This window comes from Arachis stenosperma, chromosome 1 (genome assembly GCF_014773155.1).
Source record: "Arachis stenosperma cultivar V10309 chromosome 1, arast.V10309.gnm1.PFL2, whole genome shotgun sequence".
Lineage (NCBI taxonomy): Eukaryota > Viridiplantae > Streptophyta > Magnoliopsida > Fabales > Fabaceae > Arachis > Arachis stenosperma.
Genome location: NC_080377.1, coordinates 129,968,507 through 130,040,595, shown reverse-complemented (window position 1 = coordinate 130,040,595; position 72,089 = coordinate 129,968,507). Strand labels below are relative to the sequence as shown.

Here is a 72,089-nt window from a genome sequence, read left to right as displayed (position 1 = left end):
GCTCTTGACCATAGTAATTTAGTGGAGGTTGGTTGTCACAAAAAGGTCCCCCATAACTATTGTCTTGGTATGCATCATAGAATGGTTGTTGGTTATAGCACATTAGAAGGGGTTGTTGCCAAGAGGGTTGTGATGCAGGTGGAAACTGTCTCTCAACAAATTTCCTTCGGCAAGTGTACCGAATTTGTCGTCAAGTAAAAACTCACAATAGAGTGAGGTCGAATCCCATAGGGATTGATTGATCAAGCAACTTTAATTAGAAGAATGTTCTAGTTGAGCGAATTCAGAATTTGGGTTGATATTTGTAGAAAATGAAATGGCGGGAATGTAAATGACAGAAAAAGTAAATGCTAGAATTAAAGGGCTGAAAGTACATGACTGAAAGTAAATTGCAGAATTATAAATGGGAATGGGGTGTTTGCTCATAAAAGTAAATGCAGAAATTAAAGAGAATGGGTGAGATCAGAATTGGGGAGTTCATTGGGCGCAGGAGATGTTGCAATTCTCCAGATCAAGTTCATTTTCATCTCTTCCTCAATCAATGCACTCATTGATCTCCTTAGCAATCTTAATTGATTGAATTACAATTTCTTGCAATTCAATCTCTCAAATCTTGATCAATAGCCAATTCCTTGGTCAATTGCTCATGAGAAGAGATGAAGTGTGGTCACTGATTATACCACATGCATTTTCCAAATCAAGTATTGAGAGTATTATAGTCACATATCCATCTGATGAGCGGATATTTTATACGCTTTTTGGGGGTAATTTCATGTAGATTTTAGTATGTTTTAATTAGTTTTTAGTTAAATATTATTAGTTTTTAGGCAAAAATCATATTTCTGGACTTTACTATGAGTTTGTGTGTTTTTCTGTGATTTCAGGTATTTTCTGGCTGAAATTGAGGGAGCTGAGCAAAAATCTGAGTTAGGCTTAAAAAGGACTACTGATGCTGTTGGATTCTGACCTCCCTGCACTCGAAATGGATTTTCTGGAGCTACAGGAGTCCAATTGGCGCGCTCTTAACGGCGTTGGAAATTAGACATCCAGGACTTTCCAGCAATATATAATAGTCCATACTTTGCGCGAAGATAGACGACGTAAACTGGCGTTTAACGCCAGTATCATGCTGCTGTCTGGCGTCCAGCGCCAGAAACAGGTTACAAGCTGGAGTTCAACGCCAGAAACAGGTTACAACCTGACGTTGAACGCCCAAAACAGCCCCAGGCACGTGAGAAGCTTAAGTCTCAGCCCCAGCACACACCAAGTGGGCCCCAGAAGTGGATTTCTGCACTATCTATCATAGTTTACTCATTTTCTGTAAACCTAGGTTACTAGTTTACTATTTAAACAACTTTTAGAGATTTACTTTGCACCTCATGACATTTTCAGATTGGAATTTTATACACTTTGACGGCATGAGTCTCTAAACTCCATTGTTGGGGGTGAGGAGCTCTGCAACGTCTCGATGAATTAATGCAATTGTTTCTATTCCTCCATTCAAACATGTGTGTTCCTATCTAAGATGTTCATTCGTGCTTAATTATGAAGAAGGTGATGATCCGTGACACTCATCACCTTCCTCAACCCATGAACGTGTGCCTGACAAACACCTCTGTTCTACATCAGATTGAATGAGCTTCTCTTAGATTCCTTAATCAGAATCTTCGTGGTATAAGCTAGAATTGATGGCGGTCACTCTTGAGGATCCAGAAAGTCTAAACCTTGTCTGTGGTATTCCGAGTAGGATTCAAGGATTGAATGGCTGTGACGAGCTTCAAACTCGCGATTGCTGGGCGTGATGACAAACGCAAAAGGATCAATGGATCCTATTCCAACATGATCGAGAACCAACAGCTGTTTATTTTCTTGTTTTTCTCGTGCTTTTTCAAAACATTAACTTTCAAAAAAATTATACTTTTATCCATAAAAATAATACATCTTTAAAATACGTTACATTTTTAGCTCAGTTGGTTATAGCGTTGGCTTATGTTCTTGGCAATTTGGTATCTTCTTTTTAAAAGCTTTTCTTCAAAAATAATTTTTCTTGATTTAATCTTGTGCCAAACTTTAAGTTTGGTGTTTTCTTGTTGATCTTTCTTTAATTTTCGAAAATTTATTTTGGTTTTCTAAAAATTTTAAGTTTGGTGTTCTTTCTTTTGTTCTTGAGTCTTTCTTGTGTTTTGATCTTAAAATTTTTAAGTTTGGTGTTCCTTGGTGTTTTCCCTCCAAAATTTTCGAAAATAAGGAGCATTAGATCTAAAAATTTTAAGTCTTGTGTCTTTTGTGTGTTTTTCTCTTTCATCATAAAATTCAAAATTCAAAAAAATATATATATTTTCTAACTAATTTTAAACTACATTTTCGAAAATTTTATAAAAAAATTTAGATTTCAATTTCAAAATTTTTCAATTCTTATCTTTTTAATATATATTTTATTATCTTTTTCAAAAATTTTATCCTAACCACTTTCTCCTTTTCCTCAAATTTTTCGAAATTCTTCAAAAAAAATATTTTCATTTTTTTTATTTTATTTCGTTTTTATTTTCTTTATTTTTATTTTATTTTATAAAATAAATTTTTATAAAATAAATAATATCAACATACATACCATCTCCCGTGCTCCATCATGGAACTAAGTGGAAATGCACAGTCCAAGAGGACTCTGGGGTCATATGCTAGCCCCACTACTGCTTCATATGGGAGTAGTATTTGTATACCCTCCATTGGAGTTAGTAGCTTTGAGTTGAATCATCAGCTCATTATCATGGTGCAGCAAAGCTGCCAGTATTCCAGTCTTCCACATGAAGAACCTACAGAGTTTCTGGCACAATTTTTACAAATTGCTGACACAGTACATGATAAGGAAGTAGATCAGGATGTCTACAGATTATTACTGTTTCCATTTGCTGTAAAAGATTAAGCTACGAGGTGGTTAAATAACCAACCTAAGAACAACATAAAAACATGGAAATAGCTGTCAGAAAAATTCCTGAATCACTATTTCCCTCCAAACCGGATGACACAGCTAAGGCTAAGCATCCAAGGCTTCAAACAAGGAGATAGTGAATCCCTTTATGATGCCTGGGAGAGATACAGAGAAATGCTAAGAAAATGCCCCTCTGAGATGTTTTCAGAGTGGGTGCAATTAGACATCTTCTACTATGGGCTTACAGAAAAAGCTCAGTTTTCTTTAGATCACTCAGCTGGTGGATCTATACATATGAGAAAAACAATTGAAGAAGCTCAAGAGCTTATTGATACAGTTGCCAGAAATCAGCATCTGTACCTAAGCAGTGAATCTTCCATGAAAGAAGAAGCTAAAACAGTAACTGCTGAACTCAGTCCCGTGGACCAGGCTAATGAATTCAATAAGCAATTAGACTTTCTAACCCAGCAGCTAGCCGAATTCAAGGAAATACTACAGGAAACAAGAATGGCTAACAGGAATATGGAAGTACAGTTAAAGCAAACAGAAAAGCAACTGTCAAAACAAATAGCAGAAGAATGCCAAGCAGTTCAATTAAGAAGTGGGAAAACATTAAATACCTCACTTCAAAGCAGCAGGAAGCCAAGAAATGAACAAATGGCTACTCAAAATCCCTCTGAGGACAATCAGAGCCCAGAGAGGACTAATGCTGGCGCTGAATGCCCAGACCATGCTCATTCCTGGCGTTCAACGCCAGAAACAAGCATGAATCCGGCGTTGAACGCCCAAAGGAAGCACAGTTCTGGCGTTCAGATGCCAGTAACAGATAAGGAGTTGGCGTCTAATGCCACTCCAGCTTCCACCCCTGGCATTCAAATGTCAGTGGGGGATCAGTCACATACAAGTGCAGATAACAACCCTTCTAAAAAGGCTTCCCAACCCACTTCTGTAAGTAATAAACCTGCAGCAACTAAGGTTGAGAAATATAAAGCCAAAATGCCTTATCCTCAAAAACTCCGCCAAGCGGAACAGGATAAGCAATTTGCCCGCTTTGCAGACTATCTCAGGACTCTTGAAATAAAGATTCCGTTTACAGAAGCACTTGAGCAAATACCCTCTTATGCTAAGTTCATGAAAGAGATCTTAAGTCATAAGAAGGATTGGAGAGAAACTGAAAAAGTTTACCTCATTGAAGAATGCAGTGCAGTCATTCTGAAAAGCATACCTGAGAAGCTTAAAGACCCCGGGAGCTTTATGATACCATGCACATTGGAGGGTAATTGTACCAAGCAAGCTCTATGTGATCTTGGGGCAAGTATCAACCTAATACCTGCATTTATTATCACAAAGCTCAGTTTGACTGAAGAAGTCAAACCAACCCGGATATGTCTTTAACTTGTTGATGGCTCCATTAAATACCCATCAGGCGTGATTGAAGACATGATTGTCAAGGTTGGGCCATTTGCCTTTCCTACTGACTTTGTGGTGCTGGAAATGGAGGAGCACAAGAGTGCAACTCTCATTCTAGGAAGACCTTTCCTAGCAACTGGCCGAACCCTCATTGACGTCCAAAAAGGGGAAGTAACCCTGAGAGTCAATGAAGAGGAGTTCAAGTTGAATGTTGTCAAAGCCATGCAACATCCAGACACCCGAAATGACTGCATGAGTGTTGATATCATTGACTCTCTGGTAAGAGAGGTCAATATGGCTGAGAGTCTCGAATCAGAGTTAGAGGACATCTTTAACGATGTTCAGCCTGACTTGGAGGAATCAGAGAGAATAATAAAACCTCTGAAAATCCCTCAGGAAGAGGAGAAACCTCCCAAACCCGAGCTCAAACCATTACCACCATCCCTGAAATATGCATTTCTAGGAGAAGATGATACCTTTCCTGTAATCATAAGCTCTACATTAGAGCCACAGGAAGAGGAAGCACTAATTCAAGTGCTAAGGACACACAAGACAGCTCTTGGGTGGTCCATCAGTGATCTTAAGGGCATTAGCCCAGCCAGATGCATGCACAAGATCCTATTGGAGGGTGATGCCAAGCCAGTGGTTCAACCACAAAGGCGGTTGAATCCAGCCATGAAGGAAGTGGTGCAGAAGGAGGTCACTAAATTACTAGAGGCTGGGATTATTTATCCTATTTCTGACAGCCCCTAGGTAAGCCCTGTCCAAGTCGTCCCTAAGAAGGGAGGCATGACAGTGGTTCATAATGAAAAAAAATGAACTGGTTCCAACAAGAACAGTTACAGGGTGGCGTATGTGTATTGATTATAGAAGGCTCAATACAGCCACCAGAAAGGATCATTTTCCTTTACCATTCATAGACCAGATGCTAGAAAGACTAGCAGGTCATGAATACTACTGCTTCCTGGATGGATATTCAGGTTATAACCAAATTGCAGTAGATCCCTAGGATCAAGAGAAAACGGCATTCACATGTCCATCTGGAGTATTTGCATACAGAAGGATGCCATTTGGCCTGTGCAATGCACCTGCAACCTTTCAGAGGTGCATGCTTTCAATTTTCTCTGATATGGTGGAAAAATTTCTGGAAGTCTTCATGGATGACTTTTCAGTGTTTGGAGACTCATTCAGCTCCTGCCTTAACCATGTAGCACTTGTTCTAAAGAGATGCCAAGAGACTAACCTGGTTTTAAACTGGGAAAAATGTCACTTTATGGTGACTGAAGGAATTGTCCTTGGGCACAAAATTTCAAACAAGGGAATAGAGGTGGATCAAGCTAAGGTAGAGGTAATTGAAAAATTACCACCACCTGCCAATGTTAAGGCAATCAGAAGCTTTCTGGGGCATGCAGGATTCTATAGGAGGTTTATAAAGGATTTTTCAAAAATTGCCAAACCTCTGAGCAACCTGCTAGCTGCTGACACGCCATTCGTCTTTGATAAGGAGTGTCTACAGGCATTTGAGACTCTGAAAGCTAAATTGGTCACAGCACCAATCATTTCTGTACCAAACTGGACATTGCCATTTGAACTAATGTGTGATGCCAGTGACCATGCCGTTGGTGCAGTGTTGGGACAAAGGCATGACAAGCTTCTGCACGTCATTTACTATGCTAGCCGTGTTCTAAATGACGCACAGAAGAACTATACAACCACAGAAAAAGAGCTACTTGCAGTGGTTTACGCCATTGACAAATTCAGATCCTATTTAGTAGGATCAAAAGTGATTGTGTACACTGATCATGCTGCTCTTAAATATCTACTCACAAAGCAGGATTCAAAACCCAGACTTATAAGATGGGTGTTGCTTCTGCAAGAGTTTGATATAGAAATAAGAGACAGAAAAGGGACAGAGAATCAGGTAGCAGATCACCTGTCCCGAATAGAACCAGTAAAAGGGGCGTCCCTCCCTCTTACTGAGATCTCTGAGACCTTTCCGGATGAGCAACTCTTTGCCATCCAGGAAGTGCCGTGGTTTGCAGACATTGCAAACTACAAGGCAGTGAGATTCATACCCAAAGAGTACAGTAGGCAGTAATCAAAGAAGTTGATCACGGATGCAAAGTACTATCTTTGGGATGAACCATATCTCTTCAAGAGATCTACAGACGGAGTAATCCGTAGATGTGTGCCTAAAGAAAAAGCACAGAAGATCCTCTGGCATTGCCATGGATCACAGTATGGAGGACATTTTGGAAGTGAGCAAACAACCACAAGAGTCCTCCAATGTGGCTTCTACTGGCCTACTCTCTATAAAGATTCCCGAGTGTTTGTACTTAATTGTGACAGTTGCCAAAGATCTGGTAATCTACCTCACAGTTATGCTATGCCTCAACAAGGAATCTTAGAGATTGAGTTGTTTGATGTATGGGGTATTGACTTCATGGGACCTTTCCCACCATCATACTTAAACACTTATATTCTGGTGGCAGTGGATTATGTATCCAAATGGGTGAAAGCTATTGCAACACCCACTAATGACACTAAGACAGTGTTAAAATTCCTCCAGAAACACATCTTCAGCAGATTTGGCACCCCTAGAGTACTAATCAGTGATGGGGGCACTCATTTCTGCAATAAACAGCTCTATTCTATTTTGGTTCGTTATGGAGTTAGCCACAGGGTGGCCACTCCATATCACCCATAGACTAATGGGCAAGCTGAAGTCTCAAATAGAGAACTCAAAAGAATCTTGGAACGGACTGTAATTAACCGTAGAAGGGATTGGGCAAGAAACTTGGATGATGCTCTATGGGCATACAGAACAGCATTCAAGACCCCTATAGGGACCTCTCCATACCAGCTTGTGTATGGAAAGGCATGTCACTTGCCAGTGGAACTGGAACATAAGGCCTACTGGGCAACCAGATTCCTGAACCTTGATGCCAAGTTAGCTGGAGAAAAACGATTGCTTCAGTTAAATGAGCTAGAGGAATTTAGACTCAATGCTTTCGAGAATGCAAAAATATACAAAGAGAAAGCAAAAAGATGGCATGATAAGAAATTGTCACCCAGAGTCTTTGAGCCAGGGCAGAAAGTTCTGCTATTCAATTCTAGGCTCAAACTATTTCCCGGGAAATTGAAGTCCCGGTGGAGAGGTCCATATGTGATTACAAGTGTATCACCATATGGATACGTTGAGCTTCAGGATAATGACTCTAACAAAAAGTTCATTGTTAATGGACAGAGAGTTAAACATTATCTTGAAGGCAATTTTGAGCAAGAATGCTCAAAACTGAGACTTGATTAAAGCTCAGTAATAATCCAACTAACGACATTAAAGAAGCGCTTGCTGGGAGGCAACCTAGCCATTCACAAAATTTAATTTTATTTGTTTTTTGTTAATTAATTGATTTTCACAGGTATATGTCAAAGTATCTTCAAGGTAAAATAGCAATTGCTTGAATTCACAGAGTTACAGGAGAATTTTGGAGCTCACTGGCGTGAAAAAGGCCAGTAAAAAACGTTTTGGGCGTTGAACGCCCAAAAGAAGCATCCACTGGGCGTTCAACGCCAGTAAGGATAGCCATTTGGGCGTTAAACGCCAGAAAGGAGCATCTTTTGGGCGTTGAACGCTAGAAAGAAGCTCCTTCTGGGTGTTTAACGCCAAAATTTCAGCATCCTGGGCGTTTAGAAAAACGCCCAGTAACAAAGGACTTCCTGGCATTCAACGCCAGAAAGAAGCAACAGCTGGGCGTTGAATGCCCAAGAGAAGCAACAATTGGGCGTTAAACGCCCAAAACATGCAGCAGTTGGGCGTTTAACGCCAGAATGGTGGGGAGGAGGTAAAATTCATTTTTCTTCACAAATTTTCTAATTTTTATGTTTCAATTCATGATTTCTTGCATAAACATGTTCCAAAATATCATCCTTCAATTCCAAAATTTTTAATCCTAATTTCTGAAAACCCTAATTTATAAAATCCCTTTTTCAAAAATATCAAATGGAGCTTCATACATAAACATAAACCTTTTTCCAATCCAATCCAACTCTTTTTCCAATTTTTTTTCAAACTTAATTATCTTTTAAAATCTTTTTCAAATTATAAATTTCAAATTTATTTTTAAATATCATTCATATCTTTTTAAATTATATCCTTTTCTTGTCATATTTATCTTTTATAAATCATATCTTTTATCTTATATCTCTTTCTTATTTTCGAAAACCCACACCCCTCCCTTTATATCCACTTTCGGCGCCCCTCTCATCATCCACCATTCCACACTTGCTCTCCTCCTATCCCTCTTCTCTCTTTTCTTTTGCTTGAGGATAAGCAAACCTCTAAGTTTGGTGTGCTTATCCGTGATCACAAAAACATACTCACTTTGATCATGGCCCCTAAAGAAAAACAACCCAACCCAAGAGGCAAGAAAGAGAATATTCCAAAGCCACTTTGGAATCAAGGAAAGTTCTTAACTAAAGAACATTCAGACCATTACTACAAAATAATGAGTCTAAGATCAGTGATCCCGGAAGTCAAGTTCGATCTGAAAGAAGATGAATATCCGGAGATCCAAGAACAAATTCGAAACAGGAACTGGGAAATCCTAGCTAATCCTGAAACGAAAGTGGGAAGGAACATGGTTCAGGAGTTCTATGCTAATCTATGGCAGACAGACAGGCAAAGAATAATTAGAGCTGCCCTCTATGACCATCGGACCTTAGTCAGAGGAAAGATTGTTCATACTCATCCTGACAAAATCAGGGAGATCTTTAAGCTTCCTCAACTGAAAGATGACCCAGACTCCTTTAACAGGAGAATGATGAGGGTAAATAAAGGCTTGGACATGATTCTAGAGGATATATGCATCCCTGAAGCCAGGTGGACCACCAGCACAACTGGCATCCCAAATCAACTCAAAAGAGAAGATCTCAAACCAGCAGCCAGAGGCTGGCTGGATTTCATTGGGCATTCTATATTGCCCACCAGCAACCGTTCTGAAGTTACTATTAAAAGAGCAGTGATGATTCACTGCATCATGTTGGGAAAAGAAGTAGAAGTCCATCAACTGATCTCGTGTGAACTATACAAAATAGCAAACAGGAATTCCAAGGATGCCAGATTGGCCTATCCAAGCTTAATTTCTATGCTCTGCAGAGATGCCGGAGTGAATATGGGAATAACAGAGTATATCTCAGTTGAGAGGCCAATCACTAAAATATCAATGGACAGACAACAGCTGCAGGTTGATCCAATCAAGAGGATAGCACAGGAAGTCCTCCCAGAACTTCCTCAATTCGAATATTGGGAACATCTTGAGGCATCTATTTCCAAATTGCAAGAAGCTATGAACCAAATAAAGGAAGAACAGAACAATCAAAGTAGCATGCTTTGCAAACTGCTTAACGAACAAGAAGAGCAAGGGCGTGATTTAAGGGAGCTGAAGTGCCAGAAATTAATCCTTGAAGGACCAAGCACCCTACAGATCAGAGGAACATCTACTTCTCAAAACACGGGTTGTTGAGTTCTAATTTTAGCTTTAACTCTGTGATAGTGTTATTATAGAAATTTACCTTAGAAGATATATAGAGTAGTAGTAGTAGTAGTTAGAATAGCTATTCTAGTTTCATTCCCAATTAAAGTTATAATTTAATTTTCTCCTCATCATCAGACATGAATAAAATAGTAGATTTTTAGAATAAAGAAGTAATTTATATTTTTCGAGTTCTTAATAATAAAATTATAATTAATTATATGTGGTGGCAATACTTTTTGTTCTCTGAATGAATACTTGAACAGTGCATATTTTATCCTGAATTTTACGAATATTGGCTCCTGAAAGAATGAGGAACACGAAAAATATTATTGATGATCTGAAAAATCATGAATTTGATTCTTGATGCAAGAAAAAGCAGTGAAAAAAAAATTACAAGGAATCATTGGATTAAGAAAAGGATTCAAGGCTTTGAGCATCAGTGGATAAGAGGGCCCAAGGAAATAGTTCCAGGCCTAAGCGGCTAAACCAAGCTGTCCCTAACCATGTGCTTGTGGCATGCAGGTCCAAGTGAAAAACTTGAGACTGAGTGGTTAAAGTCGTGATCCAAAGCAAAAAGAGTGTGCTTAAGAGCTCTGGACACCTCTAACTGGGGACTCTAGCAAAGCTGAGTCACAATATGAAAAGGGTTCACCCAGTCATGTGTCTGTGGCATTTGTGTATCCGGTGGTAATACTGGAAAACAAAATGCTTAGGGCCACGGCCAAGACTCATAAAAGTAGCTGTGTTCAAGAATCAACATACTTAACTAGGAAAATCAATAATACTATCTGAATTCTGAGTTCCTATGGATGCCAATCATTCTGAATTTCAAAGGATAAAGTGAGATGCCAAAACTGTTTGGAAGCAAAAAGCTACTAGCCCCGCTCATCTAATTAGAATCTGAGCTTCACTTAAAACTCTGAGATATTATTGCTTCTTGATTTCTTTTTATCCTCTTTTATTCATCTAGTTGCTTGGGGACAAGCAACAGTTTAAGTTTGGTGTTGTGATGCGGATATTTTATACACTTTTTGGGGGTAATTTCATGTAGATTTTAGTATGTTTTAATTAGTTTTTAGTTAAATATTATTAGTTTTTAGGCAAAAATCATATTTCTGGACTTTACTATGAGTTTGTGTGTTTTTCTGTGATTTCAGGTATTTTCTGGCTGAAATTGAGGGAGCTGAGCAAAAATCTGAGTTAGGCTGAAAAAGGACTACTGATGTTGTTGGATTCTGACCTCCCTGCACTCGAAATGGATTTTCTGGAGCTACAGGTGTCCAATTGGCGCGCTCTCAATGGCGTTGGAAAGTAGACATCCAGGGCTTTCCAGCAATATATAATACTCCATACTTTGCGCGAAGATAGACGACGTAAACTGGCGTTCAACGCCAGTATCATGCTGCTGTCTGGCGTCCAGCGCCAGAAACAGGTTACAAGCTGGAGTTCAACGCCAGAAACAGGTTACAACCTGACGTTGAACGCCCAAAACAGCCCCAGGCACGTGAGAAGCTTAAGTCTCAGCCCTAGCACACACCAAGTGGGCCCTAGAAGTGGATTTCTGCACTATCTATCATAGTTTACTCTTTTTCTGTAAACCTAGGTTACTAGTTTACTATTTAAACAACTTTTAGAGATTTACTTTGCACCTCATGACATTTTCAGATCGGAATTTTATACACTTTGACGGCATGAGTCTCTAAACTCCATTGTTGGGGGTGAGGAGCTCTGCAGCGTCTCGATGAATTAATGCAATTGTTTCTATTCCTCCATTCAAACATGTGTGTTCCTATCTAAGATGTTCATTCGCGCTTAATTTTGAAGAAGGTGATGATCCGTGACACTCATCACCTTCCTCAACCCATGAACGTGTGCCTGACAAACACCTCCGTTCTACATCAGATTGAATGAGCTTCTCTTAGATTCCTTAATCAGAATCTTCGTTGTATAAGCTAGAATTGATGGCGGCCACTCTTGAGGATCCGGAAAGTCTAAACCATGTCTGTGGTATTCCGATTTGGATTCAAGGATTGAATGGATGTGACGAGCTTCAAACTCGCGATTGCTGGGCGTGATGACAAACGCAAAAGGATTAATGGATCCTATTCCAACATGATCGAGAACCAACAGTTGATTAGCCGTGCTGTGACAGAGCATCTGGACCGTTTTCACTGAGAGGATGGGAGGTAGCCACTGACAATGGTGACACCCTACATACAGCTTGCCATGGAAGGAACTTTGCACTTTTCCATGCATGAAATATTACATTACAGAAATTCAGAGGACAAAGCATCTCCAAAACTCCAACATATTCTCCATTAATAAAGTAACAATTACTTATTCCAAACACTTTTACTTCTTACAATTAAATCCAAATAACCTTATTGGCATCCTGACTAAGATTAATAAAATAAACATAGCTTGCTTCAAACCAATAATCTCCGTGGGATCGACCCTTACTCACGTAAGGTATTACTTGGACGACCCAGTGCACTTGCTAGCTAGTTGTGCGGAATTGTCAAGAATTGTGATTTTCAATTTCGTGCACCACCATCCAAACCCAATTTGCTCCAGCATGAGAAAGCATTTCTAGCTTGATCTCTTCATTCCTCTTTCAAGGCTTAGAAGAGATCCAAGTTTGAATAGTTTCTTTTTCAAGATAACTACCCAATGGGATGAAGATCGAAAGCTTTCAAGTAAAATCAAGAGAAAAGATAGAAGAAGAATAAGGAAAACTAGTATTGATCCATCAAATTACAACAGAGCTCCCTAACCCAATGAAAAGGGTTTAGTTGTTCATAGCTCTAGAAAATGAAAACAAAGATGGAGAATACATCATGGAACTAGAAGAGCAGAGAAGGTAAAAATACAGAGAGTAGTGCTATTTTCCAACTCCCAAAACTCCCAAATAATTCAAAGCTACTCCTATATATACTACTCTTCTCAGCTTCTAGTTGGCTCTTCAAGTCTTGGGCCTTTGGATCTTGAGTTTGAAGCCGTTCACTTCTTCATTTGGGCTTGGCTCTACTTGCAGAGAGAAAGTGTGAAGTGGGCAGAGACTTTAGCTCAGGACGTTAGGGGTGTTAACGTTTAGTGAAAGTATGAGTTCGAGAACGTTAGTGACACTCAACATTGTCACTAACGTTCCAATGTACCCCTTTGCCTCACGTTAGAGCCCACGTTAACTAAGTTAACGTGGCTTCTAACGTGGCCTTGCCAACCTTCGAGAACGTTAGTGACACTTAACATTGTCACTAACGTTCTAGTGTGCTCCTATGTCTCACGTTAGAGTCCCACGTTAACTAGGTTAACGTGGCTTCTAACGTGGCCATTCTTAGCCATCCTCAACGTTAGTGACAATGTTGAGTGTCACCAACGTTGGCTCATCTTTCACTTATCAACGTTAGCTTCCACGTTAACTAAGTTAACGTGAAAGTTAACGTGGCTCCTTGGGGTTTTGTGGATGCTTCCAATGTTAGTGACAATGTTGGGTGTCACTAACGTTGTCGACCTCCCTTGCCTCTTACGTTAGCCGCCACGTTAACCAAGTTAACGTGGGAGTTAATGTGGTACATTGCACCTTAGGCCAACGTTAGTGACAATGTTGAGTGTCACTAACGTTGGCTTCCTTCCCCCTTTTAACGTTAGAGGCCACGTTAACTAAGTTAACGTGGACTTTAACGTGGCCACTTATGATCGTTGGCCAATGTAAGTGATAATGTTAAGTGTCACTAACGTTGGCTCAAAGTCCCTTCTTCATGTTAGAGTTCACGTTAACTTAGTTAACGTGACTCTTAACGTGGGCAATGATGGCTTCGAGAGCGTTATTGGCAATCACTTTTCTCATTAACTTTGCAAGTTACCTCCCATTCCACGTTAGTGTTACGTTAATTAGATTAACGTGACTGCTAAGTGGTTCTTCCTTGCTTCCTTTGGTCCTGAAATCAAGCAATAGAGTGCATCAAAGTTCTAGTCCAAGTCATGCGTAATGCAACATACAATTTGTCACTAAACTCGTGCAAAATCCTCATGAAATCATGTAAAATGCACAATGTATGCTTGAATCAAGGTATAAGTGAATATCCACCCAAAACTAGCTTATTTCCTAAGGAAATGCATGAAACTACCTTAAAAATAGTAAAGAAAAGGTCAGTGAAACTGTCCAAGATGCCCTGGCATCACAACACCAAACTTAAAGCTTGCTTGTCCCTAAGCAAGTACTGGAACAAGAGAATGATGAATGGAATGCCAAGAGAAATGAGTCATTCTTGTGGAAATCATGTCACTGATTTTATGGTGGTTTCATGCATAGCAACTTAGGTTCATTCCATTACTGGCTTTCAGACCTTTATCATGTCCTAAAACACTGACTTTGCTTACATCCCATGAGACTTTTATTGATCCTTTTATTGTCATTCCAGGGCTTATTTGTGTTCTTCAAGCTAAGTGCTCTGTAAGGGGGCAACTCTTTAAGATAAGCTTTCAGCCAACACTCCCGAACCAGTTGGTTCAAGGTGCTAGGTGTTGAGACACCCCTAAGGACTTACTCCCTCAAGTCTTTCCCCCATACATACACACCACAGGTATCTGGTTCATTTATTTTCCTTCTTGAGACCTTGGTGTCCAGCACCTCTTTGGGTTACTAAATGCTCTGTAGTGAGGGTTACTCTTGATAGTGGACTTTCAGCTGATAATCCCGAGTTAGTTAACCCAAGTTACCAAGTGATAAGGCACCCCTAAGAGCTTATTCATCCAAGTAAATCCCTCACACAGGAACACCACAGACACATGCCTCAAGATTAAAACCATTGGTGCCTAGCCTTATTGCTTACTCTTTTTCTTTTGTTTTTCACTTTAGGTATTCTTTCCCTTTCTCTTTTTAGGATCTTGTTATTTACTTAGTCTCATGGGTATATTCAAAGCAAAATACTCAAGACAGATAGTTGTATTCCCACCTTATGGTTGAACCAACTTAGCTAACTTATGATCACACCAAAGACTCATGAATGCACCTCCATATCATGAACTCCACTCTGGTCTTTTATAACATAAACATTATCTTTTCATTTGATTTAAAAGACAAGCATACAATAAGTAAAGATATGATGCAGTAACATAAAGACTAGCAAGCAAAGACTTTTTCAACAGAAAACTTAAATTGCATAATTGAAAGTTGTTCAAACTAGTATGGAAGAATGTTCTATTTCATACAAGATCTTCCTTATTTCAAAATGGAAAAAGAGAGACCAAAGAAGGAGCTCCACCACCTTTTACTCATGTGATTGCCCATGCTCTCCTTCTTGCTTGTCCTCTTGGTGTTTTTCTTGAGTGCTTGTGCTCCCACTTCCTTTGCCTTTCCCAAGCAGTTTCTTCCAGAAGCCAGCATCTTCCATCTTCTTCTTTAGTGTGTCCTTCTGCTGTTTCACCTTCCTTTCTTCTTGTTCAACAAACTCTTTTTGGACCTCATCATATGTGGGAATGGCATAATGTAGATGATGCATATTGCTGGACATGTAGTTCAACCTGGCCTGAGTGTTTACGTTGAACTCCTCCCTATGTAACTGCCTTCCTTCATTTAGCACATTGAACTCATTGAATGATTTCATTTGAGCTAGTTGCCGCTGGTTGAGTTCTTGAAGACGTTTATCTTGACGCTCTTGCCTCTCAGTAACTTGGTGGATGGCTTGAGTGAGTTGGGAGTATTGCTCCTGTTGCTGCTCCGTGTGTTGTTTCTGCCACTCTTCTTGTTGTCTCATCCAGTTGGACTGAATGTGAAGTATTTACTCTTGTCCCTCCATTTGTCTCATTCCCAAATCCTCAATGGCTCTTAGAAGGTGAGTCATATTTAAGTTGGCTGGGTCATAATGCTCTTCTTGTTGATATTCTTCCTGATGATATTCCTCTTGATGAGTTCCTTTCTTAGCTTTTTGCTTTCCTATATGTGGCCTTCTTTGTTGCTGAGCAGGTATGGTATAGACCAATTGCTCGAGTGTAACTGGCCTCCCTGGGTTCACCCAGTCTGGATTGCTGTCCTCAAATACTACCTTGGCCTTGTTGCACAACCTGAGAATGGTGCTAGGGTACCAGAGCCTGGCACCTGAATCAGCCTTCTCAGCTGAATCTTGAATCCCCTCAGGGATGAGTTCATGCACATTGATCTCCCCACCCTGTACTAAGCAATGCACCATAGTAGCTCGATTGATGTTTACCTCTGAATTATTTGCAGCTGGTAGAATGGACCTCCTTACGAGTTCAAACCACCCCTTGGCTTCAGGGCTAAGGTCTCCCCTCTTGATGAACTTGGGTCTCCCATCTGCGTACCTCTCCCAATCAGCTGCTATAACACAGATGTCCGTCATTATCTCTGTGAGCTCATCATTGTCAGGACTTTTACTTATCCTTTCCTGATAGCTGGCCTCATCAAAATGAGGTGATTTCAGGTGAAGAGCTCTTGTTATGGCATTTGGGCTGAAGTCCACCTCCTTTCCTCTCATGTAGCTTTTGAAGGTTGGGGTCTTGGTCTTGTTTTCTCTCACTACATTTGCATAGAATTCTTTGATGAGGTTTCTATTAATCTTCCCCTCTGGACTTGTGAGCAATTGCCACCCTCTCTCTTCGATTTTCTCCCAAATCTGTGGTGACTCATTTGCATTGATTTGGAAGATTAATTCTGGCAATATCTTTCTGACCCTTATCCGCTCAAATTCACGTTTATGAAAGGCAGTTTTGAATCTCTTCTCATCGAATGGAACAATCTCCATGGGTTCCTTTCTCTTTTGCCTCTTTGAGCTTGATGATGCCATGAATTTGAGTTGCTGTTTTGAGGTGATTTGAGGATACGGATAGGTGAAGAATGGGTTAGCTAGGACAAATTGTGATGAAGGGGTTTAGCACGCCAAAAGTATGAAGTGTGGAGAGTGGGGATTTGAATGTGAGGAGTGAGGCTGCACTAAGGTTCCCTTATATTGGGAGATCATGAGAGAACGGAAGGTGTGGATTGCAAGAATGGTTGCTTGATGGACGGTTGGGGTTGTGCATGAAGGAAGGACAAGGATCATCACTTAATGAGAGTGAATGGTTCGGTCTTCAAGGGTCTCCTTTCTTCAATGTTGCATGGCAACGTTTCCCCATGCGTTCCTTCTTGAGACAAGTGTGTAGTTCTCTTCATGAAGTGGCCGAACCTCCCCCATTTAATTGTCCAATCAATCCCCATCAATGCTCCTTTTCTTTTCCCTATAAAGACAAAATAAGAAAGGTGAGAAAAGATATCAAAACAACAACATAAACTTTACGGCTAGAATTAAAAAAAAGTGAGAAAAGATTAAATTGTTTATTCATGAATTCCAACTAACTAACTAACTATTTGTGGGTCCTTATATGCATATTGATGGCACCATGGGGTGACACCAAACTTAGTTTGGAGCACTGTGATGAAAAGTTTTGTTCAAAGCTCCCAAGTCTAGCATGCATCTTGGTTTGCTTTGAACACCAAACTTGTTCTTCACTATATACTGCACAATAAGGTTTTCACCAAGTGTTTGTCAAGTTTGGGTTGGAATTCATAAATATTGACTTATTCACTATCTTCTGAAAGCATATAAAAAAATGGGTTGCCTCCCATGAAGCGCTTCTTTAGCGTCACTAGCTTGACGTTTCTCCCTCATTAGGGTGGTTGGTAATGCTTGAAGTCCTCCCCTCTTGCTGTGGACTTGTATCCATTGGTTGTATCAATGATCTCTACATGTTCCAGGGAAAGAACTCTGTTGACTGTGAAGACTTTAGGTAACTGAGATGGTACAGTAGGGAGATTAGGGGGAATGTCTGGGAAGTAAGCTGAGATCACTCTATCCCCTGGAGAAAAGTCTTCTGTAGGGATCTTTTTGTTCCTCCACCTCCTTGGTACCTTCTTCCTTGTGTCTTTTGATATTGCCTTGTTCTTGATAACTTCTTCCTCTAAGGGGGTTTTGATGTTGTCTTCACATCCCTCTAGAGGTTTAGGTTCCTCTAACTTTTCCTTGAGCTGTGGTGGTTGCTGATTCCCTTGTTTATCAACCAAAGGGGTCTCCAGATAGGTTGGGTGTGCTTCAGTGCTTGCTTCCTCCTTCAACATCTCATTATGATCTTTGCTTGGTTCCTTGTGCTCTTGGTCTGCTTCTTGTGAGAATTTGAAGATATTAAAGCTGAGTCGTTCATCATGGATCCTCAATATTAGCTCCCCTTTCTCCACATCTATGAGTGCTCTTGCCGTAGCTAGGAAGGGTCTTCCCAATATGATTGGGTGAGTGTGACTCTCTTCCATGTCCAGGATGACAAAGTCTGTAAGGAGAAAGTATTTCCCAACCTTTAGCAACACATTTTCCACCACTCCTATTGCTTGCTTTTGAGTCTTGTCAGCCAGTCTGATGACCACATCTGTGGGCATTATCTCATTGATCTACAGCCTCTTTACCAAGGATAATGGCAGTAAGTTGATGCTTGCCCCCAAATCACAGAGTGCTCTATCGAAGATTGTTTCTCCTATGGCACAGGGGATGTGAAAACTCCCTGGATCTTTTCTTTTTGCAGGCAACTCAGGTTGAATAAGGGCACTACATTCCTTGTTCAACACTATAGTTTGACCTCCTTTGAGTGAGCTTTTCCTGGGAAGAAATTCCTTCATATACTTGATGAATGCAGGCATTTGTTGGATGGCCTTGATGAATGGTATGTTCACATACAGAGATGCAAACAAGTCTAGGAACCTTGAGTATATTCTCTTCCCCACAGCACCATTGAGCAGTTGGGGAAATGGTGCATAGAGCTTAAGCAACTCTTGTTGTGAGATTTCTGGTTCTTGGTGATCTCTATCCTCCTCCTCTGTTGAGTTGTCTTCAGGCTGTTGGGAGAGTTTGCTTTGCTTGTCTTCATCCTCTTGATCACTTGTAGTGACCATTTTGCAATCTTCCCATCTTACTTTCTTTGCTTCGCCTCTTGGGTTTTTCTCCGTGTCACTTGGGAAGCTATCAGTGGGTTTGGGAAACTTCTCAGCTAAGCATCCCACTTGGAATTCCAGCTTCTTGATGGTCTCTCCCTGGTTCTTAATATTGGCTTGCACCTCCTCTTTGAACACCTTGTTTTCTTGAATCTCTTGGCATATTCCTTCAAGTAAGGCTTCAATCTTAGAGAGCTTGTCATCAAATGATGGTGGATTGGGAGTAGAGGTGTTGTTTTGGTTTTGATATGGGTGTGGAGAAGTGTTGTTGTGGGGGTGTTGATATGTCCCCTGTGTGAATTGTTGATGAGCTGCATTATTGTTGGAGTTGTAACGTCTCTGGTCTTGGCTTTGATCTTGCTGATTCTCCCACCCAAAGTTTGGGTGGTTCCTCTATCCAGAGTTGTAGGTTTTGGAGTATGGATCATGGTTCTGTCTAGGTGAATTCCCAATGTAGTTGGCTTGCTCAAGGTTACCCTCTGCCTCTTCATCCATTCCTTCTTGGGTTATTGGTGAAGTGGTAATGGCTGCCACTTGGTTCCTCTCTATCTTCTTGGTGAGGTCAGCTAGCTGCTTGGTGATCATCTTGTTTTGGGCTAACAGTGCATCCATGTGGTTAAGCTCCATTACTCCTCTAGTGTTACTTCTTTCAGAGGCATAGAAGTAGTCATTCTCAGCAACTGTTTCGATGACATCTATGGCTTCTTCAATGGTTTTCTTCTTGTTCAAAGAGCCTCCTGATGAATGATCCACAGCCTTCTTTGACTCATAGGAAAGACCTTCATAGAAGATGTGAAGTTGGACCTACTCATTAAACATCTCTGGTGGGCATCTCCTTGTTAGGTCTTTGAACCTTTCCCAAGCTTCATAAAGTGTCTCCCCATCTTGCTCTCTGAACGTCTGCACTTCAGTTCTTAGCCTATTGATCCTTTGAGGGGGGTAAAACCTTGCCAAAAACTTATTCACTACCTCCTTCCAATTTGTCAGGCTTTCTTTTGGGAAGGATTCAAGCCATTTGAATGCCTTGTCCCTGAGTGAAAAAGGGAACAAGAGCAGCCTATAGACATCCTGGTGGACTCCATTGGACTTCACTGTGTCACAAATCCTCAAGAAGGTGGTCAAGTGTTGATTCGGATCTTCTTGAGCACCTACTCCAAATGAGCAATTATTCTGCACAAGAGTGATGAGCTGAGGTTTTAACTCGAAATTGTTGGCATGTATGGTGGGCTTCTGAATGCTGCTCCCACAGTTGCCTGGGTTTGGATTGATGTAAGAGCCTAACACTCTTCTATCCTCCCCAGCATGATTTGCTCTACCTCCTCCCCCATGGTTATTAGCCTCTTCTTCATGTTGGTTTTCCATGTTGCCTTCCATGTTTAGTTCAAAGTGTTCCTCCTCCTCTTCAGCACCGATTGCACGTTTTTCTCTTGCTTCCCTCCTTAATCTAAGGAGGGTCCTCTCTGGTTCAGAATCGAAGGAAGTTGAAGCCCCGCTTCTTCTCCCTGTCATACAACCAACAAGTACAAGCAAGTAACAATATATGCATATAGTATTGATGTCAGAATTACTGTTAGTTGTGAGTGATGCAATATATCAAACAGTTAGTGGGTTAGCAAACTGAATGGTAAATAACAAAGAACATGAAAGAGTAGAGGGGGAAGGGAAGAAGTTAACTAAGACAGAAAGTAAATTACTCAAACAGAAAGTTAATTCAACAAAAAAAAATGCTCAATCTAGTGATCTTCCAATCTAATCATTCTTGATGCACAATCAATCCGCGGCAACAGCGCCATAAACTTGATGCAGGTGGAAACTGTCTCTCAACAAATTTCCTTCAGCAAGTGTACCGAATTTGTCGTCAAGTAAAAACTCACAATAGAGTGAGGTCGAATCCCACAGGGATTGATTGATCAAGCAACTTTAATTTGAAGAATGTTCTAGTTGAGCGAATTCAGAATTTGGGTTGAGATTTGCAGAAAATGAAATAGCGGGAATGTAAATGACAGAAAAAGTAAATGCTAGAATTAAAGGGCTGAAAGTAAATGACTGAAAGTAAATTGCAGAATTGTAAATGGGAATGGGGTGTTTGCTCATAAAAGTAAACGCAGAAATTAAAGAGAATGGGTGAGATCAGAATTGGGGAGTTCATTGGGCGCAGGAGATGTTGTAATTCTCCGAATCAAGTTCATTTTCATCTCTTCCTCAATCAATGCACTCATTGATCTCCTTGTCAATCTTAATTGATTGAATTACAATTTCTTGCAATTCAATCTCTCAAATCTTGATCAATAGCCAATTCCTTGGTCAATTGCTCATGAGAAGAGATGAAGTGTGGTCACTGATTATACCACATGCATTTATCAAATCAAGTATTGAGAGGATTATAGTCACATATCCATCCAAACCCAATTTGGTCCAGCATGAGAAAGCATTTCTAGCTTGATCTCTTTATTCCTCTTTCAAGGCTCAGAAGAGATCCAATTTTGAATAGTTTCTTTTCCAAGATAACTACCCAATGGGATGAAGATCGAAAGCTTTCAAGTAAAATCAAGAGAAAAGATAGAAGAAGAATAAGGAAAACTAGTATTGATCCATCAAATTACAACAGAGCTCCCTAACCCAATGAAAAGGGTTTAGTTGTTCATAGCTCTAGAAAATGAAAACAAAGATGGAGAATACATCATGGAACTAGAAGAGCAGAGAAGGTAAAAATACAGAGAGTAGTGCTATTTTCCAACTCCCAGAACTCCCAAATAATTCAAAGCTACTCCTATATATACTACTCTTCTCAGCTTCTAGTTGGCTCTTCAAGTCTTGGGCCTTTATATCTTGAGTTTGAAGCCGTTCTCTTCTTCATTTGGGCTTGGTTCTACTTGCAGAGAGAAAGTGTGAAGTGGGCAGAGACTTTAGCTCAGGACGTTAGGGGTGTTAACGTTTAGTAAAAGTATGAGTTCAAGAACGTTAGTGACACTCAACATTGTCACTAACGTTCCAATGTACCCCTTTGCCTCACGTTAGAGCCCACGTTAACTAGGTTAACGTGGCTTCTAACGTGGCCTTGCCAACTTTCGAGAACGTTAGTGACACTTAACATTGTCACTAACGTTCTAGTGTGCCCTATGTCTCACGTTAAAGTCCCACGTTAACTAGGTTAACGTGGCTTCTAACGTGGCCATTCTTAGCCATCCCCAACGTTAGTGAATGTTGAGTGTCACCAACGTTGGCTCATCTTTCACTTATCAACGTTAGCTTCCACGTTAACTAAGTTAACGTGAAAGTTAACGTGGCTCCTTGGGGTTTTGTGGGTGCTTCCAACGTTAGTGACAATGTTGGGTGTCACTAACGTTGTCGACCTCCCTTGCCTCTTACGTTGTGTGTGCACCTTAGGCCAACGTTAGTGACAATGTTGAGTGTCACTAACGTTGGCTTCCTTCCCCCTTTTAACGTTAGAGGCCACGTTAACTAAGTTAACGTGGACTTTAACGTGGCCACTTATGATCATTGGCCAACGTTAGTGATAATGTTAAGTGTCACTAACGTTGGCTCAAAGTCCCTTCTTCACGTTAGAGTTCACGTTAACTTAGTTAACGTGACTCTTAACGTGGGCAATGATGGCTTCGAGAGCGTTATTGGCAATCACTTTTCTCATTAACTTTGCAAGTTACCTCCCATTCCACATTAGTGGTACGTTAATTAGATTAACGTGACTGCTAAGTGGTTCTTCCTTGCTTCCTTTGGTCCTGAAATCAAGCAATAGAGTGCATCAAAGTTCTAGTCCAAGTCATGGGTAATGCAACATACAATTTGTCACTAAACTCATGCAAAATCCTCATAAAATCATGTAAAATGCACAATGTATGCTTGAATCAAGGTATAAGTGAATATCCACCCAAAACTAGCTTATTTCCTAAGAAAATGCATGAAACTACCTTAAAAACAGTAAAGAAAAGGTCAGTGAAACTGGCCAAGATGCCCTGGCATCAGGTTGATCAAATCCTTATAGCTCATCCCATCTTTGATTCTTCAAACCTTGATGCTTGTTCTCATTATAGCTTCCATTCCTTATAACAACATTGGAACCAAACTTGAAACCAGAGGGGTGAGAATTCATAGTAGAAATTAAAGAAATAAAAACTAATAGAAATTAATGAAAATAAACTCCTAAAACTAGAAACACTAACAAAGAAACAAAAAATCAATTATTTACAATAACCAATAATAAGGCACACGTTTGCAATTCCCCGGCAACGGCGCCATTTTGATGAACGGATTCTTACGTGGTCTAGAATTTTACAAATAAGCTCTCGTTGAAAGTATAGCTTCTAAACCAACAAAAATCCTTTCTACAAAAAAAAAACTTGTTTGTCACTAAAGCAAACCCAGTAAAATTTATAACCGAAGTATTTAAACCTCGGGTCGTCTCTCAAGGAAATTGCATGAAGGTATGATTTATTATTGGTTAGGGAAAAATATCTTTTGGGTTTTTTGAAAGGTTTGAACAAGGAATTAGATGGCAAGAAAATAAATTAATAACTAGAAAAACTCTTGGCAAGGTATGAGAACTGGAAATCCCATCCTAGTTATCCTTATCAGTTGTGATGAGAATTGTTTATTGCTCCCACTTAGTTAACCCTTACTAAATAAAGGAAAGTCAAGTTGACTAATCAGTTTGATTCCTCAAATCCTGGTCAACTCTTATGGAAAGACTAGCGTTAGAGGAATCTAAATCAATAAGCAATTTCCAATTTTTAATCAGCACCGAGTTTGATAACTCAAGTGTCACCAATTACTTAACCAAGGCCAAAGGGGAAAAATCCAAATTATTTATATCATAAATAAAAGAAAGCAATCATAAATCTGAAATACCTCAAATTATATTAAATATAAAATCAAATCTAACATGAGAATTCATAAATCAAAGTAATAGAATGAATAAAAATAGAAGAGAAACCAATGTAAAGGAACATTGAACCTGGAATGAAGAAGAAGTAAACCTAACCTAAGAAATCCTAAATCCTAAAAACTAAGAGAGAGGAGAGAGCCTCTCTCTCTAGAAAAACTACATCTAAAACTAAAATTGTGAATAATGAATGTTGTCTCGAGTCTCTGCATGTTCCCTTGCTTTAGTCTGTGTTTCTGGGCCGAAAATTGGGTCAAAACACGGCCCGAAATCACCCCCAACATTTTCTGTTAATTCTGTAGATCGCGCATGTCACGTGTACATGTCAGTCACGCGTTCGCATCGCTGGTTGTTTTGGCGTGTCACGCATTTGCGTCAAGCACGCGCTCGCATCATATTGCATAACTCCAATCCACGCGTACGCATCAGGCACGCGCACGCGTCAGTGCAATTTTCTCCATGTCACGTGCACGCGTGAGCCATGCGTGCGCGTCGCTGCTCGCTGGTTATCTCCTTAGTTTCTTGTGTTCCTTCTATTTTTTTGCAAGCTTCCTCTCTATCCTTTAAGCTATTCATGCCCTATAAAGTGTAAAACACTTAACACACGGATCACGGCATCGAATGGTATAAAGGAGAATTAAAATACACAAATTAAAGACTTCTAGGAAGCAAGTTTTCAACCATAGATCAAGAATAGGAAGGAGTTGTAAAGCCATGCAAATCATATGAATAAGTGGGTAAAGACTTGATAAAAATCACTCAATTAAATACAAGATAAACCAGAAAATACTGGTTTATCAAATATACATATGATGCTCCATTCTGGAAACATGTCAGAAGGACACCTTTTGGTTAATTGCTTGTATCTTTTCCAAGCTTCATAGAGGGATTCAACTTCCTTCTGTCTGAAGGTTTGGATGTCCACTCTGAGCTTGCTCATCTTTTGAGGTGGAAAGAATTTGGTCAAGAAAGCATTGACCAGCTTGTCCCAAGAGTTCAAGCTTTCTCTAGGTTGTGAGTCCAACCATGTTCTAGCTCTGTCTCTCACAGCAAAGGGAAAAAACACAAGTCTGTAAACCTCAGGATCAACCCCATTGGTCTTAACAATATCACAGATTTTCACGAATTCAGCTAAGAACTGATGAGGATCTTCCGATGGAAGTCCATGAAACTTGCAATTCTGCTACATTAGAGAAACTAATTGAGGTTTAAGCTCAAAGTTGTTTGCTCCAATGACAGGAATTGAGATGCTTCTTCCATAGAAATTAGAAGTTGGTGCAGCATAGTCACCAAGCATCTTTCTTGCATCTCTGGCATTGTTGTTGGGTTCGGCTGCCATGTCTACTTCTTTTTTGAATTTTTCTGTAAGGTCCTTTTTGGAATGTTGTGCTTTAGCTTCTCTTAGCTTCTTCTTCAGAGTCCTTTCAGGTTCAGGATCAGCTTCAACAAGAATGTTTTTATCCCTGTTTCTGCTCATATGAAAAAGAAGAGAGCAAAGGGAGTAGTGAAATCCTCTATGTCACAGTATAGAGATTGCTTAAGGTGTAAGAAGAAAAGAAGAATAGAAGAATGAGGTCAAGAGAGAATGAGAAAAATTCGAACACAGAGAGAGAGAGAATGTTTGAATTATAAGTAGAAGAGATGTGTTGGCAAATAAATAGAAAGAGATGAGAGAGAGAGAGTTTTCGAAAATTAAAATTAAAATAATTAGTTAATTAAAAAGATTTTTGAAAAAGTGGTTAGTGATTTTCGAAAATTGGAAGTGGAAAAGTGGTTAGGTGGTTTTGAAAAAGATAAGAAATAGTAATTAGTTGAAAAAAATTTGAAAATAATTTTAAAAAGATAAGAAGTTAGAAAAAGAGTTTGAAATCAAAATTTAAAAAGATATGATTGAAAAATATTTGATTGAAAAAGATATGGTTTTAAAAAGATATGATTGAAAAGATATGATTGAAAAAGATTTGATTTTTAAAATTGATGACTTGACTAACGAGAAATTAAAAGATATGATTCTAAAATTCAAAGATTGAACATTTCTTAACAAGAAAGTAACAAACTTGCAATTTTTTTAATCAAAACATTGATTGTTAGCAAGGATTTTTTTGAAAATGTGGAAAGATAAGATTTTAAAATTATGAATTAAAACATGAAAATTTGAAAAAAAAATTGAATTGGGAATGAAATTACCTCCTTTGTATCATCATGGCGTTAAACGCCTAGGATGCTATCCATTTTGGCGTTTAACGCCCAGAATGCTACCTCTTTGGGAGTTTAACGCCCAGCCAGATACCCTGGCTGGCGTTAAACGCCAGAAATCCTTCTTTACTGGGCATTTTTCTAAACGCCCAGAATGCTGCCATTTAACGCCCAGAATGTTGCCCATTCTGGCGTTTAACGCCCAGAATGATAGCTTTATTGGCATTAAACGCCCAGAATGATAGCTTTTCTGGCGTTTAACGCCCAAAGTGCCTCTTTACTAGCATTTTATTGCCAGTGAGCTCTTTTTCTCTATGATTCTTCTGCTTTATGTTCTGAATCTTCATTTCTCTGTATTATTTACTTGAAAATATATCTTTTTTATTTTTGAATTTTTAACGAAGAGAGAGAAAAATAACAAAATAAAATAAACCATAAAAAATGCAAGATCAAAACAAGTAATGCATGCAAGGACACCTTGAATGTCAAGATAAACACCAAGAACACTTTGAAGATTATGATGAACATCAAGGACATATTTTTGAAAATCTTTTAAGAAAGGAAAGACATGCAAGACACCAAACTTAGAAATTTTGAATGTTCAAACACTATGATTTTGAAAATGCATATGAAAAACAACATAAAACACAAAACAGGAAAATCATTAGATCAGACAAAGGAAATCATAAAGAACCACTCGAAGATCACAGAAGAACACAATGCACGAATTTTTTCGAAAACTTAGGAAAATTGAAAACATGCAATAGACACCAAACTTAGGATTTGACACTAGACTCAAACAAGAAACACAAAATATTTTTTTGGTTTTTATGATTTTTTTAAATTTTTTTGTATTTTTCGAAAATAAAAACAAAAAGCTTAAGCATAAAATAAAATTACCCAATCTAAGCAACAAGATGAACCATCAGTTGTCCAAACTCGAACAATCCCCAGGAACGGTGCCAAAAGAATTGGTGCACGAAATTGTGATCACACTTTTCACAACTCCGCACAACTAACCAGCTAGTGCACTGGGTCGTCCAAGTAATACCTTACATGAGTCAGGTGGATTCAAATGGTTATGAGGTCTTGATAATTAATAGATAAATAAAATATAAAATAAAATAGAGATACTTATGCAATTCATTCGGAATTTCAGATAAGCATTTGGAGATGCTTTGTTGCTTCTGAACCTCTGCTTCCCTATTGCTTCCATCCAATCATGTGCACTCCCTTCGATGGCAAGTTGTAAGTTGGTGGATAACCGTTGTCAATGGATACCATCCGTCCTCTCTGTGAAAATGGTCCCACTACAGTTCTCACCGCAGGGCTAATCATCTGTCGGTTCTCACTTGTGTCGGAATAAGATCCATTGATCTTTTTGCGCACTGTCACTGCGCCCAACAGTTGTGAGTTTGAAGCTCGTCACAGTCATCCCCTCCCAGATCCTACTCAAAATACCACAGACAAGGTTTAGACTTTCTGAATCTCAGAAATGCTACCAATTGTTTCTAGCCTATACCACAAAGGTTTTGATCTCACTGATTTGAATGCTCTGTTGTTAGGAGATGCTATTCAAACGCATGGATTAGAGACCCAAGAGAATATACTCCAGCTGGCATCCAATGACTACGTTGAACATCATGTAGACGACTTGTGGTTGTCAGGCACACGGATCTTGGCTAAGCGAGTACTGAAGATAGTGGGTGATTGTCACAGATCACCCCTTCAGTCTGACTTAACTAAATTAAGTACGAGAGTATATGTTGGAGAAGAAGTAGGCGTAAATTGAAAGAAAAACAATAGTACTTGCATTATTTCATGAGGAACAGCAGAGCTCCTCACCTTAATATATGAGGTGTAGAAACTCCACAGTTGAAAATACATAAGAACAAAAGGTCTAGGCATGGCCGAATGGCCAGCCTCCCAAATGGCATAAGAATTCGAAAATAGGGGAAGAAGACCTAATCAAAGGATCAAGAAGTCATCCAAAGATATGAATACAATAGTAAAAAGTGCTATTTATACTAAACTAGTAAACTAGGTTTACAGAAAATGAGTAACTAAGTGCAGATAGTGCAGAAATCCAGTTTCGGGCCCACTTGGTGTGTGCTTGGGCTGAGCATTGAAGCTTTCACGTGCATAGATTCTTCTTGGAGTTAAACACTAGCTTGGGTGCCAGTTTGGGCGTTTAACTCCAGCTTTGGTGCCAGTTCTGGCATTTTACGCCAGAAAAGGGTCTTTGGTGGTCGTTTGGACGCCAGTTTGGGCCATCAAATCTCGGGCAAAGTATGAACTATTATACATTTCTGGAACGCCCAAGATGTCTACTTTCCAATGCAATTAAAAGTGCATCAATTGGGCTTTGGTAGCTCCAAAAAATTCACTTTGTGTGTAGGAGGGTCAGAATCCAACAGCATCTGTAGTCCTTTCTCAGCCTTTGAATAAGATTTTTGCTCAGGTCCCTCAATTTCAGCCAGAAAATACCTAAAATCACAGAAAAACTCAAAAACTCATAGTAAAGTCCAGAAATGTGATTTTTGCATAGAAACTAATAAAAATATACTAAAAAGTAACTAAAACTTACTAAAAACTTCCTAAAAATAATGCCAAAAAGCGTATAAATTATCCGCTCATCAGACGTCGAGACCCTCAAGGAATTCCCTGAATCGTTTGTTCATGAAATAGTTTTTGTTGTCCGAGATTACAATCTCAGAGATTCTAAATCAGGTTTTGACTTGTCTCCAGAAGAACTTCCGACACTGGGGCCCGTGATGGAGGCTAAGGCCTCGGTCTTGAAGAGAAGAACTTTGCGTGGTCTAAGAATCTTTACAATTTGGTACTCGTTGCAAGTATAGCTCCTAAACCAACAGAAGTCCTTTCTTACAAACATTTTGGTTGTCACAAGTAACAAACCCTTTTTAAAATTGATAACCGAGTATTCAAACCTCGGGTCGTCTTCTCAAGGAATTGCAGGGAGGTATGTTCTTATTATTGGTTATGAGTTTGGTAAATTGGGTTTTGAAAGTGAGGAACAAGTAAATTAAATGACAAATAAAATAAATAATTAACTATAAAATAAAGTCTTGGCAAGATATGAAAATTCGAAAGTCCTATCCTAGTTACTCCTATGAGAATGGAAGTTAATCACACTTAGTTAACCTTTGCGTAAGCAAGGGAAAGTCAAGTGAACCAATTGGTTAGATTTCCCAAGTCCTAGCCAACTCCTAAGGAAAGACTAGAGTTAGTGCAATTCCAATTAATCAGCCGACATAACAATCAATCCTGAATAGCTGATAACTCAAGAGCTTCCAGTTAATCAATTAAAGCCAATAATATAAAAAGCTAAATAAGAATCTTAGATCTGAAATACCTCAATTGCATTAATAAGAGAAAATCAATCTAAACATAAAGAATTCATAAGTCAATCTGGCAACATAAGTAATTAAATGAGAGCATTAAAGTATCTGAAAGTAAAAGAGAAATATAAAGTAAAAGAAATATTGAACCTGATGAAGAGTTGAAATTCTAAATCCTTTAAGAGGAATCCTAATCCTAAAACCTAAGAGAGAGGAGAGAACCTCTCTCACTAAAAACTACATCTAAAACCTAAAATTGTGAGTTATGAAAGCATGTTGAGTCTCTGCATGTTCCCTGACTTTAATCTGTGTTTCTGGGCCGAAAACTGGGTTGAAATGCGGCCCAGAATCTCTGCCAGCAACTTTTGCAATTCTGCAGATTGCGCACGTCACGCGTCCACGTCGTCCACGCGATCGCGTCACTCAGCGTTTTTTGTACCACGCATGCGCGTCGTCCACGCATTCGCGTCATTCGTGCAGCTTCCAATCTGCGCGGTCGCGTCAGGCATGCGAACGAGTCACTCCGATTTCTTCCATTTCGCGCGGTCGCGTGAGCCATGCGACCGCGTGACTTCTCGCTGGTCATCTCCTCAATTCCTTGTGTTCCTTCCATTTTTGCACGCTTCCTCTTCATTCTCTAAGCCATTCCTGCCCTATGAAGCCTGAAACACTTAACACACAGAACAAGGCATCGAATGGTAATAAGAGAGGATTAAGATTAGCTAAATTAAGACCAAAGAAGCATGTTTTCAATCATAAAACTAAACTAGGAAGGAATTGTAAAATCATGCAAATCCTATGAATAAGTGGGTGAAAAGCTTGATAAAACCACTCAATTAAATACAATATAAACCATGAAATAGTGGTTTATCAGTACCCATGCTACATGTGTACACACAAGACATGGGAAATTGAGGATTCATGCGTACACATGGTGCATGCGTACTGAAAGAGCAAAACCGACGGTTAGGAATTTCTTCTCGGTTAGAAGAAAATAACTTCGTTGCAAGTATAGTTCCAAACCGACAAGTAATGCTCAATTAAAGTTTAATTTTAGTTGTCACAGGTCCATCCCAATAAAAATAACCGAGAGTATTAGTCCAGGGTTGTTTTCTCAAGGAATTGCAGTGAGGTGTGCACATTATTGGTTATGGTATCCAAGGTGAGGGTTGATAAAAGTGCAAGAAAATAAAATCAAGCAACTAAAGATAACAACTACTAAAAAGAGGCATTCATGGCAAGGATTGAGAATCTAGGGTTTTTATCTAGTCATTAATCATAACATAACAATTATCAAGAATTTATCCTATTTAGTTATCTCCAATGGGAGAAGGTACAATGTCATCTCCAACATTCAAAGAAAGTCAAATAAGACTAGTTAATCTCAATCCAAAAGTCCTAGTCAACTTACTAATTGAATTAGCAAAAGACTAGCATCAAAGGAAACAATATTAACTAACAACTCTAGATCATCAACCCAAATTGGTTATTCATGACTCAAGATTACCTAATTTCTCTTCCAAGCCAAGAAAGCTCAAAAAGCTACTCTAACATCCAACCAAGCATTTTATCAAACACTTGGAAGGCATAAAAGGAAAGCGTCATAAAAGTGCAAGAATAATAAATCTACCAACTACCAATTGCAAGAAAATAACAATGACAACTCAAATCAACAATAAAAGAACATCAAACATCAAATTGCATTAAAGGAAATCCAAATCCAACAAAGGTTCATCAACTTAAAAAGAGGCATAAAAAGGAAAATTAACACTACAAACTAAGAGAATGAAGGTGTAGGAATAAGAAATTATAAAGAAAACCAGATGAAAACAAGAAATTAATCCTAGATCCAAAAAAAAATTAACCTACATGATCCTAAGCTACACTAATTGCTCCCCCTTGTCGAATCTTGAATTCTACATCAAATAGCCTCAGAGATGAGTTAGATTTGGGCCTGGGAAGCTCAGAAATCACCCCCAGCATTTTCACTTTAATGAGGTCACGTGATCAGTGTCACGCGTGCGCATCGCTGGCCAAAATTCCTCCTCACGCGTACACGTGGGTGACGCGTGCGCATGGCTTGCAAATCTTTTCTCACGCATACATGTGGGTGACGCATGCGCGTGGCCTTCAATTCTCCAAATGCTTGTTTTATCATGAATACTCCACTTTGCATGCTTTTCTCTTCACTTCTTCCATCCAATACTTGCCTTATGAACCTAAAATCACTCAACAAACATATAAAGACATTGAATGGAATTAAAGTGGATTAAAATTGGCAAATTTAAGGCCTAAAAAGCACGTTTTCACTCTTAAGCTCAAATTTAGGGAGAATTATAAAACAATGCTATTTCGTTGAATAAATGTGAGATAAGTTGATAAAATCTCCTAAATTAAGCACAAGATAAACCACAAAATTGGAGTTTATCAAACGTCCCCACACTTAAACTAAGCATGTCCTCATGCTAAACTCAAGAAAGAAACAAAGGGTATCAACATTTATTCAATGCAAACTATTTAGATGCAACCTACCTACATGCAATCTATCTACATGAATGCAATTACTTGGTTAAAATAAATCAATTTCTAAGAAAACATATTATGGACATGAGGGCTAAAGTAATTACAATTGATCAAATCCACAATTGAATTGAGTTATTGAAAAGATTTTGACAACTAGCAAGAAAATAGATGATCTTAGGTGAAAACATCTAATTGAGCAGTCGAATGCTCACCGGATGTGTATCCGCTCTAGTCACTCAAGTGTATAGGGTTGATTCACTCAATTCTCCCCTAATCATGCTTTCCAAGATTTGTTTTTCATCTAACAATCAACAATTATTCCATGCATGCATACAAATATCATGAGGACTTATCCATGGGTTGTAATGGGGCTAGGGTCAAGGTAAGGATGCATATGGCCATGTGAGCTTGAAATTTGAATCTTTGATTAACCTAAACTTCCCACCTAACCTATATAACAACCTATACAATTCTAAAAAAACCTAACTACCCATTCTTTACTTTTTCACTCACTCATGCATTCCCTTTTTGATCACCACCCACTTGCATTGATTATTATTGAACTTCACTTTGGGGGATTTTGTCCCCTTTTTATTGTTTTTCTTTTTTTTCTTTTCTTTTATTTTTTCTCTTTTTCTCTTTTTCTTTTTGATGAATTATATATAAAGGTACCAATGCATATGGTTTAAACATTTAATGCATGAGTATGTACTCAATTCCCAAAATTTTTCAACAAAAATACAAAAACACACTTTTATCTCACCCAATATTCCCAAACTTCCCAAACTTGAATGATAAGCACTCTCACTAGCCTAAGATAATCAAAGATCCAAACAAAGAACATTTATTATTTTTTGCTTTAAGGCTTGTGATGTGATAAAATTAAGAACAAAAGCGGTTTAGCATAGGCTCAAAGTTGGCTAACAATGGAAGATAAAAGGTAGGCTATTTGGGCAAGTGAGCTATTTGAAACGATGATCTCAATCATATAAATGCATGTATACACCAAATAATGGATATAAAGAATCAAACAAATCAAAGATTACAATCATAGAAAGAGGATAATACACACAAGAATGGAAATAAGTGGTTATATGATGTAACCATACAATTAAGCTCAAAACTCACAAGGTTGTGTGTTCTTAGCTCAAAAATAAGTTCCACAATATATGATTCAAGCAAGTTCTAAAAAAAATTTCTCAAATCAATTGGGGTGCCCTATAGATAAATTCCTTGAAAAATTTCATTATTTAGACTAAGTTTATTATATATGTATGCAATACAAGAAAATGCAACTAAGAATCCTAAAAGACCTAAAAATGAAATACGAAAGTGTTGGGATTAGAAATTTGTCACCCAAAAACACCGATCGCTCGGGCGACCTCCCCACACTTAAAAGTTTGCATCGTCCTCGGTGCATTCAAAGATGAGCAAGGGGGTACGGCGACTTTTCGGGTTGCCACCTTCAGCTGGTGGGTCAACCGGTTTCTGCGTATTCTTTTCCCGCTTCTGTTTTTTGCTTATGATAAATCATCCTGAGCAATAGAAAACAGGATAGTAAGAAAAGTAAATGCAAAAGCAAGGAAGCGTAGATTGTTGGAATGAGGTAAAAATCACTAGAATTGAGTGAGTGAATTATTGTGACATTGATAAAAAATCGGTGTGTGAGTTCTAAGATGCATGCGGTTTAGAACACATACACTAGCATAGAGAGCTATGTCACGATTACACAATGAAAGTATACACTTTACCCATTCTAGTGTGCTTGAAATACTTCAAAGAAGACATGTAGGTTAAGCCAACCAAAAAATAGATAACGAATCATGAAAGCACTCAAGCAAATAAACAAGCAATTGTGAAATGGATAATGGATGGACATAGATTGATGTGCAAGGTAACTTTAATGAACAAAACGGAAGATAAAACTTGCACATCAATTAATGACACACTTTGAATTTCATTTGCAACACCTAATTGACATAAAGGTGGAACACATGGGTGCTATGGAACTTAGGAAAAAGAAGATAGAAATTAAACTCAATCACATAGCAAGCATGGTCCACAAGGCTTTACAAAGCTCAAAAATTTGTCACTAGGTAAACTTTTGATCAAATTCCACAATTCCAAAATCTCAATGCATGAAATAGGTGATGTGAATAAGGGTCAATCAATAACAAGCATCACCTAACAAAAAATGCATTGATAGTACGTAATTGCCTAACAATGGATAATGAATGGATGGTGGCCAAAACATGCAATTCAAAATATTTATGATGCTTGAAGGCAATTTCATACACTTGGTATCCAAAAATGTTAAGAATGAAAAACTCAAAACCAAGTAATAAATTGTAACCTCAACAAAGAATCCAATAATTAAAATTAACAATAATTATGCTAGAACAATATCAAGTTAATACTAAGCAGCAATGAATAGCAAACAAGATTAATAATCCAACACTTATAATGAAAAGTAGAAAAAATAAACATAAATCAAACTAACTAAATAACTAACTATCTAACTAATAACTAACAAACTAAAGAAAATAATGGTAGATGGTGAATGGTAGTGTTGGATGATGGTTGAAGAAGGGAAGGAAAAGAGGAGATGAAAAAAGAAGGAAAGAAATGGAAAGAAAGAAGAAAAGAAGAGTGGTGAAATAGGGAAGGGTCACGCGTACGCTTCATGTCACGCGTACGCGTGAGTTGCAGAAGTGAGCTACGATGCGTACGCATCGATGAGGCACACGCGTGAGTGAGGAGAGAGATAAGTAACTCGTACGTGTTGGTGGATTTTGTGCTATAGGTACAATTCCAGCCCAAAACGCGTGCAACTCTTTGGAATTTGTACTGGCCCTAAAAAATTTGGATGTCACGCGTACGTGATGAGCGGATATTTTATATGCTTTTTGGGGGTAATTTCATGTAGATTTTAATATGTTTTAATTAGTTTTTAATAGAATTTTATTAGTTTTTAAGCAAAAATCATATTTCTGGACTTTACTATGAGTGTGTGTATTTTTATGAAATTTCAAGTATTTTTTGGCTGGAATTGAGGAAGCTGAGCAGAAATCTGGCTTAGGCTGAAAAAGGACTGCTGATGCTGTTGGATCCTGACCTCCCTGCACTCGAAATGAATTTTCTGGAGCTACAGGAGTCCAATTGGCGCGCTCTCAACGGCGTTGGAACGTAGACATCCAGGGCTTTCCAGCAATATATAATAGTCCATACTTTGCACGAAGATAGACGACGTAACTTGGTGTTGCACGCCAAGTACATGCTGCTGTCTGGAGTTAAACGCCAGAAAAACGTCATGATCCGGAGTTGAACGCCCAAAACACGTCATAACTTGGAGTTCAACTCCAAGAAAAGCCTCTACTCGTGGATAGCTTTAGTCTCAGTCCCAGCACACACCAAGTGGGCCCCAGAAGTGGATTTCTGCACCAATTATCTTAGTTTACTCACATTCTGTAAACCTAAGTTACTAGTTTACTATTTAAACAACTTTTAGAGAATTAGTCTGTACCTCATGACATTTTTAGATCTGAATTACATACTTTTTGACGGCATGAGTCTCTAAACTCCATTGTTGGGGGTAAGGAGCTCTGCAGCGTCTCGATGAGTTAATACAATTCCTTTATTTTCCATTCAAACACGCTTGTTCTTATCTAAGATGTTCATTCGCGCTTAATTATGGAGAAGGTGATGATCCGTGACACTCATCACCTTTCCCAAACCATGAACGTGTGCCTGACAACAACTTCTGTTCTACATCAGACTGAATGAGTATCTCTTAGATTCATTACGCAGAATCTTCGTGGTATAAGCCGGATTGATGGCGGCATTCATGAGAATCCGGAAAGTCTAAACCTTGTCTGTGGTATTCCGAGTAGGATTCTAGGATTGAATGACTGTGACGAGCTTCAAACTCCTGAAGGCTGGGCGTTAGTGACAGACGCAAAAGAATCAATGGATTCTATTCCAACCTGATTGAGAACCGACAGATGATTAGCCGTGCTGTGACAGAGCATAGGAACGTTTTCACTGAGAGGATGGGAGGTAGCCATTGACAACGGTGACACCCTACATAGAGCTTGCCATGGAAGGGACTTTTCGTGTGTTGAAGGATTTTAAGGAAGAGTTGAAGTTCGAAGGACAAAGCATCTCCAAAACTCCAACATATTTCTCAGTACTGCACAACAAGTAACACTGTTATTCTCTTTTATTTTTCTAATCAAATCTAGTAATTTCACTTATAATCCTATTGGCCTCCTGACTAAGATTAATAAAATAAATATAGCTTGCTTCAAACCAATAATCTCCGTGGGATCGACCCTTACTCACGTAAGGTATTACTTGGACGACCCAGTGCACTTGCTGGTTAGTTGTGCGGATTACAAATTCGTGCACTAAGTTTTTGGCGCCGTTGCCGGGGATTATTCGAGTTTGAACAACTAAAAGTTTATTTTATTTCTTAGATTCGGAATAATTTATTTCTATTTTTATTATTATAGAGTCATTAAATCTTGATAGGATAGTTTCTTTTCAAAAAATTTTTTTTCAAAATTTATTATTTTTCTTAATTAATTGCTAATTTTCGTGAGTCTAGTGTTTTGTTCTAAGTTTGGTGTCAATTACATGTCTTATATTTTTCTTTAAAATTCTCGACTTGTGTTCTTTGTTCTTCATTGATCTTCAAGTTGTTCTTGTTTATCTTTCTTGTTGATCTTGAGTTTTTCTTGCTTTGTGTCTTTTCTTGTTTCACTTGTGTTCTTTTTAAAAGCATCAATTGGAATATTCAGAACAAGTGTTATATTTACTCCCAATTGGCTAGAGTATTGGCTTATATTCTTGATAATTGGGTATACGCTTTGGAACCTTTTTCAAAAATAAATTTTCTTTGATTGAATCTTGTGCCAAACTTTAAGTTTGGTGTTTTCTTGTTAATCTTTTTATAATTTTCGAAAATTTTATTAAAGTTTTCTAAAAGTTTTAAGTTTGGTATTCCTTGGTGTTTTCCCTCCAAAAATTTTCGAAAATAAGGAGCATTAGATCTAAAAATTTTAAATTTTGTGTCTTTTGTGTGTTTTTCTCTTTCATCATAAAATTCAAAATTCAAAAAAAAATTATATTTTCTAACTAATTTTGAACTATTTTTTTCGAAAATTTTATATAAAAATTCAAATTTCAATTTCAAAATATTTCCAATTTCTTTTATTTATTTCGTTTTTTATTTTATTTTATAAAAATTAATTCAAAAAAAAAATCAACATATAAATTATCCCTTGTATTCCATCATGGAAGCAAGTAGGAATGAACAGTCCAAGAGGACTCTGGGGTCATATGCTAACCCCACTACTGCTTCATATGGGAGTAGTATCTGTATACCCTCCATTGGAGTTAGTAGCTTCGAGTTGAATCCTCAGCTCATTATCATGGTGCAGCAAAACTGTCAGTATTCTGGTCTTCCACATGAAGAACCTACAGAGTTTCTGGCACAATTTTTGCAAATTGCTGACACAGTACATGATAAGGAAGTGGATCAGGATGTCTACAGATTGTTACTGTTTCCATTTGCTGTAAAAGATCAAGCTAAGAGGTGGTTAAATAACCAGCCTAAGAACAGCATAAAAACATGGAAGCAGCTGTCAGAAAAATTCCTGAATCACTATTTCCCTCCAAAACGGATGACACAGCTAAGGCTAAGCATCCAAGGCTTCAAACAAGGAGATAATGAATCTCTTTATGACGCCTGGGAGAGATACAGAGAGATGCTAAGAAAATACCCCTCTGAAATGTTTTCAGAATGGGTGCAATTAGACATCTTCTACTATGGGCTTACAGAAAAAGCTCAGATTTCTCTAGACCACTCAGCTGGTGGATCTATACATATGAGAAAAACAATTGAAGAAGCTCAAGAGCTTATTGATACAGTTGCCAGGAATCAACATCTGTACCTAAGCAGTGAATCTTCCATGAAAGAAGAAGCTAAAACAGTAACTGCTGAGCTCAGTCCGGTGGATCAGGCTAATGAATTCAATCAGCAATTAGACTTTCTAACTCAGCAGCTAGCCGAATTCAAGGAAATATTACAGGAAACAAGAATGGCTAACAGGAATATGGAAGTACAATTAAAGCAGACAGAAAAGCAACTGTCAAAACAAATAGCAGAAGAATGTCAAGCAGTTCAATTAAGAAGTGGGAAAACATTAAATACCTCACTTCAAAGCAGCAGGAAACCAAGAAATGAACAAATGGCTACTCAAAATCCCTCTGAGGACAGTCAGAGCCCAGAGAGGAATAAAGCTGGCGCTGAACGCCCAGACCATGCTCATTCCTGGCGTTCAACGCCAGAAACAAGCATGAATCTGGCGTTGAACGCCCAAAGGGAGCATGGTTCTGGCGTTCAAATGCCAGTAACAAAGAAGGAGGTGGCATCTAACGCCACTCCAGCTTCCACCCCTGGCATTCAAATGCCAGTAGGGGATCAGTCACATACAAGTGCTGATGACAACCCTTCTAAAAAGGCTTCCCAACCCACTTCTGTAGGTAATAAACCTGCAGCAACTAAGGTTGAGGAATACAAAGCCAAAATGCCTTATCCTCAAAAACTCCGCTAAGCGGAACAGGATAAGCAATTTGCCTGCTTTGCAGACTATCTCAGGACTCTTGAAATAAAGATTTCATTTGCAGAAGCACTTGAGCAAATACCATCTTATGCTAAGTTCATGAAAGAGATCTTAAGTCATAAGAAGGATTGGAGGGAAACTGAAAAAGTTTACCTCACTGAAGAATGCAGTGCAGTCATTCTGAAAAGCTTACCTGAGAAGCTTAAAGATCCCGGGAGCTTTATGATACCATGCACATTAGAGGGTAATTGTACCAAGCAAGCTCTATGTGATCTTGGGGCAAGTATCAACTTAATACCTGCATCTATTATCACAAAGCTTGGTTTGACTGAAGAAGTCAAACCAACCCGGATATGTCTTCAACTTGCTGATGGCTCCATTAAATACCTATTAGGCGTGATTGAAGACATGATTGTCAAGGTTGGGCCATTTGCCTTTCCTACTGACTTTGTGGTGCTGGAAATGGAGGAGCACAAGAGTGCAACTCTCATTCTAGGAAGAACTTTCCTAGCAACTGGCCGAACCCTCATTGACGTCCAAAAAGGGGAAGTAACCCTGAGAGTCAATGAGGAGGAGTTCAAGTTGAATGTTGCCAAAGCCATGCAATATCCAGACACCCCAGATGACTGCATGAGTATTGATATCATTGACTCTCTGGTAAGAGAGGTCAATATGGCTGAGAGTCTCGAATCAGAGCTAGAAGACATCTTTAAAGATGTTCAGCCTGATTTGGAGGAATCAGAGAGAATAATAGAACCTCTGAAAATCCCTCAGGAAGAGGAGAAACCTCCCAAACCTGAGCTCAAACCATTACCACCATCCCTGAAATATGCATTTCTAGGAGAAGGTGATACCTTTCCTGTAATCATAAGCTCTACCTTAGAGCCACAGGAAGAGGAAGCACTAATTCAAGTGCTAAGGACACACAAGACAGCTCTTGGGTGGTCCATCAGTGATCTTAAGGGCATTAGCCCAGCCAGATGCATGCACAAGATCTTACTGGAGGGTGACGCCAAGCCAGTGGTACAACCACAAAGGCAGCTGAACCCAGCCATGAAGGAAGTAGTGCAGAAAGAGGTCACTAAATTACTCGAGGCTGGGATTATTTATCCTATTTCTGACAGCCCCTGGGTGAGCCCTGTCCAAGTCGTCCCTAAGAAAGGTGGCATGACAGTGGTTCATAATGAAAAAAATGAACTGGTTCCTACAAGAACAGTTACTGGGTGGCGTATGTGTATCGATTACAGAAGGCTCAATACAGCTACCAGAAAGGATCATTTTCCTTTACCATTCATAGACCAGATGCAAGAAAGACTAGTAGGTCATGAATACTACTGCTTCCTGGATGGATATTCAGGTTATAATCAAATTGCAGTAGATCCCCAGGATCAGGAGAAAACGGCATTCACATGCCCATCCGGAGTATTTGCATACAGAAGGATGCCATTTGGCCTGTGCAATGCACCTACAACCTTTCAGAGGTGCATGCTCTCAATTTTCTCTGATATGGTGGAAAAATTTCTGGAAGTCTTCATGGATGACTTTTCAGTGTTTGGAGACTCATTCAGCTCCTGCCTTAACCATTTAGCACTTGTTCTAAAGAGATGCCAAGAGACTAACCTGGTTTTAAACTGGGAAAAGTGTCACTTTATGGTAACTGAAGGAATTGTCCTTGGACACAAAATCTCGAACAAAGGGATAGAGGTGGATCAAGCTAAGGTAGAGGTAATTGAAAAACTACCACCACCTGCCAATGTTAAGGCAATCAGAAGCTTTCTGGGGCATGCAGGATTCTACAGGAGGTTTATAAAGGATTTTTCAAAAATTGCCAAACCTCTGAGCAACCTGCTAGCTGCTGACACGCCATTTATCTTTGATAAAGAGTGTCTGCAAGCATTTGAGACTCTGAAAGCTAGATTGGTTACAGCACCAATCATCTCTGCACCAGACTGGACATTACCATTTGAATTAATGTGTGATTCCAGTGACCATGCCATTGGTGCAGTGTTGTGACAAAGGCATGACAAGCTTCTGTACGTCATTTACTATGCCAGCCGTGTTTTAAATGATGCACAGAAGAATTACACAACCACAGAAAAAGAGCTACTTGCAGTAGTTTACGCCATTGACAAATTCAGATCCTATTTAGTAGGATCAAAAGTGATTGTGTATACAGATCATGCTGCTCTTAAGTATCTACTCACAAAGCAGGATTCAAAACCCAGACTTATAAGATGGGTGCTGCTTCTGCAAGAGTTTGATATAGAAATAAGAGACAGAAAAGGGACAGAGAATCAAGTAGCAGATCACCTGTCCCGAATAGAACCAGTGGAAGGGGCGTCCCTCCCTCTCACTGAGATTTCTGAAACCTTTTCGGATGAGCAACTCTTTGCCATCCAGGAAGTGCCATGGTTTGCAGACATTGCAAACTACAAGGCAGTGAGATTTATACCCAAAGAGTACAGTAGACAGCAAATAAAGAAGCTGATCACGGATGCAAAGTATTATCTTTGGGATGAGCCGTATCTCTTTAAGAGATGCGCGGACGGAGTAATCCGTAGATGTGTGCCTAAGGAAGAAGCACAGAAGATCCTATGGCACTGCCATGGATCACAGTATGGATGACATTTTGGAAGTGAGCGAATAGCCACAAGAGTCCTCCAAAGTGGCTTCTACTGGCCTACTCTCTATAAAGACTCCCGAGTGTATGTACTTAATTGTGACAGTTGCCAAAGATCTGGCAATCTACCTCACAGTTACGCCATGCCTCAACAAGGGATCCTGGAGATTGAGTTGTTTGATGTATGGGGCATTGACTTCATGGGACCCTTCCCACCATCATACTCAAACACTTATATTCTGGTAGCAGTGGATTATGTATCCAAGTGGGTGGAGGCTATTGCAACACCCACCAATGACACTAAAACAGTGTTAAAATTCCTCCAGAAACACATCTTCAGCAGATTTGGTATCCCTAGAGTGTTAATTAGTGATGGGGGCACTCATTTCTGCAATAAATAGCTTTATGCTGCTCTGGTTCGTTATGGAGTTAGCCACAGGGTAGCTACTCCATATCATCCACAAACTAATGGGCAAGCTGAAGTCTCAAATAGAGAACTCAAAAGAATCCTGGAACGGACTGTAATTAACCGCAGAAGGGATTGGGCAAGAAGCTTGGATGATGCTCTGTGGGCATACAGAACAGCATTCAAGACCCCTATAGGGACCTTTCCATACCAGCTTGTGTATGGAAAGGCGTGTCACTTGCCAGTGGAACTGGAACACAAGGCCTATTGGGCAACCAGATTCCTAAACCTTGATGCCAAGTTAGCCGGAGAAAAACGATTGCTCCAGTTAAATGAGCTAGAGGAATTTAGACTCAATGCTTTCGAAAATGCAAAGATTTACAAAGAGAAAGCGAAAAGATGGCATGATAAGAAATTGTCATCCAGAGTCTTTGAGCCGGGGCAGAAAGTTCTGCTATTTAATTCTAGGCTCAAATTATTCCCCGGGAAATTAAAATCCCGGTGGAGAGGTCCATATGTCATTACAAACGTATCACCATATGGATACATAGAGCTTCAGGATAATGACTCTAACAAAAAGTTCATCGTTAATGGACAAAGAGTCAAACATTATCTTGAAGGCAAATTTGAGCAAGAATGCTCAAAACTGAGACTTGATTAAAACTCAGTAATAGTCCAGCTAATGACATTAAAGAAGCACTTGCTGGGAGGCAACCCAGCCAATCACAAAATTTAATTTTATTCGTATTGATTAATTAATTGATTTTTACAGGTATATGTCAAAGTATCTTCAAGGTAAAATAGCAATTGATTGGACTCACAGAGTTATAAGGGAAATTGGAAGCTCACTGGCGTGAAAAAGCCAGTAAGAAACAATTTGGGCGTTGAACGCCCAAAAGAAGCACCCACTGGGCGTTCAACGCCAGTAAGGGTAGCCTTCTGGGCGTTAAACGCCAGAAAGGAGCATCTTCTGGGCGTTAAACGCCAGAAAGAAGCACCTTCTGGGCGTTTAACGCCAGATTGACAGCATCCTGGGCGTTCAGAAAAACGCCCAGTGACAAAGGACTTCCTGGCGTTCAACGCCAGAAAGATGCATCAGCTGGGCGTTGAACGCCCAGGAGAAGCAACATTTGGGCGTTAAACGCCCAAACCATGCAGCAGTTGAGCGTTTAACGCCAGGATGGTGGGGAGGAGGTAAAATTCGTTTTTCTTTACAAATTTTCTAATTTTTTATGTTTCAATTCATGATTTCTTGCATAAACATATTTTAAATTATCATCCCTCATTTCAAATTAGTGTTCTAAAAATCCTAATTTCTAAAATCCCTTTTTCAAAAATATCAAATGTATTTGAATCCATAAAGACAAATTATTTTTCAATCCAATCAAACTCTTTTAAAATTTGTTTTCAAAACTCAATTATCTCTTTAAAAATCTTTTTCAAAATTAAAAATTCAAATCTATCTTTTTAAATATTATTCATATCTTTCTCTTTTTAAACTATATCTTTTTCTTATCATATCTATCTTTTATAAATCATATCTTCTATCTTATCCTTTTTCTTATTTTCGAAATTTCCCACCCCCCTCCCCATATATTGAGTTCGGCGCCCCACTCTTCATCACCTTGCCACACTTGCTCTCTTCCTATCCCTCTTCTTTCTTCTCTTTTGCTTGAGGACAAGCAAAGCTCTAAGTTTGGTGTGGTTATCCGTGATCACAAAAACATACTCATTAAATTCATGGCCCCTAAAGGAAAGCAACCCACCCCAAGGGGCAAGAAAGAAAGTGCTCCAAAGCCCCTTTGGAATCAAGGGAAGTTCTTAACTAAAGAACATTCAGATCATTACTACAAAATAATGAGTCACAGATCAGTGATCCCGGAAGTCAAATTTGATCTGAAAGAAGATGAATATCAAGAGATTCAAGAGCAAATTCGAATCAGGAATTGGAAAATTCTGACCAATCCTGAAACGAAAGTGGGAAGAAACATGGTTCAGGAGTTCTATGCTAATTTATGGCAGACAGACAGGCAGAGAATAATTGGAGCTGCTCTCTATGACCATCGGACCTTAGTCAGAGGAAAGATTGTTCATACTCATCCTGACAAGATCAGGGAAATATTTAAGATTCCTCAACTAAAAGATGACCCAGACTCCTTTAACAGGAGAATGATGAGGGTAAACAAAGGTCTAGACAAGATTCTAGAGGACATATGCATCCCTGAAGCCAGGTGGACTACCAGCACCACTGGCACCCCAATTCAACTCAAAAGAGAAGATCTAAAACCAGTAGCCAGAGGCTGGCTGGATTTCATTGGGCGTTCCATATTGCCCACCAGCAACCGTTCTGAAGTAACCATCAAAAGAGCTGTCATGATTCACTGCATCATGTTGGGAAAAGAGGTAAAAGTCCATCAACTGATCTCATGTGAGCTATATAAAATAGCAAACAGGAATTCCAAGGACGCCAAATTGGCCTATCCAAGCTTAATTTCTATGCTCTGCAAAGATGCCGGAGTGAAGATGGGAATAACAGAGTATATTCCAGTTGAGAGGCCAATCACTGGAATATCAATGGTCAGACAACAGCAACAAGATGATTCTGCCAAGAGGAGAGCACAGGAAGCCCTCCCAGAACTACCTCAATTCGAATACTGGGAACATCTTGAGGCTTCTATTTCCAGATTGCAAGAAGCTATGGACCAAATAAAGGAAGAACAGAACAATCAAAGTAGCATGCTTTGCAAACTGCTTAAGGAACAGGAAGAGCAAGGGCGTGATCTAAGGGAGCTAAAGTGCCAAAAATTAATCCTTGAAAAGCACCCCACAGATTAGAGGGACATCTACTCCTCAAAACAACAGGTTGCTGAGTTCCAATTTTTCTGCTTTAACTTAGTGATAGTGGTATTAGAGAAATTTAACTTAGGAGATATTGAGTAGTAGTAATTAGTATGTCTATTTTGATTTTATTTCCAATTAAGCTATAATTTATTTTTCTCATCATCATCAGGCATAAATAAAGTAGTAGAATTTTTTTTAGAATAAAGAAGTAATCTATATTTTTCGAGCTCTTAATAATAAAAATTATAATTAGTTATGTGTGGTGGCAATACTTTTTGTTCTCTGAATGAATGCTTGAACAGTGCATAACTTGTACTTTGAATTTGATGAATATTGGCCCCTGAAGGAAGGAGGAACACGAAAAATATTATTGATGATCTGAAAAATCATGAAATTGATTCTTGAAGCAAGAAAAAGCAGTCTCAAAAAAAAAAAAAAAGGGAGGAGCAATAGAAAAAGCCACGAGCCCTTAAAACCAAAAGGCAAGAGTAAAAAGGATCCAAGGCTTTGAGCATCAATGGATAGGAGGGCCCAAGGAAATAAAATCCAGGCCTAAGCGGCTAAACCAAGCTGTCCCTAACCATGTGCTTGTGGCATGCAGGTCCAAGTTACAAACTTGAGACTGAGTGGTTAAAGTCGTGATCCAAGGCAAACAGAGTGTGCTTAAGAGCTCTGGACACCTCTGACTGGGGACTTTAGCAAAGCTAAGTCACAATCTGAACAAGGTTCGCCTAGTCATGTGTCTGTGGCATTTATGTATCTGGTGGTAATACTGGAAAACAAAGTGCTTAGGGCCACGACCAAGACTCATAAAATAACTGTGTTCAAGAATCAACATACTACACTAGGAGAGTCAATAATACTATCTGAATTCTGAGTTCCTATGGATGCCAATCATTCTGAAATTCAAGGGATAAAGGGAGATGCCAAAACTGTTCAGAAACAAAAAAGCTACAAGCCCCGCTCATCTAATAAGAATCTGAGCCTCATTTAAAACTCTAAAATATTATTACTTCTTAAATTTCTGTTAAAACCTATTTTATTTATCTAGTTGCTTGAGGACAAGCAACAGTTTAAGTTTGGTGTTGTGATGAGCGGATATTTTATACGCTTTTTGGGGGTAATTTCATGTAGATTTTAGTATGTTTTAATTAGTTTTTAATAGAATTTTATTAGTTTTTAAGCAAAAATCATATTTCTGGACTTTACTATGAGTGTGTGTATTTTTATGAAATTTCAGGTATTTTTTGGCTGGAATTGAGGAAGCTGAGCAGAAATCTGACTTAGGCTGAAAAATGACTGCTGATGTTGTTGGATCCTGACCTCCCTGCACTCGAAATGGATTTTCTGGAGCTACAGGAGTCAAATTGGCGCGCTCTCAACGGCGTTGGAAAGTAGACATCCAGGGCTATCCAGCAATATATAATAGTCTATACTTTGCACGAAGATAGACGACGTAACTTGGCGTTGCACGCCAAGTACATGCTGCTGTCTGGAGTTAAACGCCAGAAAAACGTCATGATCCGGAGTTGAACGCCCAAAACACGTCATAACTTGGAGTTCAACTCCAAGAAAGGCCTCTACTCGTGGATAGCTTTAGTCTCAGCCCCAGCACACACCAAGTGGGCCCCAGAAGTGGATTTCTGCACCAATTATCTTAGTTTACTCACATTCTGTAAACCTAAGTTACTAGTTTACTATTTAAACAACTTTTAGAGAATTAGTCTGTACCTCATGACATTTTTAGATCTGAATTACATACTTTTTGACGGCATGAGTCTCTAAACTCCATTGTTGGGGGTAAGGAGCTCTGCAGCGTCTCGATGAGTTAATACGATTCCTTTATTTTCCATTCAAACACGCTTGTTCTTATCTAAGATGTTCATTCGCGCTTAATTATGGAGAAGGTGATGATCCGTGACACTCATCACCTTCCCCAAACCATGAACGTGTGCCTGACAACAACTTCCATTCTACATCAGACTGAATGAGTATCTCTTAGATTCATTACGCAGAATCTTCGTGGTATAAGCCAGATTGATGGCGGCATTCATGAGAATCCGGAAAGTCTAAACCTTGTCTGTGGTATTCCGAGTAGGATTCTAGGATTGAATGACTGTGACGAGCTTCAAACTCCTAAAGGCTGGGCGTTAGTGACAGACGCAAAAGAATCAATGGATTCTATTCCAACCTGATTGAGAACCGACAGATGATTAGCCGTGCTGTGACAGAGCATAGGAACGTTTTCACTGAGAGGATGGGAGGTAGCCATTGACAACGGTGACACCCTACATAGAGCTTGCCATGGAAGGGACTTTTGTGTGTTGAAGGATTTTAAGGAAGAGTTGAAGTTCGAAGGACAAAGCATCTCCAAAACTCCAACATATTTCTCAGTACTGCACAACAAGTACCACTGTTATTCTCTTTTATTTTTCTAATCAAATCTAGTAATTTCACTTATAATCCTATTGGCCTCCTGACTAAGATTAATAAAATAAATATAGCTTGCTTCAAACCAATAATCTCCGTGGGATCGACCCTTACTCACGTATGGTATTACTTGGACGACCCAGTGCACTTGCTGGTTAGTTGTGCGGATTAGAAATTCGTGCACCAGTACGCGTGGGCGAGGCGTACGCGTGGGTGGTCGAAAAACTTGGGGTCACGCGTATGAGTGTCGTGTACGGGTGACATGGTGCTCTGTTTTTCAAAATTTTTCCAAGTTCTTGCACCAAACCAAGCATTCCAAACCTCCAAATAGCTACCAAAACACCATAAAATCTTATTTAACATGCTAGACTACTAACTAAACCAAACAAATAAAACTAAACATGGAATTAAACCTATTTTACCAATAATTACAAAAGAGAAAAATGAAAAGATGTTACCATGGTGGGGTGTCTCCCACCTAGCACTTTTATTTACTGTCCTTAAGTTGGACTTATGGAGAGCTCTCATCAAGGTAGCTTGTGCTTGAATCCATCTTTGAACATCCACCAATGCTTGAATCTCCAATAGCTCCATCATTCAAAATTAATAGCTCCAAGCTTTGATGGAGTTCTTCACAAACCATGAGCTCCTAAAATTGATCTTCTTTTTGTAATCCGGGATCCCACACTTTATTTTCACTTCCGTCTTCAAGTTGATTACGGTGATTCCCTCCAGGTGGTTTACAAGCCAAATTCTCAATGAGACCTCCAAACAACTTCCTAAACCCAAGCAATCTAACTCTACACCAAACCTTGCCATCAAACTTTGAACATGGAACCATCATGAACCTAGAGTGATGTTTCCAACCACTAACCATATCTCTTTTGCACTTAAAGCCCCAAAGAGCTCTAAGTTGACCATCTGTCTCATGCAAACCATATTCTAGTGGGATAATAAAGCTTAGAGATAAAAGATTTACCCACTTGAATGAAAGGATGGATGGTGATGGCTTGGGGAGAAGTGTCTCCAATGTCCTTGCAAGCTCTACTCCCTTGTGTTCTTCCTTGATAACTTCCACCTCTTTACTAGCTTCTTCAATTTTAACCTCTTCCTCTTGGTAGCTTTCTTCCAATTCAATCTCTTTTTCATTGCTTACCAAGGGTATGGGAGTTTGTGCACATTCTTCTATGATCTCAATTTCATGTCCAGTGAGAGAGGATTCAATTGTAGATGGAAACTCATCAATGATTGAATCCATCTCATGATCAACCTCTTCAATGTCTCTAACTATAATATGCTTTGGAGGTCCTACACCCTCCTCAACATCAATATCAAACTTCTTGGGAGAGGGCTCTCTAATTCTACATTCCCATGGACTTCTAACATCTCCTAAATCTCCAACCACTCTTTTTGGCTCAATTGTCTCTACTCCCTCCCCTTGTTGCACTTCTTGCTTCAACTCATCTTCTTCACCTTGAAACTTCAAGTTCACCCCGTCACTATGCTCCTTGGTTGATCCTCCACACTTGTCAATGGGAGTACTTGGGATGCATGAGCTTAAGTGGGAGGCCATGTTGTTAATGGCTTCTGCCATGGTGGCAACCATGACTTTCAGCTTTTTTAGCTCCTTTTGCTTCTCTTTTTGCCTTTGGATATAAGAGCTAATCTCTCTTCATTGTTCTAGCCTGAAGGCATTGAGAGCTTCATCCATCGGAGGAAGTGGTGGAAGAGAGGGTTCATTGTTTGGGAGAAAGGGTTCATAATTGGAAGGTGGTTTATCTTGATAAAGGTATGGAGATGGTGTATATCGAGGTGGTTCTTGGGAGTATCGGTGTTGGAGTTGTTGTGGTTCTATGTATGGTTCATATGGCTCATAAGGTGGTTGGTATGGTGGATACGGATTAGGGTCATATGGAGGTGTTTGGTGGTAAGGGGCTTGTAAGTATGGTTGTTCAAAACTATATTGAGGGGATGGTTCATAGGCATATGGTAATTATGGTTGACAACCACAATAAGGGTCACCACATCCATTAGGTTGATATGAATTAGGAGTTGGATTATACCTATAAGAACCCGGAGGATGTTGTTGTAAGAAGGTTGATAAATTCCTTGAGGCTTCTCCCATCTTTGATTGTTCCATCCTTGATGCATGTTGTCATTGTAGTTCCCATTTCCTACAACATAATTTGAACCAAACTCATAGCCAAAGGGATGAGAATTCATAGTGCAAAGAGAAAGTAAAAAAAAACAAAACTAATAAGAAACAATGAGAAACAAAGTCCTACAACTAGCAAAACTAGAAAACAAACAAAAAATTAAGATATTTACAATATTAACATATATACAATAACCAATAACAAGCACACATTGCAATTCCCTAAAAACGGCACCAAAAACTTGATGTGAGGTAAATCGTCGGTTAGAAATTTCACACAAATAATTCTGTTGATGGTATAGTTCCCAACCAATAAGAAATGCTCAATCAAAGTTTAATTTGTATGTCACAAGTGCAAACCAATAAAAATAACCGAGAGTATTAGCCCCGGGACATCTTCTCAAGGAATTGCAGTAAGGTGTGCACATTATTGGTTATGGTATACAAGGTGTGGGTTGATAAAAGTGCAAGAAAATAAAATCAAGCAACTAAATATAACAACTACTAAAAAGAGGCATTCATGGCAAGGATTCAGAATATAGGCTTTCTATCATAGTCACTAATCATAACACAATAATTATCAAGAATTTATCCTATTTAGTCATCTTCAACGGGAGAAGGTACAATGTCATCTCCAACACTCGAAGAAAGTCCAATAAGACTAGTTAATCTCAATCCAAAAGTCCTAGTCAAGTTACTAATTAAATTAGCAAAAGACTAGCGTCAAAGGAAACAATATTAACTAACAACTCTAGATCATCAACCCAAATTGGTTATTCATGACTCAAGATTACCTAATTTCTCTTCCAAGCCAAGAAAGCTCAAAAAGCTACTCTAACATCCAACCAAGCATTTTATCAAACACTTGGAAGGCATAAAAGGAAAGCGTCATAAAAGTACAAGAATAATAAATCTACCAACTACCAATTACAAGAAAATAACAATGACAACTCAAATCAACAATAAAAGAACATCAAACATCAAATTGCATTAAAGGAAATCCAAATCAAACAAAGGCGCATCAACATAAAAAGAGGCATAAAAAGGGAAATTAACACTACAAACTAAGAGAATGAAGGTGTAGGAACAAGAAATTATAAAGAAAACTAGATGAATACAAGAAATTAAACCTAGATCTAAGAGAAAAATTAACCTAAGATCCCTAATTCGAGAGAGAACAGGGAGCTTCTCTCTCTAGAAAACTAACCTACATAATCCTAAGCTACACTAATTGCTCCCCCCTTGTCCAATCTTGAATTCTGCATCAAATAGCCTAAGAGATGAGTTGGATTGCACCGTTTTCACTTTAATGAGGTCACGTGATCAGCGTCACGCATCCGTGTCGCTGGTCAAAATTCCTCTTCACGCGTACACGTGGGTGACGCGTGCGCGTGACTCGCAAATCTCTTCTCACGTGTACGCGTGGGTGACGCGTGCGCGTGGCCTTCAATTCTCCAAATACTCATTTCTTGATGAATTCTCCACTTTGCATGCTTTTCTCTTCACTTCTTCCATCCAATACTTGCCTTGTGAACCTAAAATCACTCAACAAACATATCAAGGCATCGAATGGAATTAAAGTGGATTAAAATTGGTGAATTTAAGGCCTAAACAGCATGTTTTCACTCTTAAGCACAAATTTCGGGAGAATTACAAAACCATGCTGTTTCATTGAATTAATGTGAGATAAGTTGATAAAATCCTCTAAATTAAGCACAAAATAAACCACAAAATTGGGATTTATCACGTACTCACAAAAGCTATAAAAATGAAGTTTCATGCACTTTATACAGGCATACGCATGATTAAATATTTCTGCATTGTCATGCATACGTATGCCTCATGCGTATGCATGATACCCGTGAATAGTGGGCCTTCCACACGCCACAAGAGAACGGGCGTGTCAAAACTACACGCCTTGGAGGCTTTAATGAACAACTTTTCAAGGGGCGTTGCACGCCACACTTGGGCGTGTTGCACGCCAAAATCACCCTTGCTTATTGAGTGGCGTTTTGCTCACCAAGACTCAGCGTTACACACTGCGCCAGGTTTCCAGAAGAATATTTCAAAGACCCCACTTTGAGTTCCAGAGACAAGTGGAAGGGGCGTTTAACGCCACACCTGGGCATGCTACACGACCAAGAGTGGCGTTGCACGCCAACAAAGCCCACTCGCAGGAAAGTATATTCCCTGCATGCAATGCGCGACGTTTCACAGGAAAACCGTGTCACTTGGCACAATTTTCATAATTAATCCTTTTTGCCACTCTAATCCCATTCAGAATGCAATTTGGGACCGCTAAAGCCTTGAAGAAGAGATATAAAGTTGAAGAATTAATGCGGAAGATTAGATTTCTTGATTTGATTTTATTTTATTTTGTTTTCGAATTTAATAATTAGGTTTTTTTTTTCTTTTGGTATAAAAAGATCTTAAAATCACTTTGAAAAGATCATTTGGAATACCTTATTTATGATTTTCGAGCATGAGTCACTAACCCCCTTGGTTAAGGTTAGGGGCTCTGTTCTTCTTTTTATAGATTATTAATTTACATGTTTTATTTTATATAAGGTTTATGCTTTGATTTATTTCATGATTTAGTTTTTGTTCTTCATCCCTAAAGATTTAAAATTGTTGGAAAAATATTCTAACTCCATCTTGGATTTTATATATTATTTTGGAAAAAATAATATTCGAATTAGCTTGAAAACTCCTTCACACTACTTTTTTATTACACTAGGGATAGGTTCAAAGAGTGTGCGACACTTTGTGAGTTTTTATTGTTGGGACTAGCTTCAACCTAAGGACTACTTTTGAATCTTACTTGAAATTGAATTAGAATTGTGCTTCACCTGTTTTTCTTAAGTAATTGTCTAAGGAATTAGCTTTTAATTAAGTTAAAGAGAAATTAAATTATCAAGGAATTGGAATTTGATTATTTATGATTCGTTGTGATTAATCTTAGCATACCTCATCTGAACAAACACAAGGATTGTTTTCCTAAGCGGTGATCATCTCTGACACCTTAACTGCCTTAATCATCCTATCTTCTCAACCAATTTTTTTTTTTACTTTTGTTATATTCTCTGTTTTGATGCTATTTATCTTTCGAAACCCTTATTATTGATTGTCTGACTAGAATAGTTAATTGACTATTGTTTGCTTGATCTATTAATCCTCATGGGATCAACCCTCACTCACCTAAGGTATTACTTGATATGACTTGGTGCACTTGCTGGTGTTTTGTGGATTGTAAAATATGCATCAAGTTTTGGGCACCGCTGGTGCGCGAAACTGGCTCTGCAGAATTCGCACAAATAGACCGACAAGTATACCGGGTCGTCCAAGTAATACCTCAGGTGAGTGAGAGTTGATCCCATGGAGATTGATGGATTGAGCAAGTAGTGGTTACCTTGCAGATCTTAGTTAGGCGGATAGAAATTATAGTTTGTCACGGAAAATGCATAAAAAAATGTTACTAGATAGATGAGAAATTAACGGTATGAGAGTAGTTAAGGCTTCGGAGATACTTTGTCTTTCTGGATAAACTTTTTTTACTATCTACTTTAATACCTTTCTGATTCCTTCAATGGCAGCCGTAAGTGATTAACTCATGTCCTCTCATCAAGTTAACCTCCTCCACTGCAGCAATCCACCATGTTGAGATGACTCATGTCCTCTCATCAAGCCACCTCTAGGTTTCTCACTGTAGCAGAAGGTGAAGCTCTAAGCAATCCACTTACCTTCTCGATCCTACTCAAGGTGCCACAGACAAGGCAGATCTTTCGGATCAGAAAGTGCTTCATCTCTAACTCTAGCCTTAATGCCACGGAGACCTCACACACCCATAGTCAACGGGATTTCATGTCACGTATCTAAAGTTGCTCAGATGCTCTATTGGAATTCACAATGCAATCTCTAGCTTTAGTTCAACGCTATCCGGGTCAGGACTCGTACAGAACCTAAGTAGAACAAGGGTGATTGTCATGGGTCACCCTTAATTCATAAGATGAAGAACGAAATGCATAAGAAAATAGAATCAGACATATTGAACTAGAATAGTAATATTATTAATACATGAAACTCATCAGAGCTCCTAACCTTAACCTTAGGAGGTTAGTGACTCATAATATTCAAAAATACAAAATGGAGGAGGAAGAAGGTCAAAAGTTAGGGTGATCTCCTCCTATATACACTAATCTACTGACTAAGAATTACAAAAATAAGATAAACTAGTCTTGTAGTGCAAAAATCCACTTCTGGGGCCCATTAGGGGCATTTAATGCTGGCTAGGGACTCCCTTTTAGGTGTTGGATGCCAGCTACTCCCCTTTGGACACTAGATGCCAGGAATGGGGCTGGTGGCTGGTGTTGAACGCCAATTTTGGGTCTTCATTTCAGAAGAAAAGTATAGACTATTATATAATTCTGGAAAGCCCTGGACGTTATCTTTCTATAGTCATTGAGAGCACATCATTTGGACTTCTGTAGCCCCAGAAAAGCTCCTCCGAGTGCACAAAGGTCAGATCCGGATAGCATCTGTAGTACTTTTCTGTCTATGAATCAGACTTCTACTCAAGCTCCTCAATTTCAGACAGAAAATACTTGAAATCACCATAAAACACACAAACTCAAAGTAGAATCCAAAAATGTGAAATTTTCACTAAAACCTATGAAAACTTAATAAAACTTAAACAAAACATAATGAAAACTATATGAAAATGATGCCAAAAAGTGTATAAAATATTCGCTCATCAGAACACCAAACTTAAACTGTTGCTTGTTGATGAGCAGATAATTTATACGCTTTTTGGCATTGTTTTTAGTATGCTTTTAGTATGTTTTAGTTAGTTTTTATTATATTTTTATTAGTTTTTATTTAAAATTCACTTTTCTGGATTTTACTATGAGTTTGTGTGTTTTTCTGTGATCTCAGGTATTTTCTGGCTGAAATTGAGGGACCTGAGCAAAAATCTGATTCAGAGGCTGAAAAGGGCTGCAGAGGCTGTTGGATTCTGACCTCCTTGCACTCGAAGTGGATTTTCTGGAGCTACAGAGGCCCAATTGGCACGCTCTCAATTGCGTTGGAAAGTAGACATCTAGGGATTTCCAGCAATATATAATAGTCCATACTTTGCCCGAGATTTGATGGCCCAAACAGGTGTTCCAAGTCAGCTCAAGAATTTTGGCGTTTAACGTCGGAACTGGCACAAAAGCTGGAGTTAAACGCCCAAACTGGCACAAAAGCTGGCGTTTAACTCCAAGAAAAGTCTCTATACATGAAAGCTTCAATGCTCAGCCCAAGCACACACCAAGTGGGCCCGGAAGTGGATTTTTACGTCATTTACTCATTTTTGTAAACCCTAAGCTACTAGTTCTCTATAAATAGGACCTTTTGCTATTGTATCTGGGAATCTTTGGACGTTTAGTTCTTAGATCATGGGGGCTAGCCTCTCGGCCATGCCTAGACCTTGTTCTTATGTATTTTCAATGGTGGAGTTTCTACACACCATAGATTAAGGTGTGGAGCTCTGCTGTAGCTCGAGTATCAATGCAATTACTACTATTTTCCATTCAATTCATCTTATTCTTGTTCTAAGATATTCATTCGCACCCAAGAACATGATGAATGTGATGATTATGTGATGTTCATCATCATTCTCACTTATGAACGCGTGCCTAACAACCACTTCCGTTCTACATACAAACAAGGCTTGAGTGGATATCACTTGGATTCCTTAATCAGAATCTTCGTGGTATAAGCTAGAATCCATTGGCGGCCATTCTTGAGAATCCGGAAGGTCTAAACCTTGTTTGTGGTATTCTGAGTAGGATTCAGGGATTGAATGATTGTGACGAGCTTCAAACTCGTGATTGTGGGGCGTTAGTGACAGACGTAAAAGAATCACTGGATTCTATTCCGACATGATTGAGAACCGACAGATGAATACCCGTGCTGTGACAGAGCGCATTGAACATTTTCACTGAGAGGACGGGACTGTAGCCATTGACAACAGTGATGCCCAACATACAGCTTGCCATGGAAAGGAGAAAGAAGGATTGGATGAAGACAGTAGGGAAGCAGAGAGACGGAAGGGACAAAGCATCTCCACACGCTTATCTGAAATTCTCACCAATGAATTACATAAGTATCTCTATCTTTATTTTATGTTTTATTCATCTTTTAATTATCAATCCTCCATAACCATTTGAATCTGCCTGACTGAGATTTACAAGATGACCATAGCTTGCTTCATACCAACAATCTCCGTGGGATCGACCCTTACTCGCGTAAGGTTTATTACTTGGACAACCCAGTGCACTTGCTGGTTAGTTGTGCAAAGTTGTGATAATGAGTTGAGATTGCAATTGAGCGTACCATGTTGATGGCGCCATTGAGGATCACAATTTAGTGCACCAAGTTTTTGGCGCCGTTGCCGGGGATTGTTCGAGGTTGGACAACTGACGGTTCATCTTGTTGCTTAGATTAGGTATTTTTCTTCAGAATTTTTAAGAATAAATTCTAGAGTTTCAAGGTGATGTTCTTATCATCACAAAAGCTGATTAATTCTCATCAATTTAGCTGTTGAATGTAATGTCCTGCTGAAGCTTGGCTAGCCATGTCTAATTTCTTTAGACTAAAGCTTTAGACAAACATTGCATGATTTCTGGAATTCTTATTAAAAATTTTGAATCTCTTTATTTTCTTTTCCATATAATTTTCGAAAAATCACAAAAAAATTTATAAAATCTTAAAATCAAAAATATTTTTATGTTTCTTGTTTGAGTCTAGTGTCTAATTTTAAGTTTGGTGTCAATTGCATGTCTTTATTCTTCTAATTTTCGAAAATTACATGCATTATGTTCTTCATTGATCTTCAAGTTGTTCTTGATGATTTCCTTGCTCTCATCTTTAAATTCTCTTGTCTTGAGTGTTTTGTTATTTCTCATATGCATTCTCAATTTGTTAGTGTCAATAGTATACAAACTTCTAAGTTTAGTGTCTTGCATGCATTGTTTATTTGATTTTAGTTGCATTTTGATTATTCCTCATCATTAAAAATTCAAAAAAAAATTATTTGTGTCTTTTCAAGTCAATAATACAGAGAATTGAAGATTCAAAACATGCAGCAAAGGAATTACACAAAAAAGCTGGGCGTTCAAAACGCCCAGTGAAGAAGGAAAACTGGCGTTTAAACGCCAGCTAGGGTACCTGGCTGGGAGTTTAACGCCCAAAAGGGTAGCATTTTGGGCGTTAAACGCCAGAATGGATACCATTCTGGGCGTTTAACGCCAGGATGATACAAGAGGGAAGATTTTGTTTTTAATTCAATTTTTTTTCAAGTTTTCATAATTTTTCAAATTCAAATCTTTTTCAAATCATATCTTCTCAATCATATCTTTTCAAAATCAATTTCTTTCCATTTTATATATATTTTTTACTATTTTCAAAAATCCTTGCTATAATTAATGATTTACTTCAAAATTTTCAAGTTGTTACTTGCCTATTAAGAAAGGATCACTTTTTAAATTTTAAGAATCATATCTTTTAATTTCTTGTTAGTCAAGTAATCAACTTTAATTTTAAAACTTTCTTTTTTTAATTTGATTTACAATCATATCTTCTCAATCATATCTTTTCAATCACATCTTTTTCAAAATTAATTTTCAATCATATCTTTGATTTCTAATTTCAAAATCTTTTTCAAAAATCATTTAATTTCTTTCACACTCTTAGTTTTCGAAAATCATAAATTAATTTTCAAAATTCTTTTAAAATCTTTTACTTTAATTTGGAAAATTCTTCCCTTCTTCTCACATCCTTCTAATTAAGGACTAACACTCCTCCACTATCAACAATTCAAACTCTATCTCTCTTGATAAGTTCGAATTCTTCTTCTTCTACCTCCTCCTTCTATTCTTCTTTTCCTCTGACATCTCAAGGAATCTCTATACTGTGACATAGAGGATTCCATATTTTCTTGTTCTCTTCTCTTTCATATGAGCAGGAGCAAAGACAAAAGCATTCTTGTTGAGGCTGACCCTGAACCTGAAAGGACCTTGAAGCGAAAGCTAAGAGAAGCTAAAGCACTACTCTCTGTAGAGGACCTAACAGAAATCTTCAAACAAGAAGAAGACATGGCAGCCGAAAACAACAACAATGCCAACAATGCAAGGAAGGTGTTGGGTGACTTTGCTGCACCTACTCCCGACTTCTATGGGAGAAGCATCTCTATCCCTGCCATTGGAGCAAACAACTTTGAGCTTAAGCCTCAATTAGTTTCTCTAATGCAACAGAATTGCAAGTTCTATGGACTTCCATTGGAAGATTCTCATCAGTTTTTAGCTGAATTCTTGCAAATCTGTGACACTAGCAAGACCAATGGGGTTGACCCTGAGGTCTACAGACTTATGCTATTCCCTTTTGCTGTAAGAGACAGAGCTAGGATATGGTTGGACTCACAACCTAAAGAAAGCCTGAACTCTTGGGAAAAGCTAGTCAATGCCTTCTTGGCAAAGTTCTTTCCACCTCAAAAATTGAGTAAGCTTAGAGTGGAAGTCCAAACCTTCAGACAGAAGGAAGGTGAATCCCTCTATGAAGCTTGGGAAAGATACAAACAATTGATCAGAAAGTGTCCTTCTGACATGCTTTCTGAATGGAGCATCATAGGTATCTTCTATGATGGTCTGTCTGAACTGTCCAAGATGTCATTGGATAGCTTTGCTGGAGGATCTCTTCATCTAAAGAAGACACCTGCAGAAGCTCAAGAACTCATTGAAATGGTTGCAAATAACCAATTCATGTACACTTCTGAAAGGAATCCTGTGAACAATAGGACGAATCAGAAGAAAGGAGTTCTTGAGATTGATACTCTGAATGCCATATTGGCTCAGAACAAAATATTGACTCACCAAGTCAATATGATTTCTCAAAGTCTGTCTGGAATGCAAGCTGCACCAGGCAGTACTAAGGATGCTTCATCTGAAGAAGAAGCTTATGATCCTGAGAACCCATCAATGGAAGAGGTGAATTACATGGGAGAACCCTATGGAAACACCTATAATCCTTCATGGAGAAATCATCCAAATCTCTCATGAAAGGATCAACAGAGACCTCAGCAAGGTTTCAACAACAATAATGGTGGAAGAAACAGGTTTAGCAATGGCAAGCCTTTTCCATCATCTTCTCAGCAACAGACAGAGAATTCTAAGCAAGCCACTCTGACTTAGCAACCATGGTCTCTGATCTAATCAAAACCACTCAAAGTTTCATGACTGAAACAAGGTCCTCCATTAGAAACTTGGAGGCACAAGTGGGTCAGCTGAGTAAGAAAGTTACTGAACTCCCTCCTAGTACTCTTCCAAGCAATACAGAAGAGAATCCAAAAGGAGAGTGTAAAGCCATCAACATGGCCGAATTTGGAGAGGAGGAAGAGGCAGTGATCGCCACTGAGGAAGACCTCAATGGACGTCCACTGGCCTCCAATGAGTTCCCTAATGAGGAACCATGGGAATCTGAGGCTCACACTGAGACCATAGAGATTCCATTGGATTTACTTCTGCCATTCATGAGCTCTGATGAGTATTCTTCCTCTGAAGAGGACGAATATGTCACTGAAGAGCAAGTTGCTAAGTACCTTGGAGCAATCATGAAGCTAAATGACAAGTTATTTGGTAATGAGACTTGGGAGGACGAACCCCCTTTGCTCACCAAAGAACTGGATGACTTGACTAGGCAGAGATTACCTCAAAAGAGACAGGACCCTGGGAAGTTCTCAATACCTTGTACATTAGGCACCATAACCTTCGAGAAGGCTCTGTGTGACCTAGGGTCAAGCATAAACCTCATGCCTCTCTCTGTAATGGAGAAGCTAGGGATCTTTGAGGTACAAGCTGCAAGAATCTCACTAGAGATGGCAGACAATTCAAGAAAACAAGCTTATGGACTTGTAGAGGATGTTCTGGTAAAGGTTGAAGACCATTACATCCCTGCTGATTTCATAGTCCAAGAGACTGGGAAGTGCATGGATGAATCCATCATCCTTGGCAGACCTTTCCTAGCCACAGGAAAGGCTGTGATTGATGTTGACAGAGGAGAATTGATCATTTAAGTGAATGAAGAATCCTTTGTGCTTAAGGCTCAAGGATATCCCCCTGTAACCATGAAGAGGAAGCATGAAGAGCTTCTCTCAAAACAGAGTCAAACAGAGCCCCCACAATCAAACTCTAAGTTTGGTGCTGGGAGGCCACAACCAAATTCTAAGTTTGGTGTTGAACCCCCACATTCAAACTCTAATTTTGGTGTTGGGAGGTTCCAACATTGCTCTGAACATCTGTGAAGCTCCATGAGAGCCCACTGTCAAGCTACTGACATTAAAGAAGCGCTTGTTGTGAGGCAACCCAATGTTATATTTATCTATTTTCTATTGTTATTTTATGTTTTCTATAGGTTGATGATCATGTGAAGTCACAAAAACAATTAAAAAAGCAAAAACAGAATAAAAAATAGAATGAAAAATAGCACACCCTGAAGGAAAAACTTGCTGGCGTTTAAACGCCAGTAAGAGCAGCAAATGGGTGTTTAACGCCCAGTCTGGCACCATTCTGGGCGTTTAACGCCAGAAAGGGGCACCAGAATGGCGTTTAACGACAGGAATGGGCAAGAAACTGGCGTTTAACACCAGAACAGGGCAGCAGCCCGGCGTTTAATGCCAGGATTGGCAGAAAGGGTGTTTTACATGCCACTTGGTGCAGGGATGAGCTATCCTTGACACCTCAGGATCTGTGGGCCCCACAGGATCCCCACCTACCCCACCACTCTCTCTCTTCTTCACCCATTCACCAATCACCTCCATACCTCTTCCCGAAAAGCCCCTTACCTATCAAATCCCACCATTATCTTCACCACTCACATCCATCCTTCATAAAACCCCACCTACTTCACCATCCAAATTCAAACCACTTTCCCTACCAAATCCACCCATAACGGCCGAACCATACACCCCTCTCCACTCCTATATAAACCCATCTTCACTCCTTCATTTTCACACAACCTAAACACTACTTTTTCCCCTTGGCCGAAACACAAAGCCCCCTTCATCTCCTCCATTTTCTTCTTCTTCTACTCTTTTCTTTCTTCTTTTGCTCGAGGACGAGCAAACCTTCTATGTTTGGTGTGGTAAAAGCATTGCTTTTTGTTTTTTCATAACCATTTATGGCACCTAAGGCCGGAGAAACCTCTAGAAAGAGGAAAGGGAAGGCAAAAGCTTCCACCTTCGAGTCATGGGAGATGGAAAGATTCATCTCAAGGGTGCATCAAGACCATTTCAATGAAGTTGTAGGCATGAAGAAGGTGATTCCCGAGGTCCCTTTCAAACTCAAAAAGAGTGAATATCCGGAGATCCAACATGAGATCCGAAGAAGAGGTTGGAAAGTTCTCACCAACCCCATTCAACAAGTCGGAATCTTAATGGTTCAAGAGTTCTATGCCAATGCATGGATCACCAAGAACCATGATCAAAGTGTGAACTCGGACCCAAAGAATTGGCTTACAATGGTTCGGGGGAAATGCTTAGATTTTAGTCCGGAAAATGTAATGTTGGCATTCAACTTGCCCATGATGCAAGGAGATGAACACCCCTACACTAGAAGGGTCATCTTTGATCAAAGGTTGGACCAAGTCCTCATAGACATTTGTGAAGAGGGTTCTCAATGGAAGAGAGATTCAAGAGGGAAGCGAGTTCAACTGAGAAGGCATGACCTCAAGCCCGTGGCTAGGGGATGGTTGGAGTTTATCCAACACTCAATCATTCCCACTAGCAACTGGTCTGAAGCTACTATAGACCGGGCTATCATGATTCATAGCATCATGATTGGAGAGGAAGTAGAAGTTCATGAGGTTATATCCCAAGAACTTTATAAGGTGGCAGACAAGTCCTCTACCTTGGCAAGGTTAGCCTTCCCTCATCTCATTTGTCACCTCTGTAATTCAGTTGGAATTAACATAGAGGGAGATATCCTCATTAATGAGGACAAGCCCATTACTGAGAAGAGGATGGAGCAAACAAGAGATCCCACTCATGGACATGGGGAAATTCCTCATCATGAAATCCCTGAGATGCCTCAAGAGATGCACTTTTCTCCATAAAACTATTGGGAGCAAATCAACACCTCCCTAGGAGAATTGAGTTCCAACATGGGACAACTAAGGGTGGAGCACCAAGAGCATTCCATCCTCCTCCATGAAATTAGAGAAGATCAAAGAATCATGAGAGAGGAGCAACAAAGGCAAGGAAGAGACATTGAGGAGCTCAAGCACTCCATAAGATCTTCAAGAGGAAGAACAAGCCGCCATCACTAAGGTGGACCCGTTCTTTAAACTCCTTGTTCTTTATTTTTCTGTTTTTCGAAAATTATGCTTTATGTTTTATTTATGTTTGTGTCTTATGATCATTAGTGTCTTAGTGTCTATGCCTAAAAGTTATGAATGTCCTATGAATCCATCACCTTTCTTAAATGAAAAATGTTCTTAATTGAAAAAGAGAAGAATTGCATGAATTTCAAATTTTATAACAGATTAATTATTTTGATGTGGTGGCAATACTTTTGACTTCTGAATGTATGCTTGAACAGTGCATATGTCTTTTGAATTTGTTGTTCATGAATGTTAAAATTGTTGGCTCTTGAAAGAATGATGAAAAAGGAGACATGTTACTGAGGATCTGAAAAATCATAAAAATGATTCTTGAAGCAAGAAAAAGCAGTGAATTCAAAAAAAAAGAGAACAAGCAGAAAAAGCCAATAGCCCTTTAAACCAAAAGGCAACGGTAATAAAAAGGATCCAAGGCTTTGAGCATCAGTGGATACGAGGGCCTACAGGAATAACATCCTGGCCTAAGCGGCTAAACCAAGCTGTCCCTAACTATGTGCTCGTGGCATGAAGATGTCAAGTGAAAACTTGAGACTGAGCGGTTAAAGTCGTGGTCCAAAGCAAAAAGAGTGTGCTTAAGAACCCTGGGCACCTCTAATTGGGGACTCTAGCAAGGCTAAGTCACAATCTGAAAAGGTTTACCCAGTTATGTGTCTGTGGCATGGATGTATCCAGTGGTGATACTGGAAAACAGAGTGCTTTGGGCCACGGCCAAGACTTATAAAGTAGCTGTGTTCAAGAATCATCATACTTAACTAGGAGAATCAATAACACTATCCAGATTCTGAGTTCCTATAGAAGCCAATCATTCTGAACTTCAAAGGATAAAGTGAGATGCCAAAACTATTCAGAGGCAAAAAGCTAAAAGCCCCGCTCATCTAATTAATACTGATCTTCATAGATGTTTTTGGAATTCATTGTATATTCTCTTCTTTTTATCCTATTTGATTTTCAATTTTTTGGGGACAAGCAACAATTTAAGTTTGGTGTTGTGATGAGCGGATAATTTATACGCTTTTTAACATTGTTTTTAGTATGCTTTTAGTATGTTTTAGTTAGTTTTTATTATATTTTATTAGTTTTTATTTAAAATTCACTTTTCTGGAATTTACTATGAGTTTGTGTATTTTTCTGTGATTTCAGATATTTTCTGGCTGAAATTGAGGGACCTGAGCAAAAATCTGATTCAGAGGCTGAAAAGGGCTACAGATGCTGTTGGATTCTGACCTCCCTGCACTCGAAGTGAATTTTATGGAGCTACAAAAGCTTAATTGGCGCGCTCTTAATTGCGTTGGAAAGTAGACATCCAGGGCTTTCCAGCAATATATGATAGTCTATACTTTGCCCGAGATTTGATGGCCCAAACAGGCGTTCTAAGTCAGCTCAAGAATTCTGGCGTTTAACGCTAGAACTGGCACAAAAGCTGGAGTTAAACGCCCAAACTGGCACAAAAGCTGGCGTTTAACTCCAAGAAAAGTTTCTACACATGAAAGCTTCAATGCTCAGCCCAAGCACACACCAAGTGGGCCCGGAAGTGGATTTTTACGTCATTTACTCATTTTCGTAAACCCTAAGCTACTAGTTCTCTATAAATAGGACCTTTTGCTATTGTATCTGGGAATCTTTGGACGTCTAGTTCTTAGATCATGGGGGCTGGCCTCTCGGCCATGCCTAGACCTTGTTCTTATGTATTTTCAATGGTGGAGTTTCTACACACCATAGATTAAGGTGTGGAGCTCTGCTGTACCTCGAGTATCAATACAATTACTACTATTTACCATTCAATTCATCTTATTCTTGTTCTAAGATATTCATTCGCACCCAAGAACATGATGAATGTGATGATTATGTGACGCTCATCATCATTCTCACTTATGAACGCGTGCCTGACAACCACTTCCGTTCTAAATGCAAACAAGACTTGAGTGGATATCTCTTGGATTCCTTAATCAGAATCTTCGTGGTATAAGCTAGAATCCATTGGCGGCCATTCTTGAGAATCCGGAAGGTCTAAACCTTGTCTGTGGTATTCTGAGTAGGATTCAGGGATTGAATGACTGTGACGAGCTTCAAACTCGCGATTGTGGGGCGTTAGTGACAGACGCAAAAGAATCACTGGATTCTATTCCGACATGATCGAGAACCGACAGATGAATAGCCGTGCTGTGACAGAGCGCATTGAACATTTTCACTGAGAGGACGGGACTGTAGCCATTGACAACGGTGATGCCCAACATATAGCTTGCCATGGAAAGGAGTAAGAAGGATTGGATGAAGACAGTAGGGAAGCAAAGAGACGGAAGGGACAAAGCATCTCCATACGCTTATCTGAAATTCTCACCAATGAATTACATAAGTATCTCTATCTTTATTTTATGTTTTATTCATCTTTTAATTATCAATCCTCCATAACCATTTGAATCCGCCTGACTGAGATTTACAAGATGACCATAGCTTGCTTCATACCAACAATCTTCATGGGATCGACCCTTACTCGCGTAAGGTTTATTACTTGGACGACCCAGTGCACTTGCTGGTTAGTTGTGCGAAGTTGTGATAAAGAGTTGAGATTGCAATTGAGCGTACCATGTTGATGGCGCCATTGATGATCACAATTTCGTGCACCACTTTTCCCCAAGCAATCAAAAATAAAGTAGGATAAAAAGAAGAGACGAATACAATAAATTTCAGAGTTCTCACTAAAGCTCAGTTTCAATTAGATAAGTAGGACTAGTAGCTTTTTGCTTCTGAATAGTTATGGCATCTCACTATCCTTTGAAGCTTAGAATGATTGGCATCTTTAGGAATTCAGAATCCAGATGATATTATTGACTCTCCTAGTGCAGTTCTTTTTTATTCTTGAACACAGCTTCTTTTGAGTCTTGGTTGTGACCCTAAGCACTTTGTTTTCCAATATTACCACCGGATACCTAAATGCCACAGACAGTTAACTAGGTGAACCCCTTAGGATTGTGATTCAGCTTTGCTAGAATCCCCAGCTAGTAGTGTCCAAAGTTCTTAAACATACTCTTTGCTTTGGACCATGACTCTAATTGCTTAGTCTTAAACTTTTCACTTGACACCTTCACATCACAAGCATATAGTTAGGGAAGCAACATATTTGAATTGTTTAGGCTAAAATTTTATCTCTTTTAGGCCCTCCTAACCATTGATGCTCAAAGCCTTGGATCCTTGCTCTTGCCTTTTGGTTTAAAGAGATATTGGCTTTTTCTGCTTGCCTCTTTTTTTATATTATTTTATTGCTTTTTTGTTGCTTTTTCTTGCTTCAAGAATCAATTTTTTGATTTTCAGATCACCAATAATACTTCACTTTTATCCTCATTCTTTCAAGAGCCATCATTCTTAACTCCAACATCAAATATGCACTATTCATTCATACATTTAGAAAACAAAAGCAATACCACCACATCAAGTAATTAAACTGTTCTTAATATATAACTCGAAACTCATACATCTTATTTCTCTTTTTCAAATAAAAGAATTTTTCTTTTAAGCAAGGTGAGAGATACATGGAATATTACATAGCTTTAAGACATAAAGACAGATGATCATGCACTAGAAATAGACAATAAAATAAAATACATGGAAAATAGAAAAATAACATAGGCAACATGGGAATAAAGGGAACGAATCCACCTTAGTGATGGCGGCTACTACTCCTTTTGTAGGATCCAATAGAGTGCTTGACTTCTTCTATGTCACGCCTCTGCCTCTATTATTTTTCCCTAATAACTCTTTATTCTTCCCTCATGGCTCTTTGATCTTCTCTTATGGTATGGATGATGGTGGAATGCTCTTGATGTCCCATCCTTAGTTGATCCATGTTGGAACTTAATTCTCCTAGAGAAGTGTGCAATTGGTCCCAATAGCCTTGGGGAGAAAAATGCATCCCTTAAGGCATCTCAGGGTTTTCTTTTTGAGGCAGCTCCATATGCTCTTGCTGTGGCCCATGTGCTGACTCTCTAATTTGCTCTATCCTCTTCTTGGTGATGGGCTTGTCCTCCTCAATAGGAATGTCTCCTTCAATTACAAGTCTAACTGAATTACATAAGTGACAGATAAGGTGGGGAAAATCCAACCTTGCTAAGGGGGAAGGCTTTTCAGCTTTCTTGTATAATTCTTGAGGTATTACTTCCACCTCATTTCCAATCATGATGCAATGAATCATGATGGATCTATTAATTGTCACTTTTGACCGATTGCTAGTAGGGATGATGGAGCGTTGGATAAATTCCAACCATCGTCTAGCTACGGGCTTGAGGTCAAGCCTTCTCAGTTGGATAGGCTTTCCTTGAGCATCCATCTTCCACTGAGCTCCTTCTATACAAATGTCTAAAAGAACTTGGTCCAGCCTCTGGTCAAAATTGACTCTCCTAGTGTAAGGATGTGGGTCTCTTTGCATCATTGGCAAATGCAATGCCAACATTACATTCTCCGGGCTGAAATCCAAAAGACGCCCTCGAACCATGGTATGCAAATTTTTAGGACTTGGGTTCACGCATGTATCATGGTTTTTCGTGACCGATGCATTAACATAAAACTCTTGTATCATCAAGATCCCAACCTTTGGGATAGGATTGGTTAGGACTTCCCAACTTCTCCTCTGAATTTCTCTTTGGATCTCCAGGTACTCATTCTTTTTTAGCCTAAAGGGGACTTTAGAAATCACCCTCTTCTTTGTCATTACTTCATAGAAGCGGTCTTGATGAGCTTTGGTGATGAATCTTTCCATCTTCCAAGGTTCAGAGGTGGAAACAATTGCTTTTCCTTTCCTCTTTCTAGAGGATTCTTCGACTTTGGGTACCATAAGTGTGAATCGAAAGCAAAAAGCAAGGCTCAAGAAATAACTTTAATTGTGGTTGGGTTGCCTCTCAACATGCGCTTCTTTAATGTCACTAGCTTGACGATTAGCTCCTTACGGAGATGGATAGGGGCTCAGAATTTCGCCGCTTACAGTGAACTTCTTGCCTGTGCTCTCATGGATAAGTTCCACATGTTTTAGAGATAGGATCCTGTTCACAGTGTATGGAATGACTGGATTGTTAGTGAAGATAACTCTCATACTAGGTGAGAGGCCTTCAGTGGGGATTTTCTTATCTCTCCAGTCCTTAGGCACTTTCTTATTGCCATTCCACTCAGAGCTTGATAATGGCTGCCTAAAACCAAACTTAGGATTGGTGTTTGGGGCCTTTGTATAACTTTGCACTAAGAGAGAAGGTTAGAACACTAGGTGTTGCACAACTATTTTTCTTTTGTCAGAGGGAGAGTTAAGGTTAGGCATCTTGAACAAGATGTGGTTTTCCCAAAGCTGTAAATTCAGCTCTCCCTTTGCTACATCATTGATGGCATTGGCAGTGGCTAGGAAGGGTCTTCCAAAGATGATGGATTCATCCTCTTCCTCCCCAGTATCAAAGATTATAAAATCTGTAGGGATGTAAAGGTTCTCAACCATTACTAAGACATCCTTTACACGACCATAAGCCTTTTTTATTGACCTGTCTGCCATCTCTAGTGAGATTCTTGCAGCTTGTACCTCAAACATTCCCAACTTCTCCACTATAGAGAGTGGCATAAGGTTTATGCTTGACCCTAGTTCACACAGAGCCTTATCAAAGGTAATGGTGCCTATGGTAAAGGGAATCAGGAAGCATCCGGGATCCGGTAGCTTCTGAGGTAGTGATGAGCGGATATTTTATATGCTTTTTGGCATTGTTTTCATATAGTTTTCATTATGTTTTGTTTAAGTTTTATTAAGTTTTCATAGCTTTTAGGGAAAAATTCACATTTTTGGATTCTACTTTGAGTTTGTGTGTTTTTTTGGTGATTTAAGGTATTTTTCGGCTGAAATTGAGAAGCTTGAGCAAAAGTTTGATTCAAAATCAGAGAAACGATTACAGATGCTGTCAGGATCTGACCTCCATGCACTCGAAGGAGCTTTTCTTAAGCCTTGATTTTTGCTTGCCATTCACACTTATGGCACCCAATGTCAGAGAATCCTCTAGAAAGAGGAAAGGAAAAGTAGTTGCTTCCACCTCTGAATCTTGGGAGATGGAGAGATTCATCACCAAAGCTCATCAAGACCACTTCTATGAAGTAGAGGCAAAAAAGAGGGTGATTCTTGAAGTCCCCTTTATGCTAAAAAGGAATGCGTTCCCAGAAATACGAAGAGAAATCTGGAGGAGAGGTTAGGAAGTCCTAACCAATCCTGTCCTAGAGGTTGGAACCTTGACGGTACAAGAATTTTATGCCAATGCATGGATCATGAAAAACCATGATACAACTGTGAACCCAAGTCCTAAAAATTGGCATACCATGGTCCGAGGGCGTCTCTTGGATTTCAGCCCAGAGAATGTGTGTAAGAACCACAACTAATCAACTAGTTAATTAAGTGATTATATTGCCCAAATTAGATTCCAAAAAGTTAGAGAGAGAATTTGAGTATTTAAAGGTAATTTTTGGACTCAGTAGGTCTTTTTGAGTCAGAAAATGTATGTTCTGGGAAAACCGTAAAAAATAGCAAACCGACAGTTGAACAGGTTCAAGTCTCCCCGGTGCTGCGCGAGAAAAAGTGGAAATAGTCAAAGACCTTAGAAAAATATTAGAAATGGAAAACCGCGCGTTAATTTTAAAGGTTTGGCCCAAAGTTGGGCCAAACGGGCTAAAAACACTAACGGGTTGGACCGGGCCCAAGTTGGGCCCAAGTCCAACACATATAAACCCTCATTAATGACCCATTTTAGCACACCATACACTCATACACACCCATTCATGCTGAAAAGAAAAGACGGAGAGGAAAAGAGATCGAGCACTATTCACTTCCATCTTCTCAAGCTCATATCTTGATCTATAGAGCTTCGATCGCCGCACCGTTCATGGTTACACGTTCCTTGTGGAGAGATCTACAAAACCCATCTAAGAAACTGGTAAGGAAAGCTTGAATCCCTCTTAGTTCTTTGGTGCATGAAATTGTGATCATCAATGATGCCATCAACATGGTACGCTTAATTGCAATCTCAACTCTTTATCACAACTTCGCACAACTAACCAGCAAGTGCACTGGGTCGTCCAAGTAATAAACCTTACGCGAGTAAGGGTCGATCCCACGGAGATTGTTGGTATGAAGCAAGCTATGGTCATCTTGTAAATCTCAGTCAGGCAGATTCAAATGGTTATGGATGATTTATGAATAAAACATAAAACAAGGATAGAGATACTTATGTAATTCATTGGTGAGAGTTTCAGATAAGCGATTGGAGATGCTTTGTCCCTTCCGTCTCTCTGCTTTCCTACTATCTTCTTCCAATCCTTCTTACTCCTTTCCATGGCAAGCTGTATGTTGGGCAACACCGTTGTTAGTGGCTACAGTCCCGTCCTCTCAGTGAAAATGTTCAACGCGCTCTGTCACAGCACGGCTAATCATCTGTCGGTTCTCAATCAGGTTGGAATAGAATCCTTTGATTCTTTTGCGTCTGTCACTAACGCCCAGCCTTCAGGAGTTTGAAGCTCGTCACAGTCATTCAATCCTTGAATCCTACTCAGAATACCACAGACAAGGTTTAGACCTTCCGGATTCTCTTGAATGCCGCCATCAATTCTAGCTTATACCACGAAGATTCTGATTAAGGAATCCAAGAGATATCCACTCAATCTAAGGTAGAACGGAGGTGGTTGTCAGACACACGTTCATAGGTGAGAATGATGATGAGTGTCACGGATCATCACATTCATCAAGTTGAGGAACAAGTGATATCTTAGAACAAGAACAAGCTGAATTGAATAGAAGAACAATAGTAATTGCATTAATACTCGAGGTACAGCAGAGCTCCACACCTTAATCTATGGTGTGTAGAAACTCCACCGTTGAAAATACATAAGAACAAGGTCTAGGCATGGCTGTGAGGCCAGCCCCCAAAACGTGATCAAAAGATTCAAAGATCTAATGATGAAAATACAATAGCAAAAGGTCCTATTTGTAGAGAACTAGTAGCCTAGGGTTTACAAAGATGAGTAAATGACATAAAAATCCACATCCAGGCCCACTTGGTGTGTGCTTGGGCTGAGCATTGAAGCTTTCATGTGTAGAGACTTTTCTTGGAGTTAAACGCTAGCTTTTGTGCCAGTTTGGGCGTTTAACTCCCATTCTTGTGCCAGTTCCAGCGTTTAACGCCGGGCAATTTTGAGCTGATTTGGAACGCCGGTTTGGGCCATCAAATCTCGGGCAAAGTATAGACTATTATACATTGCTGGAAAGCCCAAGATATCTACTTTTCAACGCAATTGAGAGGGCACCAATCGGGCTTTGGTAGCTCCAGAAATTCCACTTCGAGTGCAGGGAGGTCAGAATCCAACAGCATCTGCAGTCCTTTTCAGCCTCTGAATCAGATTTTTGCTCAGGTCCCTCAATTTCAGCCAGAAAATACCTGAAATAACAGAAAAACACACAAACTCATAGTAAAGTCCAGAAAAGTGAATTTTAACTAAAAACTAATAAAAATATAATAAAAACTAACTAAAACAAACTAAAAACATACTAAAAACAATGCCAAAAAGCGTATAAATTATCCGCTCATCACAACACCAAACTTAAATTGTTGCTTGTCCCCAAGCAACTGAAAATCAAATAAGATAAAAAGAAGAGAATATGCAATGAATTCCAAAAACATCTATGAAGATCAGTATTAATTAGATGAGCGGGGCTTTTAGCTTTTTGCCTCTGAACAGTTTCGGCATCTCACTTTATCCTTTGAAATTCAAAATGATTGGCTTCTATAGGAACTCAGAATCCAAATAGTGTTATTGATTCTCCTAGTTAAGTGTGATGATTCTTGAACACAGCTACTTTATGAGTCTTGGCCGTGGCCCAAAGCACTCTGTCTTCCAGTATTACCACCGGATACATACATGCCACAGACACATAACTGGGTGAACCTTTTTCAGATTGTGACTCAGCTTTGCTAGAGTCCCCAGTTAGAGGTGTCCAGGGTTCTTAAGCACACTCTTTTTTGCCTTGGATCACGACTTTATTATTCTTTTTTTTTTTGAATATTCACTGCTTTTTCTTTCTTCAAGAATCATTTTTATGATTTTTCAGATCCTCAGTAACATGTCTCCTTTTTCATCATTCTTTCAAGAGCCAACATTCATGAACAACAAATTCAAAAGACATATGCACTGTTCAAGCATACATTCAGAAGTCAAAGTATTGCCACCACATCAAAATAATTAATCTGTTATAAAATTCAAAATTCATGCAATTCTTCTCTTTTTCAATTAAGAACATTTTTCATTTAAGAAAGGTGATGGATTCATAGGACATTCATAACTTTAAGGCATAGACACTAAGACACTAATGATCATGTAATAAGACACAAACATAGATAAACATAGGCATAAAAATTTGAAAAACGGGAAAATAAAGAACAAGGAAATTAAAGAACGGGTCCACCTTAGTGATGGAGGCTTGTTCTTTCTCTTGAAGATCTTATGGAGTGCTTGAGCTCCTCAATGTCTCTTCCTTGCCTTTGTTGCTCCTCTCTCATGATTCTTTGATCTTCTCTAATTTCATGGAGGAGGATGGAATGTTCTTAGTGCTCAAACCTTAGTTGTCCCATGTTGGAACTCAATTCTCCTAGGGAGGTGTTGATTTGCTCCCAATAGTTTTATAGAGGAAAGTGCATCCCTTGAGGCATATCAGGGATTTTATGATGAGTGGGATCTCTTGTTTGCTCCATCCTTTTCTTAGTGATGGGCTTGTCCTCATCAATGAGGATGTCTCCCTCTATGTCAATTCCAACTGAATAACAGAGGTGACAAATGAGATGAGGAAAGGCTAACCTTGCCAAGGTAGAAGACTTGTCCGCCACCTTATAAAGTTCTTGGGCTATAACCTCATGAACTTCTACTTCCTCTCCAATCATGATGCTATGAATCATGATGGTCCGGTCTATAGTAACTTCGGACCGGTTGCTAGTGGGAATGATTGAGCGTTGGATAAACTCCAACGATTCCCTAGCCACGGGCTTGAGGTCATGCCTTCTCAGTTGAACTGGCTTCCCTCTTGAATCTCTCTTCCATTGAGCGCCCTCTTCACAAATGTCTATGAGGACTTGGTCCAACCTTTGATCAAAGTTGACCCTTCTAGTGTAAGGGTGTTCATCTCCTTGCATCATGGGCAAGTTGAATGCCAACCTTACATTTTTCGGACTAAAATCTAAGCATTTTCCCCGAACCATTGTAAGCCAATTCTTTGGGTCCAGGTTCACACTTTGATCATGGTTCTTGGTGATCCATGCATTGGCATAGAACTCTTGAACCATTACGATTCCGACTTGTTAAATGGGGTTGGTAAGAACTTCCCAACCTCTTCTTCGGATCTCATGTCGGATCTTCGGATATTCACTCTTTTTGAGTTTGAAAGGGACCTCGGGGATCACCTTCTTCATGGCCACAACTTCATAGAAGTGGTCTTGATGCACCCTTGAGATGAATCTCTACATCTCTCATGACTCGGAGGTGGAAGCTTTTGCCTTCCCTTTCCTCTTTCTAGAGGTTTCTCCGGCCTTAGGTGCCATAAATGGTTATGAAAAAATAAAAAGCAATGCTTTTACCACACCAAACTTAGAAGGTTTGCTCGTCCTCGAGCAAAAGAAGAAAGAAGAGAGTAGAAGAAGAAGAAATGGAGGAGATAGAGGGGGATTTGTGCTTCAGCCAAGGGGGAGAAGTAGTGTTTGATGGGAATT

The 72,089-nt window shown here is 39.2% G+C and overlaps 1 protein-coding gene and 2 non-coding genes across 3 annotated transcripts; 1 reads left to right on the top strand and 2 right to left on the bottom strand.

Annotated features, from left to right (window-relative positions):
- Positions 1–18,310: 18,310 nt before the first annotated feature.
- On the bottom strand, positions 18,311–48,354 carry LOC130934834 (uncharacterized). Its single transcript, XM_057864364.1, has 2 exons — positions 48,019–48,354; positions 18,311–19,240 (listed from the first exon to the last, which is right to left on the bottom strand). Exons 1-2 carry the CDS (start codon positions 48,352–48,354, stop codon positions 18,311–18,313), a joined length of 1,266 nt encoding a protein of 421 aa, XP_057720347.1.
- LOC130947625 (small nucleolar RNA R71) lies at positions 24,578–24,681 on the top strand. Its single transcript, XR_009072731.1, has one exon. It is a non-coding gene; the product is annotated as a small nucleolar RNA R71 (small nucleolar RNA).
- Positions 48,355–57,443: 9,089 nt separating the features above from the next.
- LOC130950153 (small nucleolar RNA R71) lies at positions 57,444–57,551 on the bottom strand. Its single transcript, XR_009073531.1, has one exon. It is a non-coding gene; the product is annotated as a small nucleolar RNA R71 (small nucleolar RNA).
- Between the last annotated feature and the right edge of the window lie 14,538 nt (positions 57,552–72,089).

Excerpts from the sequence above, each read along its gene's own strand:
- LOC130934834 (XM_057864364.1), bottom strand. The coding sequence starts at position 48,354 with ATGGTTGCCACCATGGCAGAAGCCATTAACAACATGGCCTCCCACTTA. Across the intron at positions 19,241-48,018 it reads TAGTTAGAGACATTGAAGAG|AGGAACCACCCAAACTTTGG; the intron begins GTTGATCATGAG and ends AACTCTGGATAG.